At 43.6% G+C, this 72,089-nt stretch overlaps 1 protein-coding gene across 1 annotated transcript; it reads right to left on the reverse strand.

Moving 5' to 3' along the window:
- Positions 1 to 8,545: 8,545 nt before the first annotated feature.
- Positions 8,546 to 32,694, reverse strand: MYLIP (myosin regulatory light chain interacting protein). The gene is made up of 7 exons (XM_055128960.1): positions 32,435 to 32,694; positions 31,139 to 31,329; positions 15,404 to 15,589; positions 13,558 to 13,755; positions 12,698 to 12,862; positions 10,298 to 10,718; positions 8,546 to 10,127 (listed from the first exon to the last, which is right to left on the reverse strand). Exons 1-7 carry the CDS (start codon positions 32,519 to 32,521, stop codon positions 10,038 to 10,040), a joined length of 1,338 nt encoding a protein of 445 aa, XP_054984935.1. The 5' UTR covers positions 32,522 to 32,694; the 3' UTR covers positions 8,546 to 10,037.
- Between the last annotated feature and the right edge of the window lie 39,395 nt (positions 32,695 to 72,089).

Consider the following 72,089-nt stretch of genomic DNA (forward strand, 5'->3'; position numbering starts at 1 on the left):
GGGGGACCATATCGAGTGCTGGGGATGAAACCAGGGTCAGCCACATGGAAGGCAAGCACCTTAACTCCTGTGTTATCTCTCTCACCCCCAAATGAGGGTAGTCTTGCAGAGATGGGGAGCTGGGAGGGGTGCTGAGTAACAAATAGAACACTGCTTCAAGTTTACTTTTCCAGCACTTTCCAGTGTTTTCTTTTTTTTTTCCTTTGTTAAGTTTCACCCGATAGAGATTACATGATAATGCAAAAATGAGAGAAGTCTTGTGCATGCATTTACAGGAATTTGGGCATACTTGATAACCCGTGTTATTTGAAGGCACTGCCTGACTGCAGAACTGTTGACACGCTCTCTACCCCTGAACATCAGATGGTGTGTGCAGAGTGAGCCTTTGGAGAAGCTGTGAAGTGGTAGCTTGGTCTCTCTTCTCTACCCTATACCCTCTCCCACCTCACTGGCATCCTTCAACTTTGAACCCAAAGGGCCTTGATTGTCCGCAATCCGTTTATAAATCTGGTCTGCTCCCTTTATGAAGAATCAGGAAATGGGGAGTGAAGGGAAAAAGTAACTTCACTTTTCAAGCTACAAAAAAGGCCATGATTCATTTTTGGTCCTTCCATTAAGCAGCCTATCTCAGATAATTTGCAGCAAAGTTTTACCCTGGGGCAAGTTTCCTCAGTCATGTTAAATTCATGGGGAAAAAAATTCTCCTAGGACTGAGAATTGAAAGCTAGATAACTTTAATAGCGAGGGCGCTGATGTTAAGAGCAGGAAAAGGTGGCTTGTTCTAACCATTTAGGGGGAAATGGGTAAGATGTTACTAACCAGCTCTGCTATATTTCTGATCTCACGCCTTTATTCATTTGAGGAATATTGAAGATGAGCTTTGAAATCTGAATGATGATCTGCCAGCTTCCCGCTCTCGGGAAAATTCCTAGCAGTGGTTGCCTTTCATTATGGCCTTTACTAAAATTTCAGAGGACACGTACTTGCCAGAGCTGGATGAGGAAGTAAAATCTAGTGAGGGAGCACAGGGAACAGAATTGCAATCTAGGTTCCACCTACTTGAGTTTTGTTTTTTAATTTCGTGACTGTTTGGGTATTGATCTTTTTACCAACTGGGTCTGGGACCATGGCATCCTCTTAACTTCCCAGTCCAGCTCTTCTGAGGTTCTAGTCAAACCTCCCAGCTCCATCTCTGCAACATGCCCCCTCCTCAATCTATCCAGCCATATCCCAGTGATGCCAAACTGCCCACGAATCCCAAATACCCCACTTGTTGTTGCTGTTGTTTTTTGTTTCTTTTGCTTTTTGGATCATACCCGGTGATGCACAGGGGTTACTCCTGGATTTTCACTCAGGAATTACCCCTGGCGGTGCTCAGGGGACCATATGGGATGCTGGGAATCGAACCTGGGTTGGCCACGTGCAAAGCAAACACCCTACCCACTGTACTATCACTCCAGCCCCATTGTTCTTCAGGCCATACCTAGCTATGCTCAGGGCTGACTCATGCCTCTGGGCTCAGGGATTATTCCTGGTGGGGGTTGGGGGACCAAGTTCGGTAGAGGAAGTTGAAACTGGGTTGACAGTGTACAAGGCAAGTGCCTGACCTGTTGTACTATCGCTCCAGCCCCTGTCCCAGAGTTTTATTTTATTTATTTACTTTCAATTTATTGTATTTTTAATCATCAAGATACTGGAATTTACAATACTGTTAGTTATACTTTTCATGCATATATCATTCCACCACACCCATCACCCCAGAGAACCTGCTTCCCTCCTTCAGTCCCAAAGGCCCCTCCCAAACCCTCTCTCCCGTGTAAGCTCAGTTCTGTAGACGAAATCTCCAGTTCTGATGACTTTGATCATTGTTGTTCCCTTCCTGTATTTATACTATGTTCCACATATGGAAGAGATCCTTTTTAATAACTGTATTGTGGAGATGGTGACACCTATACAAATATAGATAAATGAAGCTAAACTGAAATTCCACAATATTGTAAATCAATGATAACTTGATAACATAGATTGTTTGCAAAAATTTTATATTTTTCTTTTTTTATCAGTATCACTGTCACTGTCATCCCATTGCTCATCGATTTGCTTGAGCGGGCACCAGTAATGTCTCCATTGTGAGACTTGTTGTTACTGCTTTTGGCATATCGAATATGCCACAGGGAGCTTGCCAGGCTCTGCCATGCAGGTGGGATACTCTCAGTAGCTTGCCGGGCTCTCTGAGAGGGACAGAGGAATTGAACCCGTATTGGTATGGAAATACACATCAGAATTGGTATCCAGCCCATCGGTGGTTGGAGCTGGCTCACTGGCCCAAACACCTTCCATGCCAACATCAGGCTGAGGTTAACCCCTGGCAGCTCTGCTCATACCTGCCCCTCACTGCTGTCTTCGACTCCCGGGACCACTTCGAGCCATTTCCTATGCCACCACAGTCAGATGTCTGGCCCACAATTCACGAGTGTAGAGACTGGCCAGCCCATGTGCAAGCACAGCAACTGAAAGAGGTGGACATCCATGCACACTGCTCCTTCACCACCTCGTGGGCACCACACAAATGTGTGAGAAGAAATATTCTTATAAAATATTTTATAAAATATTTTTATATTTTATCTGCATAAAATCTTTTAATTCAGATTTGCAACTTGCAAATCCTGGTCACAGCAACTACACATCAGTATATGAATTAAAAATAATATTATGAAAATATAACATTATATATCCATTAGTAATAACAAAATATTTAAATATTACGAGAATATTAATATATTATGAAATACTATCATAAAATAATATAATAATATTAAAATAATATTATGAATATCCCATGCTAATTCATTTTTAAATGTGCATGAAATAGATTTCTACAAATGTAAAATTTAGTAGGGGTGAGGAAAATGAAGAAAATTTTAAGTGGAAATTCTGAACAAGCCTGTAAAATTATGAAAGTATGTTTTGTCCTAAGAAAGGAAATATTGAACTTATGTTAGAAAATATTACTAAAGCTGGAGATAAAGTATAGCAGGCAGGGCATTTGCCTTGCATGCAGTTGACAGTTTTGATCCTCAGAACCCCATATGGTCCCCCAAACCCCCATGGAGTGAACCCTGAGAGCAGAGCCAGGTGTACTGGGTGTGTCCTAAGAAACAAACAAAAAATAAAAAAGAAAGACACCATTTACAAGTCTGCAGTAACAAGTAAAATATTTTAACAAAAAAATACGTGGACATAAAAAATCTGCTGGTTAGACATAGAATAGTCAATCTAACTGAGACATTAGTTATTGAAAATGTATAAAATCTTTTAGCAAGCTAGAGTAAATGGGCCTTTCTTAATCTCATAGAGGGCAGCCATAAGTGCCGTGAGTGGAGGCCAAAACTCTATGCCAAGTGCTGCGAAGTTTGTCTTATCTTTTAAAGAAGCTCCTATAGTACTTCTTGCAAAATTGATTTCAAAGCTATGAACTCCCTAAACCATTTTTTGTCCCTGAAGCTCTGTCTCATTCCATCAAATATGAACTATAATCTGGCTGGTTAGAGTATTCTTGGTGAGGTGTTCATTACATTGAGCTATAATCCTTCATTACATTTTAGCGCGAAGAATCTCATTTGGTAGATCTGCTGTGAATCATATGGGTTTTCCTTTGGAAGATCATTTTTTTGATCTTGCTACTTTCAATATTCTCTCTCTGTCTTTTGCTTTTGTCATTCTGAGTATGATGAGTCTTGGAATTAAAAATTTCAGTCTGTTTTTTTGCTGGGACCCTTTGGTCCTCTTGAATTTGGGTGCCTGTATTCCTCACCCTGGCAAATTCTTATCTATGCTTTCTTTAATTACTGGCTCTAAATCAGATTCGCCTTCCTAATCTTCAGGAACTCCGATGATCAAGGAGCTCCAAGATGAGATGACAGAAAACAACAGAAGATGGAAAGAAAGTTTGAAAAGAAATGAACAGAACCAGGCCTGGACCAATAGCACATCGAGTAGGACATTTGCCTTGCACGCGGCCGACCCGGGTTCGATTCCCAGCATCCCATGTGGTCCCTTGAGTTCTGCCAGGGGTAATTCCTGAGTGCATGAGCCAGGAGTAATTCCTGTGCATCTCGGGGTGTGACCCAAAAAGCAAAAAAAAAAAAAAAAAAAGAGAGAGAAATGAACAGCACCCCAGAGGACTATGGGATGAGTTCAGAGGAAAAGGGGCTGTCCAGGGCACTGTAGGATTCTTAGCATCAATCCATGGAATACTGAGACCTGCCACAGTAGATGTTTAATAAGCCAGGCTTGAATGACTCACAAGTATTTAGGTACTCACCAAACTTAAAGTTCTTGTCTCTGCAATCAAATGTCTTCGTGAATGGGCTCAACTTCCTTCTAATCTTTCCTCTCAAATTCTTTGCTCCTCACTTCTGAGGTCTTGCACAATCTCATGCTTTTCCTCCCTCCCCACCCAGCCAGATTCTATTTATTTCAAGACATAGAGTAATTTATCTATTTAAAAAAAAAACTTTCCCAAATTCACCCACAGTGAATTCACTGTGATCAATTCACTCCACAGGACTGTGATGGAAAATCAGAAGTATTACATGTCTACATATATGCATTGTATGTAGTTACATATATATTCAAATGCATTATTTGTGGCCTTCGAACTATTATCATTTTTTTTGTTTCATACTTATCTATAGACATTTTCTTTCCAACTGGAAGATAGGGTGATAGTTTAACTGATACCTTTGAATGTTTTCTTTCCTTTAGATTTAGCACAGCTTTATGAACAACAGATGTTTAGCTTTTGCTTGATGTGGATTTTTCTCTAAGCAGGTGTGTTAAATCTGTGTGGTCCTGACACAGTTGAGTTTTTCCAAAGGCAGAGGTCAACTCTATATGTCTTGCAGTTTGAAAAAAATGGATTTCAAGGAGATTCTACAAATATGAGTAAAAGTAATTTTCAGTAACTTTTTAAAAAAAAACATGAAAGTGATAAGGAAGACAAAAATAGCTGCATGCACTTTAACTTCTTAATCTCCATCTAGCTTTCTTGGCCCACTGGTTGGTGATAATATACTAAACATTTCGGTGTTCCTGATTTGCTCTGAGGTCTCAACCCCTCAGTATTCTGTGCACCCTTCCGTCCTCAGGCAAACTTGCAGTAACTCCTACCTGCACTTTGAAAATTTACCCAAACTTTCTTTTTGAGGAGGGCTCCCAAGGAGTGTTCAGAAGACCTCGAGGCCCCTTCAAGTGATTCTCTGCCAACTGGCTCTTGTTTGGGGGACAATATGTGGTGCTGAGTATAGAACCAGGGTTGGCTGCATCCAAGGCATGTGACTTAATCCTTGTTCTATCTCTTCCGCTCCCAAACTTCTGTTGTTCAGAGCATTTCCATTTTGTCTTTTTTCTTGGAAGAGCTCATGCTCTACCCAAGATATGTAATTGAGAGGTGGGGGTGAAGGCTTTGATCCTCAGTGTTCACAATGGCAGGGGAAAACTCTCTAAATTTATTGCACTGCATTTGAGCTACAAGTCAGTGACTGGACAAATATGGGTGGCATCTTGTACTGCATTTTTAGCCTTATCGCCATGTTTCTTAACACTTAATACAAGGTACAAAGATGCTTACGAGTCTGGGAAATTGTGTCCTTTGGCAGAACATTCTCTTGAGGCCACAGTCTATCCAGAGTTCCAAAGGTTCAGCCTCTCCCATTTATTTCTCTCTGCTATACCCGTGACTCATCTGCTCTGTCCTTGTTGCCTCTTTATTCCCTCCCACCAGAAGTGGCAAAGTCCACTGCTTCTTCCTGTGGAAAAGTCCATCTCACCACCAAATGTATGTCACTCCAATTTATTGCTTCCACATTCTGAGTTTACCACCATCCGGGAGCTTGGTGTATCATTTTTTTTTTTTTTTTTTTGCTTTTTGGGTCACACCTGGTGATGCTCGGTGGTTATTCCTGGCTCTGCACTCAAGAATCAGTCCTGGCAGTGCTTGGGATGAGAGGGATTGAACCTGGGTTGTCCACATTCAAGACAAATGCCCCACCTGCTGTACTGTTGCTCCGGCCCCAGCTCTGTGTATTTTTAGGTCTCAAAAGGGACATCCCCAAGCCCCCAAGTGTCCCAACATGGTCACACTTTGTGACCTTTTCTCTGCACTTCCACTTTGACATAGGTCACCTGCCTATTTCAAGTTGTCCCTGGTTTAGTTATCAGTCTCTTGGTTTTCCCATATCCCTTTGTCTGTCTTTAGACAAACGTGGCCGACCTGGGTTCGATTCCTCCATCCCTCTCGGAGAGCCCAGCAGGCTACCGAGAGTATCTTACCCGCACGACAGAGCCTGGCAAGCTACCCGTGGTGTATTCGATATGCCAAAAAACAGTAACAAGTCTCATAATGAAGATGTTACTGGTGCCCACGCAAGCAAATCAATGAACAATGGGACGACAGTGCTACAGTGCTCACAGTTGCACCACCCACTTTAGGGTAGGTCATTTCAAGGTTTCCTTTGCTACTTTTTTCTCTCTCCCCTTCAGTATTTTCCCTATTGATGACTTTTTTACATTGCCATGTCCTCAAATATCATGAAATGTTATGGCTACACATGGCTTCTTTTCCACTTTTACCATGCTCTAAAATTCCAACCCAAGTTTCTAACCTATTCCAGGTTGGCTGGTTACCAAATGTCTCAAATGCATCTTCTTCAAACACATTCAGTTGTCACTGCTAGTCTTTTCTAAGTTAGAAACAGGTGTTTTATATGACTTGTCTCAATATAGATGCCTGCTTTTAAAGTCTTTTGGTCTAATTTTTTTCATATCAGAGAATGAAAGGTATGATTAAAATGAAATTCTGTGCCTTCGTTCCTCTGTGGTAGGGGTTCTCTGCATAAAATCCAAAGCTGATTGCCACTAGCCTGTCTCAAACATTATTCCAAAAGCAGAGGAGAACCAAGTCGAAATGTAAACTCAAATTGAAGGTCCTCACCACATTTCTTCAGTGCCGTATTACTTACCACTTTATGGATAGCACTGATGGTCCCGCCCACCACACTACAACCTATCCCTGCACATGGTATACGTCACTTGACAAAGTTCAACTTACTTCACTTGACAAAGCCCAACTATAATGCAAGTTCTGGATGAAGCTCCCTTCCTTGGAGCCCTGAGCAAAATTCATCAATATTTTATGTGCCTCCAGTGTATTTTCCCTATAGTTCTATTAGACTTGGAATATAGTGGTTATTATTGATAGTCTCTGGGCTGAGGAGAGCCTAGTAGGGTGAGTATACTTTTATATCCATTTATGGAGATGTGATCTATCCATCCATCCATCCATCCATCCATCCATCCATCCATCCATCCATCCATCCACCCTCCTTCTATCATCAATCCTTTGTGTATCCTTCATCCATCAATCTTTTCTTCCTTCCATATATCTGGCTTGTCTTTTGAGAACATCATCTAAGATGTTGTGATAACATCATATAGCGATACACTGTTACGATGCAATGAATATTATTTAACTATATGGGGGGAATTAATACATATTACAAACTGTATGTAAACATGCTTATGTTTTGATCACTGGCATTGATCTTGTGCTTGGCAAAAGTCAGTAGGTGCTCACAAAAATAAAAAGACTTGAGTGAACAAATGAGTTGATACCCAGAAATTGGTGGAAGACTTATTAACTGAGGTACAGAAAGTGAAAAATAAATCCCCATCTCTCAATTAAAATGATTATTTACTTGAAATAATTGTATTGAACTAAACTTTGGTTGCAATTGAAATTACTTCCTCTGATTGCTACAGATAATTATCATTTACATATATTATGTGCAGTGTGCTTTGTATTCCAGGCTATTTCTTAACAACATGTATGAGTGCACTGGTATCTCTATGTCCTGGCACCTCCTGCATGCTTTTATTTCTGCCAGCCTCTAAACCAACCCTCACTGTATGTACTGACACACAAACACACTAGCAGTAACTTCTGGGTGTCTAAGTTAACTTTCTTTTTTGGAGGGGAGGTGTGGTTCCCAGGGAGTTCTCAGGGAGCACAGGGGTCCCTCCTGGTGATATCAAGGGGGCTATGTGGGCCTGATGGTTTAGTACTCAAGCCTGGCAGTGCGGTACTGCTAGTTCCAGGGATGCTGGGGACTGACCTCGGAGCCCCTGCAAGCCAGGCCTCTGCTCCAGCTCTGGGCCACCTTCTGGCCTTTAGATTAACGTTCAACTTCACCATTGCTTTCTGTCTCCAGTTCCATTTTGTTCCCTTTCCAGGTTTTACTTTCATCATCTGCTCGTGTGTATTTTGCATATAGTGTCTAACTCCATTTCACCAACATCTCATGAACGCAGCAAGACAACAAAGATGAATGGATAACTGGGTGAGTATCCTGTGTGTTTAGAGCCAGGGCCCTAAATCTATTCAAGAGTTTTCCACATAGGACCAAGTAAGATCCCCGCTAAGCTCTTGTCTTTTAAATGAATGAAACAGGTTTAAATGACAAGAAATGCCACAATACAGACACCGTTTGCTTTTAAGTCTTTATTATCTGGAATATAAAAGACAGATGCCCTCTAGTATATCCTTTATGTGGAAACATTTTACAAGTGAAAAAATAAATACCTCTTGAAATAAAGGCTTATATGCTAATATGTGCCATAAAAAAGTAGAGTTTTAATATTTGACAAAATGTCTGTGCAAAGAAACAAATGCATCAACACATTACTGCTACATTAAGGCAATATGAAAAGCATACTCAGAAATCTCAGTAAAGTGACAGTGTAGGTTTCTAGCTTTAACTCAGCTAGTATTGCACCCATAAGGTCATCTCGGTTTCCCAACGGCCTAGAAAACTCACAAGCTGACCAGCATCCAAAAAATGCCCAGGTGGGAGTGGAAAACACAATGAAGAAACTAGAAACAAACAAACAAACAAAAAAACCAAGCCCCTGAACACATATGGAGGGGACAATGGAAGTTATTAACATGTAAGCATTTACTAAAAAATAAAAAAAAATTTAAAAAAATTTACAATATCTACAAAACTTATGATAAGGCTGTAAAAGGCTTGATAGGCTCAAGCAAAGGAACTGCACCAGGTGAAGCTAGAGTGCTCGGGAGAACAGGAGACCAACCTGGTTTGTACCAAGGAACATCATCTCAGCAAGTAGTGCTTTTCCTCCCCAAGGAATACACGTTTCCTTTTCCGTCTTGAAATTGAAAAAAAAAAAAGAAAGAAAAAAATTCCACTAACTCAAGAGGCCTGAGGAGTGTTTGATGACTCCTTGCAAATCATGTAACCCAACTGGTAGCATCTGATAATTAAGAGGCGAGGTGGCAATGGGGTGTGGGTGGAGGGGGTGGGGGAAGAGGGGAGAAACTGAGGCAGCCCACGTTAAATTCGCTGTTCTCCACTACCTAGACTGGTTCAGACCCGACACCTTTGTTGTCAATGTTGTAAAAGTCACAGAATTGATTTTGAAATGTTTAGCCTTCCAATCATTCTTGAACAAGTTATAAAACCAGAAGTAATATTAAAACGACTATTTCTCTAAGAAAGATTTTTTTTTCCCCCTTATTAAAAAATGTTTGGCGCTCCGTGACCGTACAAAAAAAAAAAAAAGAACTGAGTAAAAGTTGAACACCTAATGCTTACAAAATTGGTCTCCGGGAGGAAACTTACCTCGGGGAAACCATTAAGGAGAATCACATCCATTTTACCCACTTCCTGGCTGTGTTGTCACTAAAGCGGCGTCCAAGATGTCACGCGTCCCTTAATTACTGGACCATATAAACCCATGGAAGTCCGAGGAAGGTGTGCGTCCCTGTCCCAGACCTCTTCCAGGTGGAAGGAGCTGACTCTGCATGGGACACGGGCGCGGTGAGGTGTGGTCGTGGTCTCTTCAAACGTGGCATGGCCAACCGGCGTTGGAGGACTTCTTCTCTGCAGTCCAGAGTCTTGACAGTTTCACCGCCTGTTCGTGGAGGGCGCCCGGCATGCCGGGTCCGCGCCCTCGGATCAGATGACAGTCAGGTTGAGAAGGCTTGTGTGTGTGGGGAGATAGACGTGCTGCACATGTTCCACCCTCGACCTGCACACCGGGCACGACTGCAAGGAGAAGCCACAGGACACCTTTGAGGGCGCAGAGTCCTGCGGGGCTCCCCTGGACTCCCTCGGGACTAAGCACTGGGCCCAATTCTCCCGGGCTAGAGATCTGGCTCGTGCGCGCCCCCTGCCCCATGTGCACCCCCACCCCCGGCCCCCGGCCCGCGCCTCACCTGGAGCTGGGCGGCGCAGCGCTCGCAGCACACGGTGTGTCCGCAGGGGCAGAAGGCCGAGTTGACCTCGCGCTCGCAGCACAGCATGCACAGCATGGCCTCGCGCAGCTTGCGCAGCTTCTCCTGCAGCGCGCGGCTCTGCTGGCAGCTCAGGCCCTCGCAGCTGCGGCAGCCGCGGCCGTGCTCGGCCGACTTGAGCGGCGAGCTGGGCGGGCTGCGGTCGCCCCGGGAGACCAGGTCCACCACGCCCGCGTTGTACAGGGCCCGCCGGGCGTGGTCGTACACCTCCTTGGCCGTCCTCTTGATGTCGAACACGTACTTCTTGCCCAGGTTGATGTTTTCGTTGAGGAACAGGGAGGCCAGGTGGCCCTTCAGGTCCCGGCTGTACTGCATCATGACGGCGCTGGTCACCGTGTCGCACCTGCGGACGGAAAGGCGGGCACCTCAGGACCGGCCGCACCCCCGAGTCAGGCCAACCCCCACTCCCAGCCACCACCGCAGGGAATGAACAATGTGCAGGTCACAAGGGAGGACTCTCGTGACCTGCACGTTGCCTGGAAACAACAGGTGCATATACACGTTTTCTCTGTGTTAAGTGTTCCAGGGTTTCTCCCTGTGCCACTCACGTGCCAACATGGACCAGCCCGGGAGGGGGCACCAATCTGGCTGGCAGCTAGAGCCCCAAGCAGCTTGGGCAAGAAAAAGAGATCCTTTAATGTCTTGGCTTTATAGTCAACGTTTCAACTGAGTTTTTATTTTGCACCACCATTCGCCTCTACTTTCATATGAAAAATGCGAAGGCTTTTTGCCAATGAAACTTTCTTAGCTTTGCCACAGAGGCAGGCTGTGGGGGTGGGGAGGAAAGAAAACAGGGCATTGGTGGTGGGAAATGTGCACTGGAGAAGGGACGGGTGCTGGAGCAGTGGATGACTGAAACTCAATCATGAACAGCGCTGTGGCTGTATATCTGATGGTGATTCAATTATAAAAATAAATGAAAAAATATTAAAAATTAGAAATATTACAAAATATTATGAAAAGAAACAGGAACTGTTGACGAAAACATGAAGAAGAGGGAACCCCCTTATACATAGACTGTTGGTGGGAATGTAAACTGAAGCAGCTCCTGTGGAAAACAGTCAGGATGTTCCTACACAAAAATTTAAAATGGAGCTATCATAGGACCCATCAATTCTGCTTTCAAGCATTTATCCAAAGATGACACAATCACTAAATCCAAAAGATTTATGTGCCTATCTTTATTGTGGCATTAAATATCCAAGGTGCAGAAAACAAGGGCTGGAGCAATAGCACAGTGGGTAGGGCATTTGTCTTGCACGCCACTGAGCTGGGTTCGATTCCTCCATCCCTCTTGGAGAGCCCGGCAAGCTACCAAGAATATCCCACCCGCACAGCGGAGCCTGACAAGCTCCCTGTGGCATACTGGATATGCCAAAAACAGTAACAACAAGTCTCACAATGGAGACATTACTGGTGTCCGCTGGAGCAAATCGATGAACAACGGGAGGACAGTGCTACAGTAAACAAAGTTTTCCTGGCTTTAGGGCTGAAGGATCCCTCAGTGAGCTGAGGTGATGCTCTGCATGCAGGAGGCCCAGGCTAGAGCCCCAGCATCTCATGGCTGAGGTGAACCCCTTGGCGGAGGGCAGGGAGTAGCTCTGGAGCTTCTGGGATGGCCCCCGAATAAAGAAACCAAAACGTTTCTTAGCTGGGATTTTCCAAACACTTGCATCAAACTGCAATTCTGACAGCAACCCCCTAAAGAGGGGGGAGTAGTATTAAAAATGGCTTACCTCGGGGGGCCAGAGAGGGTGGAAAGGACCTGCTTTGCACATGGCTGATGACCCAGGTTCAATCCCTGGCACCTCGTAGGGTTCCCAGAGCACTGCCAGAAATGACCCCTGAGCACGGAGCCAAGTCGTTCGCCCATATCAAAAAGATAAAAAATGAAAAAAAACCAACCTACAATGAAACAAACAGCCCCCCCCCCCCCACACACACACACACACACTCTGAGGCGAGGCTGCAGCTAGGAAGGAAAGTGGGTGTTTATCATCCAGGCGGGAAACGGCAGGGACATGCGCAGAGACCCGGCCACTCGGAATTGTCTGTCTGGGGGAGAGGACGGTGCTGAGAGAATACGGGACGAGATAAGCAGCGGAATGTGACTGGCTGGGCACGGACACGCACTTTGTGGGAAAGGCGGCCGCTGCAGATAAGAACGCCAGGGACGTCGCTGGTGCCACTGGCAGAACCGAAATGTTTGACAGCAGCTGATTTCCCAAAGGCTGTCCAGGATGCATGGACACAGCAATCCATCCGCAGGAGCCTGCTGTCCCCTGAAAGCCTCCACCCTGTGGGGTACAGAGCAATACGTGCCTGTAGAAAGCGTGTGTCTCCGTGATGGCCCGGTAGAGCCCGCTGGCCGCCCTGGTACTGATCATCTTAAATAAGAGCACGATGCTATTCCCAGACTCCTTGGTGACAGTCAGATACACGTTCTTTCCGGACTGGGTGGCCATCTGCACCACGGGGTAAGCTATCCTGGGGGATGGGAAGAGAAAGGTGTCAAACGCAGGAGGAGAAACCTGGCCCCAGAAGCTCTGGGAGAGGAATCACATTCAGCCTCGCATCTAAGCACTATGCCCTCGCTACAGACAGGGACATGCGGGGTGGGGAACGGGAGAGGATGAATAGGGAGTGGAGGAATAGGGAACTGGGTGTGCATCTGTGTCTGTGTGTGATTCTTCTAGCAGCAACTAATTTGAAACACTCAACTGTGCGACATCAGTACACAAATGATTATTTTACTTATTTTGGGGAGAAACACCCGCGATGCTCTGTGCTCAGGAATCACTCCTGGCGGTGCTCTGGGGACCATACAGGATACTGGGGATAGGGGGATAGAACCCAGGTCTGCAGTGTGCTACATTTATGCAACACTGCAAATGTTATGCAACATGCATGCCAATATTGTTACGCGACAACATTTGTGCAACATTATGACAAACATTCTGTAATTTTTGTTTGTTTGACATTTTTCTTTGTTTGAAAAACATTTCATAATTTATACCACTTTGGCCCCACAAAAATTTTTTTTATAAAAAAATATAGACTGTTTGTTAGGAGTGAGACAATGGTTCATTCCTAAAGAGATGACGATCTAGGACAGCTTCCGGTTCCACTTTCACGGTCAGAACTGTGACAGGCGACACGTGACAAAGCAACCCGAGGGTTACCTGTTCATTGGGCTAAAGTCATCTTTACAGATGGAGATTCCTTCTGGGCCCACCCCGATGAGCAGCTTCTGGCCCTCGCTGTCCCGGACGGAGTGCCACTCGATGCCGTAGTTCTCCATGGCCGACACGATCTGCAGAACCTGGTACTCGGCGGAGGCCGGGCTGGTTCCCTCCAGCTCCTTATGCTTCGCCACAATGCTGCAGGGCGCCCAGAGATGGAGAGGTCAGCAGGAGAGTGGACTGAGGCAGTTTCTCGAGAGAACCAGACACCCCCCCGCCCTGCTCCTGAGTGGATCATGGAGTCTTCAAGCATTTAATCGGCAAGCTGACCCATGGCATTTCATAAACCTCAACCACTCAAGTCAGGGGGCTGCTGGCCCAGGAGGAAAAAATAAAAGCAAACTCGGAAACAGACATGGGTAAGAAACTGACAGGTGGGAATTTTGCATGTATTTTTCTAGATTTACTTTGTAAGTTTCATTGTAACACATACCTATAAGGGATTGGTTAACTGATGTATCTCAACCTTTTTTTGATTTTTCATCTGACTGTGGCTCTCTTCCAACCTTATTATTATTATTTTTTAATCTGACTGTGGCTCTCTTCCAACCTTATTTCCTTTCTGTGTCCCATCTCCCCCACCGGGACCCATTGGTCCAAGAATCTCATGCGATGGTTCCTTCATTTCTATGATTTTCATTAGTGCCTTCCACCCCTTGGCATATTCTACTGGGGGGAGGGGCGAGCTAGGTGAGAAACGCTGGGTTAGACCAGCTGCAGCTGACAAACACAGGAGTTCTTTTTTAGCTATGAGGCCAAGTGCCTCTCATAGAATTCTTACAGATTTCCTCCCTCCTTCCACGCCCGCTCTAAGGCCTTTGCCCCCGAGCTACTTTAAGACCTTGCCTTCAGGGTACTGAGTCAACGGAAGAAGTGACATCACACTGGCAGCTGAGACTGAGTTCAAAGGACTTCCCACCAGGGTGTTTTCTCTTGCTCTGACTCGGACCACATGCCCTGCTTGGGTGGAGCCAGCTACCGGGTTAGGAAACGGCCCCGGACCGAGTCTCGTGGGAAGGGGTGAGGCCTGCCGACAAGCCCCACGGGTCAGTCAAGCAGTGGATTCCTCGTGCTGTGGAGCCTGGAGAAGGGACTGATCTCCCCCCCCCCCCCAACACACACACCCTGCAGCTTGGCTCTAGCCTCGGGGAAGGATGCTGAGCCACAGCACCATCAAGTGCCCAGCAGACTCCGGACCCACAGAACTGGGAGGTGCAAACCGTTTCAAATCATTTCACTCCGTTTCAGGGCACTTCCCTGAGGAAGAACAGAGAACTAAGGTGCCCAAGCGGGCCTCCTCGTTTCCTAAGCCCCGTGGGGATGAAGGAAAGATCCAGGCACGTGTTGGACTTTCTATTAGCTGATTTCCATTTTTCAAAGAGATTTTGTTTGTTTGTTTTTGGGTCACACCTGATGATGCTCAGGGGTTACTCCTGCCTTTGGACTCAGGAATTACTCCTGGCGGTGCTCGGGGGACCATATGGGATGATGGCAATCGAACCCGGGTCGGCTGCGTGCAAGGCAAACACCCTACCCGCTGTGCTCTCTCTCCAGTCCTCAAAAAGAGATTTTTCTAAAGGATCTCGTCATACAGTATTTCTTAAGACTTATCTGTATCGACTAAACGTATATTGTATGTCTACCCCTCTCAGAGAAAAGGTCAAGAATCCTTTGAAAAGAATGAGTTAGTGTGGGCAATCTCGCAAGTGATCTGTCTGTGCGCCATTGATCCCTTTCTTCTGAGAAGGGCCCTGGGTGGACGGGGGAAGATGACCAGGGCTGTCACCTGTTCAAGGCGGCGCTGGAGAGCACCTTCGCACACAGCTCCTCGTAGCTGTACTTGGCTGTATTCTGGTTGTAGTCTCCAAACTTGGTCTGGGCGAGGAGGGCGCTGAGCTCCACCGCCTGCTCCGGGAGGCACTGCAGGTGGCCGGCCAGGAGCGCCTCTTTGATGTGCAGGAAGAAGATGTGCCTGCAGAGCAAGGCGAGAATGAGGCTGGCCCGGGGACTCGAGATTTAACCATTTTCTTGTGCTCAGGGATGGCTCCCGGTGGGTTCAAGGAGCCACTGGAGATGCTGGGGATGGAATCCAGCTGGGCCGCATGCAAGACAAATGCCCTCCCTACTATATTCTCTTGCTCTGGCCCCTGGTTCAGCAGTTTTCACACTTGCTCCTAACCAGGGACAAGAGAGCAACAGAAAATGTCTCCGCAAGAAAGCTGACCAAGAAGGAAACTTTTGTATCCTTTTTTTTTTGGGGGGGGGGGGTCACACCCGGCAATGCTCAGGGATTACTCTTTGCTCTGCACTCAGGAATTACACCTGGTGGGGGACCAGATGGGATGCTGGGAATCGAACCCGGGTGGACGGCATGCAAGGCAAACGCCCTACCCGCTGGCTGTGCTATTGCTCCAGCCCCGAACCTTTTGCATCCTGAACAGCAAAACGAACAAATTCTGTTTCTCTGGAATAGAAAGTAGAACCTAAGACAAATCTAAGTCCAGTGACATTCAAGCTACGAGACATAAAATAAGTGTGCATGTTTTTTTTTGCGTTGCTATTGGTTATTTTAAGAAGAATGTCCCCTGCAGACATGTCTCCAGACTCTGCCCCGGCTGAACTTCATATCCCAGGCAGCTCGGAGGAGGGTGGACAGTGGGGCTCACCCACCCCAACAGAGCCCTGGCAGCCGAAAACCTCCAGAACTCAATCACAGGCTGATCTCCACAGGCTCAGACGAGCGTCATCTGTGAGCGAATCTGCTGAAAACTCAGGTATGGGGGACTTGTGACCGAAATCTCCAGGATTGCATGGAGTCAGGAATGGGCCCCTTCCCCCCATCTCCCTATAGCCTGGCAGTCATCCTCAGGAACTGCCTCTGGTGCCATATAAGCTCATTAATGGCCATGATCCAGAGATGCACAAATAAACCTAGGAAGAGAGCAACAAGCTGCCGGGTCCCAAAGTCTAGTTAAAAACTTAACTCCAGCTGTTATCAACCTATTTACAATTTTAGAACTTCTAGAGTGACATCTCAAAGTCTATACCACTGATATACCAGGAGTGGCATACCACATTGGACGGGGTGTCAAATAGAAAGTAACTGATCTCAATAAAAAGTACACAGGCTGGAGCAATAGTGCAGCAGGTAGGGCATTCACCTTGCACACAGCTGACCCAGGTTCAATTCCTCACCCCCCTCGGAGAGCCTGGCAAGCTACCAAGAGTATCTCGCCAGCACAGCAGAGCCTGGCAAGCTCTCTGTGGCATATCTGATATGCCAAAAACAGTAACAACGAATCTCACAATGGAGACGTTACTGGTGCCCGTTTGAGCAAATCAATGAGCAACGGGATGACAGTGACAGTGATATAGCACACAAGGCTCAACCTGTAACAGCACGTTAGTAATCTCTTATACAAGTGCTTAAAGGCTCCAGACTGAGATACAACAATCTTCCACACACTTTCTTCTAAAGGAAACTTTGATCATTTTTAACAGGTTATTCATAGCAAGTAACATGAAATAAATTATTTAGGGCCTGCTATTTGGGCAGGCTTGGGTGGTGGGGAAAATCTGAAATATTGGTGATGGTAAAGTGTAATGGTGGTGGGATTGGAAATACTGAATGTAATAAATTACTGTGAACAACTTTATAAAAATAAAATTAAAAAATACATATATCCCCTTTTTGTTTCCCTTCGGTGCTGCTGGGATGCCCTGGGCTGCACATGTGATGGAGGTGCCTGCACCCTTAGTTGTGCTTTTCCCTGCGAGTTGCCGGGGTCACAATGGCAGCACTGCTGAGACCACAGTAAACATGTGGGTGGTGCTGGGGACTCAGCCACATTCCTGCACAGCAGACGCGTGACCGCTGGCTGCCCTGGCCCTGGCCACTGTATTATAAGAAGTTCCTTGTTTGGGGTCACAGCCAGTAGTCCCCTGGGCTTAGCCCCAACCCCGTGCCCAAGGCTCGCTCCTGACAGTGCTCGGGGATCACATGTGGTGTTGGGGATCAAACCGGGGTCAGCTATGTGAAGGCAAGAACTTTGATCCTTGTGCTTTCTCTCCAGGGCCTCTTTGAAAGAATCAGAAAAAAAAAGAACAATTTTAACACTGTACTGGTCTCTTCAGGTCCTTGCTTTAATGAAAATCTGTCACCTTAGCTCCAACTTCTCAGTCGAGAAAGTCTAGTCCAACGTCCAACTGCCTAGCAATTCTCTTCACTGGGATGCTTGGTTTGTCTTCCAGTTTCTGTCTGCTCCAGACCAAGGTCTTTCTGCCCAAACCCACTTTTTCTCAAGGTCTTTCTCCCCAAATGCACCTTTTCCCCCTTGTGGACACCACTGACTCATTTATTCTTTCCCCCCAAATTGCATTTTGACTCTGGACTTTCTTCCAACTTTATCTGTCTCTGTCAACTCTTGAAAGCCAACTCCAACTTCTTTGTATTGATTTATTTATTTATTTTTACCTCCTCTGTCTTTCTTGTAGCCCTCAATTGCCAAGGAATTTACAACAGCCTCTAAGCTGAGTCTAGACTTTGTGCTCATCTCCCTTGCAAGTAGCTTGCTGCCATCAATGTCCTATTCCTTCAGAATTCTTCCAGAGCAAAGGGTAGAGCATACGCTTTGTGTGCAGGAGGCCTGGGTTGCATCCCGGGTACCACATACATGGTCCCCTGGGTACTGGGTATGGCTCCAAAACAAAAACCAGCAAAACAAATCTGCCCTCCCTCCCCTCATTGGATCCAGAGCTGTGTGTTAGCCTATACTGTACTGTATATGTAGCATATACTGTTAGCATATTCTGTTCTCCAGAATCTGGCCCTGCCCCTTTCCAACCACAAAGCCCCAGAAAAGGGGCAATTCCTCTTCCCAGGAAAACCAAGTAGATTCATGCCTGAACTTGCTGCTTCTCCTTTTGATTTTAAGGCCATATATTCAGAGACTTACCCTGTTATTGATATGGTCCTATTTCACAGTATGTGGTATACTCCCCTTAACTAGACATAAACGGACTTCTTAGGAACCATAAACATGAGGGCGCTCTGGGAATGTCAGGAAAATTACACGTTATCTGCAGTTAGTACAGAAGCCCACCCTAGTTTCATGTCCTTTGAACCTGACCTAATGGTATACAACACTATTTTCACATTGACTAAAAAATCAGCATGTGATACTTTCGTTTCTGGGATTTTTCAAATATGACCTGATGCTCTGTTTTGCCCAAAATTCTAAACCAAGTACATACACTGCCACAGGCACAATCTGTCCCTGGCAGATGTTTAGGTAAAACTTTCAGTGATATCTCTCGCACATGCTTAAATGCTACACTCTGCCCCTTTGTATTAACAAACAAGTTTTGGCTAGTGGTAAAGCTTTGAAAAATACATGAGGTCAGTTCCCCCATGAGCACCAAACATGATACTGTTTAATACCGCTCTAGGCCACGGAGACTACCGACTAGTCTTGAATTAGATGCTCCGTGTCAAAGGGAAACACAGCAAGGCCCGAAAAGACAGCAGGAGAAAGTGAGGCTGGACACAGAATGACGGATTCTACTCAGCGTCTCAACACACTGGCTTGACAAGCGCCATTAATCTTCCTTTAACAAAGAGATGTTTAAATTCAATGCTCCAAGCCAGCTATGATGATAAATATTTAAAATGACCGGGGCTGGAGTGATAGCACAGTGGGTAGGGCGTTTGCCTTGCACGCAACTGACCCGGGTTCGAATCCCAGCATCCCATAGGGTCCCCTGAGCACCGCCAGGAGTAATTCCTGAGTGCAGAGCCAGGAGTAACCCCTGTGCATCGCCGGGTGTGACCCAAACATCAAAAAAAAAAAAAAAAGACCTAACCCTGCCAAATCATACTTCTTTATTCAAAATCTCATATGAAGAAATCGGAGCAAGGAAGCCTAAGACCCTGGAAGGGAGAGATGTTATTTATTAATCCAAACATCTGCTACTCTTTAAAGTATTTCTGACATACTGATGAACTGGGAAGGGTTTCCTACTGGGGCAAGAAAAATAACCACAAAAATAACTTGTTTTAAAATAGCTATCTGAGGAGTGGGGTTTAGCATTCTCATCAAGTCTTGGCACCCCAATATTGCTGTAGGTCCCCCAGAAACATTTTTTGGTGAAATTCCTGGCAGACTTCCTGTTGGTTCGTATTCTTTCGACTCTGTATTAATCAGGCAGCGCGTCAGTAGAAAATGAAAACTTGAATATATGCTTCCACAAAGAGAGATTACGTGCTGAAATATATTACAGGTATGGAAAAAAAAAAGCATTCTCAATTTACTGTTTACATGAAAGCACTTTTAACTTATTTCCCAGGTAGAAAGTTAGCGACTAGCTTCTGTTTAACGAAAGAATTCACAGAGCGAGTGACAGAAGAGCTTCAAGATCAGCCCTCCTGCGGCTGGAGAGATAGTACAATGGGATGGGTGCTTGCTGCCGACATGGGTTCGATCCCTGGCATCCCACATGGTGCCAGGACAGGTGTGATTCCTCAGTGCAGAGCCAGGAGGAAGCCCTGAACGTGGCTGAGTGTAGCCCCCCCGCCCAAGCCAAACAAACCAATGAAACAAAACAAAAATAAAATTTTCCCATTTCTTACGCCACACTTCCCTTTGGCTAGTTCCAGGGAGGCTCACCTGCATCTCAAGACTGCTGCAAAAAAATCAAAGGCAAGGAACAGAGCAGTCCCATGAACAGGGGGACAGTCCCAGGTAACAACGTGGATCCTCTCCGGCATGTGGGTCATAAACAAGGGGGCGGGAGCATCCTGCCTTTCTCTCATGCTTCACATCATGGCTGGGCCCTGGGCATACCCCGAGAACAGAACAAGTCTCCTAGATTTCCTGTTTACTGAAACTCTCTGATTGGGCTCTTTCTTCATTTTGCAGTTTTCTGGGCTATGAAAGCAACGTTTCACTTCATGTCAACAAACATTGGTCATGCCTGGTCTCAGTGCCAAGGCCCGCCCTGGGAGTCAGAGTGAACATACCGGGCATTTTCTTTTGAGATGGCACTTACAGCCCGTTGGCACAAAGAAAGCTTTTCTATCAAAACGCCTCGGGGCACGGGCTGGCTTTGGGATGGGGTGTGGGGTGGGGTTGGGGGGCACAGCACGTTCGTGGAAGCTCTCTGATGGAGCAGGGGGGGGAGCCACAGCAGGCTGTCCCAAAGATGCTCTTTCCAAGGCAGAGGATGGCAGAGTGTGGCCACACAGCAAGGACCAAGAAGACGCCTCACCAGAGAGGATGCTTCTGTAGCAAGCTTGCTTTCTCCTAGTATTTTCCCCGGACGGTTCTGCCCTGGGACTGTCTGGTTTATGGGTCTCCCTTGCCCTTGGCAGATGCGGTCAGAGAAGCCGGGCCTGCGGTGAATTATAGTGGCTGAATCACAAAATGAAATCCTTTGAAAAGAACCAACTTTCTTCCTTTTGTTTTGTTGTGGTGCGGAGGATGAAATCCAGGGTTTCACGCATGCAAGCAAGTGCTCTGCCTCTGTGCCGCATCGCTGGCCCCACTGTCTTTGTCTTAGGGAAACGTACACTGAGGCCGGAGAGATAGTACAGTGGGTGAGGTGCCTGCCTTGCAGGGGGCCAACCCAGGTTCGATCCCCGGCGCCACATATAGTCCCCTGCACACTATCAGGGGTCATTCCTGTGTGCAGAGCCAGGAATAAGCCCTGGGTATTGCCAGGTGGGGCCTCAAAACAAAAAAACAAACATAAAAATTGGGGCTGGAGAGATAGTACAGCAGGTAAGGTGCATACCTTAGGCATATGTCTTTGAACATGTACCACAAATACATACATGTATATACGTGTGTGTGTATATATGTGTGTATATATATGTATATATATATATATATATATATATATATCACTGTCACTGTCATCCTGTTGCTCATCGATCTGTTTGAGCGGGCACCAGTAACATCTCTCATTGACTTATTGTTACTGTTTTTGGCATATTCAATATGCACAGGTAGCTTGCCAGGCTCTGCTGTGCGGGCTCCATACTCTCGGTAGCTTGCCGGGCTCTCCGAGAGGGGCAGAGGAATGGAAAACGGGTCAGCCGCGTGAAAGGCAAAAACCCAACCGCTGTGCTATTGCTCCAGCCACCATATATATATAAAACTATCACTGTCATCCCGTTGCTCATCGATTATTTGCTTGAGCTGGCACCAGTAACGTCTCTGTTGTGAGACTTGTTGTTACTGTTTTTGGCATATCGAATACACCACTGTAGCTTGCCAGACTGTGCTGTGAGGGCGGGATACTCTCAGCAGCTTGCCGGGCTCCCTGAGAGGGACGTAAGAATCAAACTTGGGTTGGCCACGTGCAAGGCAAACACCCTACCTGCTGTGCTATCACTCCAGCCTAGTACACACGCACACACACACACACACAAACATATATTAGAGTGTGTTTTCTAAGCATTCTCTTTTAGTTTCACCCTGGGTTTTGTGATTCCTCAAGTTTCAGTTTATTAAGAAAATGCTCAATTCATGGATCACCTCTGGGAGCTCCAGGAAAACATTCTGACTAACTCACGACTTCCAATCATGGGTACAAAATGACTTCATACTCACTGAGCCTCACAGAATACTGGGGGGAGGAAGGGAAGGTATGTTAATTTTTAATTAAAAGGAGTAAGATATTATTAATATATATTTAGATTCAAAGTATTTTAAACTTCCTCTATTCTTATTTGGTTTTGAGGTCACGGGCTGAAGCAATAGCACAGCGGGTAGGGTGTTTGCCTTGCACGTGGCCGACCCAGGTTTGATCCCTCTGTCCCTCTTGGAGAGCCCAGCAAGCTACCAAGAGTATCTTGCCTGCACGGCAGATCCTGGCAAGCTCCCTGTGGCATAATCAATATGCCAAAAACAGTAACAAGTCTCACAACAGAGACGTTACTGGTGCCCGCTCCAGCAAATCGATGAGCAATGGGATGACAAGTGACAAGTGACAAGTTTGAGGCCACACCAGCAGTGTTTGAGGTTACTCCTGGCTCAGTGCTTGGAGGACCATGTAGTGCTGGGGATCAGACCTGACCTTCTACCTGTGCTCCAGTTCACTGAGCCATTACTCTATCTTACAAATGAATTCCTGTCCACAGTTTTACAAATAGTTAAAAATAAAAAATAAAAAAAAAACCAACCTGTATGTAATCTGAGAGCTTTCCTCTAAACACTGACTTGTTTCCAAGAAATCTCCCAATCTGAGCAGACTTTTCACCAACCCATCTGAAGGAGAGCTCTCTGCTCTTTCCCAGAATTTCTCCCCAGTTATTGCCCTTGAGTGAACCACCTTGTTACACCCCCCTTTTTTTTTTCCTTTTTTGACTTGTTTTGTTTTTGTGTTTTGGGTGGTGCTCAGAGGGGTTACTCCTGGCTCTGCATTCAGCAAAGTGCTCACCATGCAGGTGGTGCTCAGGGACCATATGGGATACAGGGGACTGAACCCAAGTCGGCCGCCTGCAATGCTAGCGCCCTCCCCACTGTACTATCTCTCCAGCCGTGACTTGTTCCACCACTTTGAACAAGTCGTGAGACAAATGTAAAATAATTACGTTCAGAGTCATTATGAAACTCAAAATGTAAGGAACTAAGCTAAAACATCTTTAGGATGGCCAAAGAGCTGTTTTAAAAGACCCCCGTGACTGAATTGTACTCCTTCCTGAAGCAATGACAAGCGGGCGGTGATCAGTGATGGCTGGTGGGTCCTTCACCCAGTTGGGTCCCCTCAAGCCCGCACCCCACCTCCCCATGTGCTTGCTCGCCTGAGTCCAGTGAGTCACTAACCACATCAGATTATTTTAAACTAAACTGACTGCCAAGTTCTATTTAAAACTATCAAATCAAAACAGAACTGCTGCTGAGAGTGTTTCAGTTCTGTTGGGTATCTAAAATTTCAGGAAACAAAAATCAGTTCAAGACGGACCACAGGCCTAAATGTTAAAGCTACGTCACGTGACTATACAAATAAAGCACAGCAGAATCTCTTCACCGCTTGGGGGGAGTTGGGCCAGAGTGATATGACAGTAGAAGGCACTAGCCTTTCCCGTGGCCGACCTGGGTTCCACCTCTGGCATTACCTATAGTGCCCCAAGTCCACCAGAAGTGACCCCCAAGCACAGAGCAAGGATCATGCCCTGATCACCATGAGGTGTGCTTCGTTCATAAGAATAATCCCCCAGAGATTCTCCGGATGCAGAAAACCATGGGAAAGAGAAATAAAAAGTGAGTGAACAGAACTCAAGGAAACAGGCAAGGCACACGAGCAAACTTGTTTACAGAGCCTCTAATCAAGACTGGGATGACATGGTGATCCTATAAAAGAATAAAAAAATATATATAAAGAAAAAAGACTGAGATGAAGGACATATAAATCATTTGTAGGATTCAAAAATAAAGCAACAACAGAAATGAACATGCAGATATTTCACAAGATGTCTGAAAGCCACACTAACATGTGAAAAAACAGTATTTGACATTTCATCAATAGAAATATGCAAATTAAAAGGATAACAAAGCCACCAGGAGGTCAGCAGGGACTGGGAGAAACTGGTGGGGAGGGAGGTTAAACTCGCTTCGGGGGAAAAAGTCTAGCAAGTACTTCAAAAAATGGAATGCTGAGCTTCTCTACGACCCACATATTCCATTCTTACTTGTTTATGCAAGAGAAATGAAAACACATGTCTACCAAAAAAAAAAAAAAAAAGCCCAGAAGGCTGTTTATAGCGTTTTTATCCCAAATGATTGGAAAACAAGTTTTCACCAATCGCAATATAGATACATCAACAGTGCATTCACACCACGAATGTTACTCTTCACAGTGAAATTGTATTTTATTACTCTCCAGTACTAAAAGGGAACATGTCACTGATACAAAGAGCATGCTAGAGTTAAAATCATCTTTTATTCAATGGGGTCCTTGAATAGTACAGGAGGTAAGGTGCTTGAGTGCGGTGGACCCCAGTTCAGACTCTCTGACACCATGCCTCCAAGCACTGCCTGGAGTGAGCTCTGAGCACTGAGTCAGGAGTACACCCCGAGAACAGCCAGGTGAAGCTCCCCAACAAAATTTACGATGAACAAAAAATACAGATACCAGAGTATTTTTTAAAGTCTCAATGACAATCTTTCCAACAGTCTAGAAGGGGGAGGGCAAAGCTGGTGGCCCTGAAGCTCACCTCCTCGTCTGACCCTCAGTGCCTACTAAATATTCAGATTTTAGCTAAGATGACACACTCAAAATTAGCACCGTGGTTACATAAAAATCCATTTCTCAGAGTTCTTTGCGTAGCTCATACAAACATAAGTATCAGATGTTCACAAAGAGATGAAAGATGCCAGAGGGACAGTACAGTGAGCAGGGGTTTTTGCCTTGCATGAGGTCAACCCAAGTTTGATCCCCGGCACCCCATAAAGTGATATCCTGAGGAGTGATCCTTGCTCTCACAGTCACGACTAAGTTCTGAGCACCAGCAATGTGGCCACAAAACAAAAAAACCTAACAACAACAAAGCCCCAAAAGACTGAAGGTGGCCTGATAGAATAGTCACTAAAGCACTTGTAGCACTGTTGTCCCGTCGATTTGCTCGAGTGGGCACCAGTAACGTCTCCATTGTGAGACTTGTTGTTACTGTTTTTGGCATGCTGAATACGCCACGGGGAGCTTGCCAGGCTCTGCTGTGCAGGCAGGATACTTTAGGTAGCTTGCCGAGCTCTCCGAGAGGGACAGAGGAATCAGTAGGCCGCATGCAAGGCAAATGCCCTACCTGCTGTGCTAACGCTTCAGTCACTAAAATCCACATGAAAAGAAACAACCTTTGTGATTCAAGAGCCCAAGCCTTGCATGTTCCTGGCCCTACATTCCATTGCTGTCACCTCTCAAACTAACGCTAAGTAGGCACCATGCAACTTAAGACTCCAACCCTCTATTCCCTGTAAGAGAAGAACGAAACTCAATCACAGATCAGAAATTTAGTAATTTATTTGAAAATACAACACAGATAGGTCTCAACATTTTAAAAACTTTCTTTGGGCCTATTTTGTCTTTGGACATGCAAAAGAAATGTATGGTTCCCTTCTTGTTTGATACAGAGAACATGAATGATGCCTTGCTGATAGGAAAATATGTTACTCCAGCGTCTATCAGAATGTGCCCACGCTCTGGATCACACATAAAGGTGGCTGACGTGTGCCACCTTTGCCGGTGTGGGGAGCATTTTCAAAGACTTTGAACGTGACTCCTGACATTGGCCACAGACAAGGTGATTCAACAGTGAATTGGTTTGCGATAATCATATCATCTCTGCCTACATAGTCTTCAAGTGTCATTAGGGCTTTGAGTATCGGTGATGTCGCCTCTAGACTTTCATGGGACTAAGTGATTTTGTTATAGGGCACAGGGAACAACTATGTTTAATAGTTTAAAAGTAGTCAGGGCCTACAAATTAGTTGAAATTAGATAAAGACTATAGTTGTAAACCATAAGAACTTCTGGGGCCGGAGCGATAGTCTAGTGGGTAGTACGCTTGCCTTGCACACTGCTGACCTGAGTTCTAAGCCATCCCTAAAGTCCTTCAGGAGTAAACCCTGAGCACTTTCAGGAGTAGCCCAAAACACATGCGTTGCCCACCTCTTTCCTCTCCACCCCCCCATGACCCCCCCGACAGCATCAGGTGGCATAATTACCGTCTCTTAAGATCAGAACTTAAAAAAAGTCTTAGGCACGTGGTGGTCCTTCATTTTGGTCAGAGATAAAAGCATTAAGGACTGGAGAGAGAGCACCAGTGCAGCCACAATAAAAAAAGTGGCCTGGGGTGAGGTGGGAGGGGTGAAGGAAAAGAAGCAAAAGAATGTTAAATACCGTGCGCAAATTCTTAACAGAATAATTATTGCTGTATTTTTTAAATGGTGGGATTTCCTGTATAGTCTCACTTTCCGAGGTATGAAAGCAAGCCAGAAACCATTCTGTTACCTATAAGAAAACCATTATCAGCATCATTTAAATTGATTAAATTTATTCCTCAGTCTTAATGCGTTGCATCAACATATATTTATCTACCAGGCACTTGCTAGACTCTGGGGATACGGTGCTGATAAGCTCCCTACTTACCAGACTTTATGAGAGTAACTGACTGTAAATCGTTGCCTAAGTAAATGCACAGCATCATGTGCTCATTAAATGGTAGGAGGAAAAGTCACACAACGTCTTAGAAGAGTTTACTCTCCCTGGGAGGCCTCGGAAGAGCTATCTCTGAGGAGCAATGACTGAGCCAGGATCTGAAGGATTGTGAGACTCAACTGGGGATCAATCAAACTCAGTGCTTCGCCACCTGAACTTATTGGTGAGACTCAGCTTCCCAGATGTCAGCATTTCTACAAACTTTTAATTCAAGACTTGCGGAGCCCTCCTATATGGGTAGTTTTCTGGGAAAGAGAATTCAATTTCAGTGAGTCTTAACTAAGCACGTTCCTCCCTAGCGAAGTCCATGGAAATCTGCTAAAATGTGACAAAGTCAGGAGGAAAAAAGAAAAGATTTTTATTGGCAGTGCATGGTGTAATTACCATTTCTAAAGATGAAGCATATAATTCTCTAATCTTTGGTTTTGAAAATGTTGACAAAATCTGGCCTGAATTGCTATGAAAAAAAAAAATAGTGCCTTTGGAAGACAAGAATTCATTTTTATTTCAGAGTTACTTCCAGCATACGCCAGTTTCAATTTTGGTTTTAATCCTTAGCATGGCAAAACATCTGCTGAAAATACCTGCTGTCTCCGTCTCTGAAAGGTGCCAGCTGAATCCAAACAACGCTCTCTAGTTCCTGTTCAGACTCCCAGTCAAGCGCAAACACGATAAGCTGGGTAAAGAACCAAATCCACAACTAGGCCCAATCAGAGCTAGGATTAACAATCTACCGAGTCTAATGGGCCTTTGACAGTTTCTTTTCCTGTTCTTCAGAGAAATGTATTTAGGAAAATATCATGGAAATGATATATAGAGAGAACAGAAACCAAGGGGGAAAGTTATGATTATTATTACTGTTGTTGTTTGTTTAGGGGCCCACCTGGTAGTGCTCAGGAATTACTCCTGGCAGTGCTCAGGGCACCCTATGGGATGACAGGAATTGAACCTGGGTTGGCCACGTGCACTGCTCTAGCTCCAGGTAATTATATTTAATTTTTTTTCTGATTTTGTTTTGTTTTGATCCACACCTGGTGATACTCAGAGCCCGCTCCTGGTTCTGCACTCAGGAATCACTCCTGGAGGGCTGGAGGACCACATGGGGGGGGCGGGGGAGGGCACAAGGAGCCAACCTTTGTAGGTCATATACTACCCACTGTACTTTCTGGGCCCAGGAAAGTTTTGTTGTCGTTGTTGTTTTTGGGTCACACCTGGCGATGCACAGGGGTTACTCCTAGCTCATGCACTCAGGAATTACTCCTGGCGATGCTCAGGGGACCATATGGGATGCTGGGAATCAAACCCAGGTTGGCCGAGTGCAAGGCAAGCGCCTTCCCTGCTGTGCTATTGCTCCAGCCCCGAAAGTTATTTTTTATAGAAGAGAGATTTGAGTGTATGTACCATGGTAGCTGGTGGCAAACACAGACCTAGGGTGCAAGGTCAATGTCCTAGCATGCCAGGTTTACCCACCCTAGCATGGGTGGTCTAACCCATATGGAGGGTCTCCCCCCTGGAACGCAGGGTCCATTCATCCTAGAATGCCAGGTCTATCCACCTTAGCATGCAGGGTCTCTCGCCCTATTAGGAACACATTTTACTCCTTGTCCCTCATTCTCATGCTGGACTTGCTAATGTGATATGAATAAATACACTCACTGCCCCCTCCTGTTAGACCAGCTCTCCTCTGAGCAAGCTGCTTTAATTGTCCACAGAGGACAACTTGGCCAAGACATTTTAGCCCCATTTAATAACCTGCCTGGCAATTTCAGTATGGTAAATGTTCCCTCACGACTTGACTTAAGACAATAAAAAGATCACCCCCCTCGTAACTGGACTGGCAGAGTTAAGTTTATTTACAACACAAACAGCTCTACTTTTATTTGCATGACATTTTATTACAAGTTGTTCATACAGAAAGCAGCAAAAATATGTCCACCAGCTTCATCGTGGTAACAACATTAGGGAAAATAAGCATTTTTGTTCTGTGGTATCATGCTCATAAAAACAATGCTAATTGTAAGTAAGTGAGACCCATCACAATTCACATTCCAATTAAAGGCACAAATGCTAATTACAAACCACTTTCATTAGCTATTTAAATGCCATGCTCTATGAACTTTCGGTGGTATCTTCTGAAAAATCTGTATTTCAGACAATTCCACAGAAACAAGTAGAATTCATCATTTTAAAAGCAAGTCAAAATTCAAATCACACTAATTTTTCAATAAGATTTCTAAGAGGTATTAAAATTCCCTACTTTAAGTAGACCCGTGCAGTCTCTGGGAGGTATTAACTGTGAATCTCAAGAGTCAGTCAATTGAGTCTATGAAGCAGGGAATATGACTCCAGCTCTAATTCATAAAATGTCTCTATTTCTTGCATGAAAAAAAAATGGGCTCGATAATAGCTATTAACTCCATTACGGGAAAAGACAAGTTAAAGAACATATAGAATAACACTTAAAAACTATAGGCATTCCATAAAATAAATGTATTACGATCATAGCTATTATTTAAGTGAGCTATTGTTTAAATGAGGTATTCAATCCTCCAAGCTTTGGCAGCTCAAATGATGAATTTGTGAGGGGCTGGAGAGATAGTTCAGGGGTTAAGGTGTTGACTTTTCACACAGCCATCCCCGGTTCAACTCCCAGCACCACGTAAGGTACCTGGAATCACACCAGAAGGGACCCCACAGCACAGCGAGGAGTAAGACCTGAGCACTGTTAGGTATGGTCCCCAAACGAAGCAAAACATAACAACAGGACCTGGAGTGATAATACAGTGTGCAGGGCACTTGCCTTGCATGCAGCCAACTTGGAATAAATTCCCAGCACCCCATATGGTCCCCCGAGCCCAGTGAGACTGATTCCTGAAAGCAGAACCTGGATTAATTCGTAAACACGATGGGGGTGCCTCCCCTCAAGAAGAGACCAAACAACAACAAAAAAAATCAAATTACTGCAAGACATTTTCTGGAGCACTAAGAACTCAACGTACGAACTTCCTTCATGAACCAAACTGAACATTTCTCTCATCATTTAAAGTTCCATAAAAAGATAAAGCAGGGATTTCAAATTTAAATAAACAGCATTTCAAGATGTTCTATCAGTCTTCTGGTAAACAAAAGAATGACAAATTAAAATCTCTCACAAGGTACTGTTTACTCAGTATGACAGTTTTCACACTCACATTTCTGTGTGTGTGTGTGTGGCAAATTTCCAAGTTAATGGTTGTGGAAAACATTAGTATTTTGACTCAAAATATACTATTTAAATATTTGTGCTTCCCACCATGTGATTTAGAACTCTTGAATCTCAACAAGAACCACTAAATCCTAGTTTTCTAGTTTGGTTTATCCTTGAGAAAAACATTAAGTGCAGGCCAGAAAACATACTGTCCGTTTAAAAGAGAAAAACACATTCCAGTTGTCTGCCACATCTTGTGGTTTTCCTAGAAGAGATAAGTTTCATAATCTAAACGCAACAGCCATCTACAATGTATCTGTGGGGGTGGAGATCAGTTATATGGGCCTTAAAAATGCTCTCTTAGCATGTTTTCTGGACACTTAAAAACTTAAAATTCTGCATTCAGTCAGAGTTCTTTGCTACACACTGTAATCTGACACTAGGCTGAAGATGTTGACCAAATTTAGGTAACTCAAGAGGAACGTTGGTTTCCTGCTTTCTGTTGAAACAGTCTACAGTGACCTATAGTAACATAGCTGAGGCAGAGGTTACTATCGGGCATTAGATGCAGCTCTCAGGAAGTTGGGGGCTCACTCCCACCCCCCTATTTCTTATTTTTCCATGTGCCATTAATTTTAAGAGTTTTTAAGAACTCAGTCCTGCTCTTGCATTTTGTATAAAGACAAGGAAACACACACACACACACACACTGGAAAATGAACCACAGGCCAATTATATCTCTCATCTCAGCAACAAAAATCAGCGATTTCCTGCAAATCTTCTATGTTTTAATGCAACTCCCACCATATCACAATGCATTAGCTTGTGAACACCTTTGGGAAGATACAGGATCTTGGACTTCTGTATGTAAGTGGGGCCAGAGAGCTAGTATAGTTGGGGAAGGCATTTGTCTTGCATATGGCTAACCCTGGTTCCATCCCCAGCACCAAGCCGAGTATTGCTGGGTGTGGCCCCACACCTCCCCCCCCAAAAAAATAAGTGAGAGAGAAAATTTTAAAAGTATATATGTATATATGTGCATAAATACATATATATATATATATATATATATATCAAAGGTCCATTGGGCATGGATTTATTCCTGTGCCACTTTACCTGGTTTGCTCCTGTAAGATGAGGTGAGGCTCCACGAAGAACTTGACTCGGAGTTTAAGCCGGTATGGGGCCAACCCATCCATTTGCTGGGAGATGCGGTTTCTCAGATTTAGCCATAAGCTTTCCCCTTTGCTACCCGTAAACTGCAATCCAAAATAATCAACTTCTATAATTCCCAGCCGTCTGCACACCTAAAACAAAAAAACGAATGAGGCAAGGATGAACAAACAGCCCATGCAACCCCAGGAGATCCCAGATCTCCCGCTGAGGGGGTGCATCCCTGCCACCTTTTCACAAAGTTCAACCCAGAGTGTTAAAACGCCTGTTGTCGACAGGATGAACAGAACGGAGTGCTTGGGCAGGCTGGGGGTGCAGAGCTCGCCCTTCCTTTAATACCTGGGCCATGACCCTGGTAGGAGAGAAGAGGGGAGTCCTCCTGAGTAGCTTTCCAGAAAGAAAGGCCTGGAAGGTGGGGGTGGGGGGTTCCACGCCTCTTTTCCTTGGGATTCCAGTCTCCGGAATTCCCTGCACGCGCACAGCCTTGCACAGCTGATCTGGCAGCTTAATAGCTGGACGATCTTAACCATCTGGATCCCCCAACAACAAACACACCGAGCAAACATGCCACAAGTGTCAGCGAAGCTTCGGCAGGGGTTTATTTCCCAAACCCGGCAGGTCCGGGGGTGGCCGCGGCGTTTCCCTCGAGATCCCTCCCTCCCAGCCTGACACCCGAGGCACCGCTTGCAAAGACCAGCCCGGGAGGAAGGAGGCTGTCACCCCCTCACCCGCCACCCCACCGTCCACCCGGAGAGGCAGGTGTAGGGTCCACGGGAGAAGCGGCCAGACACCAAGGCAGGCTTGCTCCTGCAAGGAACCCGAGGGACTCCCGGATCCCCCTCCAGCCACCCCATCCCGGACGCGGGTGGCACTCCCAGGCCCTGCGGGGGTATCCTGCAGATGCAGAGAGAAAGAAAAAAACAACAACCAAAAAACAAAAAACACCTGCGGCAGGTGTGCGGCGTCTCCTTCTTCCGGGAAAGTGCGGGGGCTGCGGGGCAGGCCCCCGCCGCTCGCGCGTCCCCCGCCGTCCCCCCGCAGCGTGGACCCGGCGAGCCAGAGAGGGGACCGCGCGCCCCACGCCCGCGGTGCGGGGTGGCGGGGAGGAGGGGGCGCGGGCAGGACGCCTGGGGCGCGATCCCCGCCGCCGCCGCCGCCGCAGCAGCAGCCGGGAGCCTCCTCCCGCCACCCGGGGGGACAGCGGCGGGTCCCCTCCGCCGCCCGGCCGCTCGCCCTCACCTGATTGAGGCAGTCCTCGCCGTTGGCTTTCGCCTCCACCTCCACTTCCATCAGCACCGCGTCCGGCCGCGTCACATAGCACAGCATGGCTGGGGCCGCGGCTGCCGCTGCCGCCGCCGCCGCTCCGCAGCCGCCTCCTCTTTGGTGCGTGCGAGCGCGGGGCTGCAGCCTCGCCGGCGCTCGGCCCTGCCAGCCCCTCGGCCTGCGCCCCCCGCGGCCGCCGCGCGCTGCCCGCCGCCCGCCGGCTGCCCGAGCGTCCGCGGCGGCGCCGCACTCCAGCCGCCCGACTGCCCGTGCAGCGACGCCGACTCCTCTCTTATAGCGGCTCCGCCCCCTTTGGCCGGGGCCCCGGCCAATCACGGCGCCCTCGCCGCTCCTCCGCTGCCGCGCCGGCCAATAGCAGCGCCCACACGCTCGCGGCCCCGCCTCCTCGCGCCGGCTGAGTTCCCTCGGGCCGCCGGGGGTGGTGGCAGCTTGAGGGTGCCGGGTGCTGCGAGGAGGAGGAGGAGGAGGAGGAGGAGGAGGTGGAAAAGGAGGAGAAGGGGGGGGGGGGCGCCTCGGGGAAGCACCCGCTGCTTCTGCCCGCTGGGCGACGCTGCTTGGAGCTAGCAAGCGCCTGGGGCTCCGAGACGCGGGGGGACGCCTTTCTGTCTGAGCCCTGAATTTGCAATGATCAAAAGCTTGCAAGCTGTTCCTCCAGAAGCCTGCCTTGGGTCGCTGCGACTCCACGCATTTCGGGACGTGCGAGCAGAAAGGAAAGGGAAGCAGCCCGAAGAAAACTATTCGCCGCTGGGGTCTGCAAGGCGTGCTCGTTTTCGACCGAGTCATTGGGAAAATAAAATCGGAGTGTAAAAGTTTTCTGCCCTTGAATAAGCCAGGCAGCTGAATCTAGCCTGCTTCTCTCGGAAACCTCTCCTGGTGCAAAATCAAAATCCCGTTTAAGGTCCTCAGGTTGCCCATCCTATCGCGCGTTCATTGAACATTGAGAAGCAGCTGCGCCGCGGGTCGGTTCTCCCGGGCCACCAGATGTTATCCCACCTTAAAGGTAAAGTTCTTAATCTTCGAAAGGAAGACGAAGTGTAACCTCAATAGCAGCGATTAATAATTAAAGGTTACAACTCTTCGCCCACTTACTGTAGTTCACTTTGCCAATTCATTACTCAGCTCTTTGATTTCTTTACAGGATTGCGAAGATGGGGTTTCAGCCTGCGGCCCTAGGAAAACTGACCTCATTTCTTTGAAGCTCCCAGTTCTTAACAGTACGCTGAGCTCCGCCACGGTTCTGCGGTTCCCAGGCTGGCGTGAGGAACAGTTGAGAACATAATCAGGAAATGATTTTCATGTCCATCGATAATGGCAGCTCTCACACCGCCTCCAGTGACTTCTCCTGCCCCCATCTCCCCCCCATCCCCCCCCCCCCCCGTCCCCCTCCACCACCTGCCCCAGAGTCTCCGGGACCTCTGCCCTAGAAGCCTTTAACTTCGAAGATGCAGTATTACTGTGGAAGTGGATGGAATGGGGGCACCAGGTAAAATAGGAAGGACAATTGATCATTTAAAATTCACCTGCAGCCAGTGAGATAATGGAGATGGCAAAGGGGCAGAGATAGTAACCCCTAGGAGGGGTGCACAGGTCAGCTAACTTCCTCTTTTGTCCCTACTTCTGGGCGCATGGCAGTACCAGGGCGAACAGGAAAAGCAGAGGTTCTCACTCAAGTCCACACATGGTCGGAGAATCCCAGGAAAGAAGGGACAAAAAGCAAGAAGCTCCACCAAGGAGAGGTGGATTATAAAACACCCGAAACAAATCACCAAGCTGTAGAGAGGACACCCTCAAGGAGGCAACCAGAGACCAACCTGGACCAAGGACAGTGTCCACCGAAAACCCAGTTGAGACCTGGATTCAGGACACCTGGGAACCCAAAACAAGTTTCTTTCTTTCTTTCTTTCTTTTTTTTTTTTTTTTGGCTTTTTGGGTCACACCCTGTGATGCTCAGTGCTGACTCCTGGCTTTGCACTCAGGAATCACTCCTGGCAGTGCTTGGGGGACCATATGGGATGCCGGGAATCGAACCTGGGTCGGCCGCGTGCAAGGCAAATGCCTTACCTGTCATACTATCGCTCCAGCCCCCCAAAACAAGTTTCTTAAAGCTGGCCGACAAATAATGATCATTTTCTAACTATCTGGTGTTTTGTGTGCTTATTTGACATGTACTGATCAAGGGCTAGGTACGGAGAGATATCAAGATGGCAGCTGCGGGGATCCTCCACTGTCTTGTACCAAAGCCATTAGGGCATCAAACAGTCGCCAGTCTACAGGAGCGGAAGATGCACTCTTACATCTTTCTTTGTTGTATCCATGTAGATGTAGATACCACAATTGTGCTGCGGAGATACTTCCAGCTTGGACCAAGGTCTATTCCTCATCTAAGTACTTCCAGCTTACTGATCTGGGGAATTTCTCTAGGAGATAATATTGGGATCATTGTTATCTAAGTTATGCTTAATCAGTAGGAATTTTTAAGCTGGGGGAAGAGATGAGGAACTACACAGACATCAGGTGTATGGGTTAACATTTTCCTGAGCAACTAAGGTGCCTTAGTCAAAGCTGGCTCTTAACTCAGAGGCGCCTAATTGACACGAAGAGAATTTACTGTACAAATTTGAGGAGCTCTGAAAATCAGTGGTTTCTGGGCATAGAAATGAATAGACAGGGAGAAATATGCCTATATCAAAAATGAAAAAACAAAAGTGAAGCAAACAGAAGCCAAAATGGAACATTCATTTTGTAGAGATAGTATTTCAAAAATAACTGATATTTTTGGTTTGGGCCGAGTTATTTCTTTTCTTTCTCATTTTTGAGCCATACCCAGCAGTGCTCAAGACTTACTCCTGGTTGTGTGCTCAGGGATCACTCTTGGTGGTACTGGAGGGACCATATGTAGTGCTGGGGATCAAACCCTGTAAGGCAAGGCAAGCACCCAACTCACTGTATTATAATTTTAGCATCAGAATTACTTCTAATCCAAATACAAGCCATGATCTTGGATGGCTCCAGTTGTGTTAGAAATGAAGAATCAGAGATTAAACAGATTCACAATCAGAGTGAAAGTGTAGCGGGTAAGGCACATGCCTTGCACACGGCCAACTCAGGTTCAATCCCAGCTCCACAGATGTGCCCGAGCCCGCAAGAAGTGATCCCTGAGCACAGAGCCAGAAGTAAGCTCTTAACACTACCGGGGATGGCCCCAAAACCAAAGCACAAAACAAGATGAAATTAAGAATGGCCCCATAGGGGCTGGAGAGAGCTCCATGGACTGGAGCACAAGCTTTGTATGCAAGAGCACCAGGTTAGATCCCTGATCTCACATGGCCTTCCACATAATCCTCAGAGTACCTCAAGGAGGGATCTCTGACCACCCCGAGGTATAATTTAAAAGGAGAGAAAAACAAAACAATCAGCTGATAAAAGCAGAAGATTCATAGGCTTGCTAAAAAAGCTTAAAAAGAGAGAAACTATATGAAAGTGGGGGGAACAGAAATTTCTGGTGTGTGTGTGTATGTGTGTGTGTGTGTGTGTGTATGTATGTATGTATGTGTGTGTGTATTCCCTGCATAGAGATAAGGAGAGAGTGGTTAGTTACCGAATGAGGAGATGAGGTATGCCATTAACCGGATGAAAAAACATTATGCTCAGAGACTTGGTTAGGAAAGTGAAAACTTGTAGCAAAATTGCTTCCTAGAGGATCCCACCATCTGGTAAAGCTACAAAACGTCTGGAGCCAGTTTCAAACCGCAGCTGGGTCTAGCTCCGAAATAAGAGACTCGAAACCCCCCACTTTGGGGGTGACTGTATTGACTTGAGCTGCATCTGGGGAGTTCCATGTAGTATTTGATCTCTGTCTGCTTTCTTGGACCCTCCCTTAGCTATTACCTTTTCAAGATGTCAATAGCATCAAAATTAACCAGTGAAGTGAAGGGATCAGATGGAAGGTTTTGTTTGTTTGTTTTACTTCTAAAACATAACTAAGTGGTAAAGTGAGTCAGCCAGTGGAACCCTGGGAGATCAAGTATACAGTGGTTCTTTCCTGTCTCTCATGCACTAGGTTCAAAACAGAGCCATCAGATAATATTTGCAGGATGTGATGCAATAGTTGTCCGGATGCACAACTTTTCTTCTGGTTGAGCAGTGAGGACCGATCACTGGCTGGCTTGCCTGTCCTTGCTCTTTCATCTTCCTTCCCAGCATGCATGGCTGCAGAAACCAGGGTTTGGGGTAGATGAAAGGCCCTTAGGGAGGAAAGCGTGTGCTTACCTGCCCACCACACCTTTTGTCTTCCCACTGACATCCATTCCTAGAGCATGGAAGAAAAAGCAATGTGTGAGTGCTAAGAAACTGTCTCTTGGCTTTCATATGTTATTCAAGCTATTTTTTCACATAAGCAAGGCTTTATTAAACATGGGAGTGTTAGGATGTATTGATTGAACTGAAATTTCTCATTTGAAATATTAGACTTATGACATTCGGGGGTAGTTTCATTTGATCCTATAGCCCACCAGCAAGTCAGAACTGTCATTTCCAAAACTGGTTGTTCAAAGAGAAGAAAAGAAATGGAGGAAGACTTGGCAATGCCAGTATCACAAACTGGAGAGTAGCTAATGGCATCATCCTAAGGATGAGGTGGTTTAATTTTCCCCCTCTAGACATGAGAATAGTTCATGCTTGTGGTTAGAAAATAAAAAATATGAGGAAATATGAAATTTTGTCAGACCCTTGCAGTGAATGTTATTTATTCTTTTGTTTATGACCAAGGAACTCTAAATTTGAATTGTGGTTGGATGAGTACTGAACAAGAAAATTTTGGAGAAAGGTCAAGAGTGAAAGAGATACTTGGAGAACTTCCAATCTTAATCTCATGTTACATATGTTCGAAAGTACTGAACAGAAAGAACTATCCCCATGAAACTGTCCAACCAGATTTGGTTCTGTCTTTACCTCCTCTGAAATAGATCCCTTTTCTCAGTTTACCTTTTCACTGCTAGGATGCTGTGGATAGGTCACATTTGAGGGGCAAGGGGTGTCACAGCTGGTGGTGGTAGTCAGGGCTTACTTCTGGTTTTGCTCTCAGGCATCATTCCTGGCAGGTCCAGGGAACCATGTGGGGTGCTGAGGATTGAATCTGGGTCGGCCATGTGCAAAGCAAGAGCCTTACCCACTATAGCTCTGGGCCCTGGAAAAGTCATAATTTGTGATATGCTTGTATCTTTGGCCTGGATCTTTGACTTAAGAGATGCTCAGAATCTGGAAAGTGTCCTCTTTGACACATTTATTTAAGCGACAAAAATATTTTGCTAAACTTCTTGACATCTATCACTGGCTTAGGGAGATAATCAGTCATAATACGTATTTTTATAGTGTTTTCTCTAATTAGGAAACAGGCATGTAATCAATTATCCACAACAGGCTCAGTTAACGTCCTGTATAAACTTGGATGGGTGAAAAATAACAGGTCCAATCTTCCAAAGGCTCAAAGACAGAAACCTCATCTGTATCTGTTTTGGTCAGGTGATCTGGGGTGTTGGCCTTTTCCCTTGTTTCATTTTGAGTCTGGATAAGTCATTTTGTAAAGAAAAGACAAGGCTACCAAAATGTCCTGTGGGAGTGGGAATGACACAGAATTGGTGGCTAAGCCATTCCCCAAATCAAGCATATTAGGGAGTAAGAACTTTTCATACAAAATGTGACAACTGTTGGAAAGCTACAGACATACTGAAAGTAGATGACATCAGTTACATATGTTGGAATACTCACAATTTTGTAACAAAATGGAAAACAAGATAATGAAATCTATGAGTCCTTGGGAATGAGGCAAATTCTCACTAAACCTTAATTATACCATCCTGCTCAGATCACTTATCATTGCTGACATTTGCATCGTTTATACCGCTAGAAGCAAATCTTTTGCTCTTCAGTTATTCAGCATTTTGTTCTGGTTGCATTGTCTGAGTTTGTGATTGTTGAGATATAAATGTGGTGATAAATCACTGTCACTGTCACTGTCATCCCGTTGTTCATCAATTTGCTTGAGCGGGCACCAGTAATGTCTCCATTGTGAGACTTGTTGTTACTGTTTTTGGCATATCGAATACACCACGGATTGCTTGCCTGGCTCTCAGTACTTTGCCGGGCTCTCCGATAGGGGCGGAGGAATCGAACCCGGGTTGGCTACGTATAAGGCGAACACCCTACTGCTGTGCTATTGCTCCAGCCCAAATCACATGATTACTTGGTTTTCCCAGTGCATATGTAGTTATTTCTATCTATTGTAGTGTTAAGTCTCAAAGAACAACGTGTCCACCTTATTTAAAAATACTTAATTGCTGGGTTGGGATATAGCTCTGTGGTAGAGAATATGTCTTGCATGTATGAGACCCTGGGTTTAATCTCCAACATTGCTGAATATAATTGCCAGTACCAGGACAAGAACCACGACAAATATTTAATTGATAATAGTGGTTAACTATCATCTGAGCTTTCAGTGTTTCGGTGAGTTATACCCATTTTTTTTTGCTAGTGAGACATCTTGATTCAATGTTCATGGCAGCTAACTGAACAAGACAGTGGTCATCAAAGGTTGGGATGACACTTTCTTAAAATAAGACCAAACTGAAGTTTGCCACTTTGATAGACTCTTCCTTTCATAAAATAAATTTCTGTAGTGAGTGATGCAGCTGGATAGTTCTATTTTCCAGAATAGAACTTCTTTTAAGTATGGAGTCAATCATCTCAAATTTTGTCATTTTTTTAAAATCACAATTCATATAGTATGCTAAATCCTTTGTTTTCATTTCAACAGCATTTATTGTAGCAGACTCCATCTTAAGAAACCACTTTCTCTGTTATACCTTAGAAAGAATCTTTATTCCTTCAAATTTTAACCTGGAGGTTGTAGCAATTAATTCACACCTCCAGGGTCCTCTTCTAATTCTCTTGCTACATCTACCACATATATAGTTTCTTTCTCTATTAAAGTTATGATGCCTAAAAACCATCCAGAAGGGTTAGAGTCAAATTATTTCAAAGTCTGGTTAATGTTGCTCTTTTGACCTTCTGCTTAGAATGGTGACTGATATCCAGAAAGGTTTTGACCAATTTTGTTTGGATCCACCAGAAGAATTACTGCTCATGGTGGCAATAGTCTATGACTTGTCTTTCTTAAGTAACAAGACTAAAGATGTAATGGCTGTAATGTATGTAATATAAAGGCCACAAAGGTGAATGTTATTTTAGCTGGCATTAAAACAGCATTTATCTCTTTGTTCATCTCCATTAGGGTTCTTGTGTAACCTCATCAATGAACAGCAATACTATGAATGGAACTTTTTTTCTTTGAATGGAACTTTTTCATTTCTGAACAGTGGGTCTCAAGAGTGGGCTTAAAACACTCAGAAAACCATTGTGTGAGGAGATATGGGATGGTCTAGGCTTTGTTATTCCACTTACAAAGCACAGACAGAATCGATTAAACACAATTCTGCAGAGTTTTCAGAATGGAAAATGAATATTAGGTTCCACCTTAAGTCACCAGCAATCTTAGCCCTTATCAAGACAATGAGACTTGGAAGCTTCAAAATCAGTCATTGGCTTATCTCTCATCATGGAAGTCCTGCATGGCTTCTTCTCCCACTGGAGGGGAGTTTCATCCACATTAAAAAGCAGTTGTCTAGGGCAGCCTCCTTTGTCTGTGATCTTTGCCAGATTTTCCAATCACTTGATGCTGCCTCTGCATCATTACTTGCTTTCTCGCTGGCACTTTGATATTCAAGAGACAACTTTTTTTTAATCTTTATTAAACCTTAGGAGCCAACCTTTGGTAAGTTCCAACTTTACTTCTCTACTTCATTGTCTCTTAGTCATCACAGCACTGACATGACTTAGGGTCTTCCTTTAGATGAGTCTTTGGCTCTTGGGAATGTGGCATTGATATGATCTTCTTTCCTGATCTCTGAGGCTTTCTCCCTTTTAATTCCCAGCTCCTTCTCTTGTCATTCATGTGCTCTCTGGACTAACACTGAATTTCCTTCAAGAACTTTCCCTTTGAATTTGCAACTTGACTACTGCCAAAGGTCTTGCTTTTAGCCTATCATCTCTTTCAATAGGTCTTCCGTGTGAAGCTTAATCACATCAGGCTTTTGATTAAAAGTGAAACAAAAGGAAATAAAGAGAGTGGTTACTGCACTTACCTTGCCAATATGGACCACAAGTTCAATCCCTGTTGCCACGTCACCTGCTGAGCATGTCCTAGCAGCACTGCTACCTGGTACTCCTGGGGCTGTGAGCAAGTTTGTGGACATACCACAGTTAGGTGTAATTGGCATGCTTCATGGCACCCTAAAACAATGATAAGAACAATGGTAAAAACTGCTTATCATGGGGCCAGTGCGACTGTGCAGAGGTTAAAGTACTTTGCCTTGCACGCAGTTGACCCCAGTAGGATTGATTCCCAGGTCCACATCTGACCTGACAACTATGCTCAGTCCTTGAGCACAGAACAGGAGTAAGCTCTGAGCTCTGCCTGATGTGACCCCCTCCCACACAAAACAAAAGCCCAAACCTGCTCATCATAGATGACCGTAACGGATATAATAATAATGAAAAACTATGCGATTATCAGTGAAGGAAGATAAACTGGAGGGCAATAAAATGATGCAGACCTTTTATTTTTTATTTTCTGTATTTTTAAGAAGCTTTATTAGATCACTGTGAGATAGTTATAAACTTGCATGATTACGATTCAGTCACACAATGCTTGAGCACCCATCCCTGCACCAGTGCACATTTCCCACCACCATTGCTCCCAGTGTCCCACAGGCCACCCCCACCCCACCCCACTCCCTGCCTCTGTGGCAGGTACAATCTTTCTTACTCCCTCTCTGATTCTGGGAGTTATGATTTGCAATACAGATATTAAGAGGTCATCGTGTTTGGTCCTTGGTCTACTTTCAGCACACATCTTCCATCCTGGGCGATTTCTTCAATGACCATTTACTTGGTGGTTCCTTCTCCGTCCCAAATGCTTTTCCCCGCAGCATGTGAGGCTGGCTTCCAAGCTGTGGAGTGATCCTCCTGGCCCTAATCTCTTTTATCCTTGGGTGTTAGTCTCCCGTTCTGTTACTTTATATTCCACAAACGAGTGCAGTCTTTTTATGGAGGCAGACCTTTTATTGTTAAGGGTCAAAGGATTAGCTCAATAGATGGAAGGACATGCTTTGCATTTAGGAGGCCTGGGGTCAATTTCTGGCACTCTGCAGTGCTCTAAGCACCACCAGAACTGACCACTGAGCACGGAATTGGGAGGAGGCCCTGACTACTGCCACATGTGTCCCCCCCAACCAAAATAAGTACATACATTAAATTAAATTAAAATTATATCAAAAAATTAAAATTATATCTTTGGGGAAAAAAGTACTACTGTTGTTAAAAATTACAATTTATTTCCCTCATTTTAAAAGATAAAGCCCAATAGACTTGAGCATGCAAATAATTCGTACGTGTTCTCTATTGTCAACCCTTCCATGAGCATCTACCTTCCCTGTAAAATAGCAAAAGCTAAACTTCATTGTTACTTTTTGTATGTTAACCTAAAAGTTTTTTTTGAAATATCTTTTTTTCACTTTCTGGACATCACAAGAGATGTGAAGAAGACAACATTTTATATATATATATGTATATATATATGTGTGTGTGTGTGTGTGTGTGTGTGTGTGTGTGTGTGTGTGTGTGTGTATTATATGTGAGGCTCTGCCCAAGCGTGTGGAAAATGGCCTGGAGTGTGGCGGTGGTTGGGTAGTTGAGGTCGGCTGCCAGGGCTGGGTCCCTTGGGGTGGGGAGGGCTCTCAACCACCCCACTCTGGGGTGCCCTGAGTGAAAACAGTATGGCGTGGAGTCTGGTGGCATGGTATGGGACCTCATTTTTTGTAAGACACTCCCTACCCATTTTTCATAATTACCACACCATATTTGATGGGGTTCAGACAGTAGGCAAGAAATAATAGAGGGAAATATATATATATATATATATATATATATATATATATATGTCTGTTGGAGACCCCGCAAGCTACCAAGAGTATTCCGTCTGCACAGCAGAAACTGGCAAGCTATCCGTGGCATATCCGATATGCCAAAAAACAGTTACAATAACGGGTCTCATTCCCCTGACCGTAAAAGAGCTTTCAATACGGCAGTGTTGGGAAAGATGAGTAAGGAGAGGCTGCTAAAACCTCAGGGCTGGGACGAATGAAGACATTACTGGGGACTACTTGAGTAAATTGATGAACGGGATTACAGTGATATAGTGATGTATCTATTATGTACATATATATATCTGTTAGTTAAACATATATGTACATGTATACATATATCTGTATATATGTTTATGAGGTTTAACTGCTAATATATATGCTGATATCTACTAAAGTATCTGCTAATACTTAGCAGATGAATATACATATATATTTTATGGGGAGCACATCTGTCAATGCAGGGGTGTGAGTGTGACTTTTAGCCATTCCCAGAAATGTTGGGGGTCCACCAGGCTATGCTTTATTGGTGCTGGGGGGCAGGACATGAGGTGCTGGGATTAAACTCAGTGACCTGCTCAGATAGGCAAGTACTCTCTTGCTTGAATATTATCCCTGGCCCCTATCAAATCTCTTTGTATCTTGAGGCATAATTCAAGTTTTGTAATTTAAGACTTGTAATGAAAGTTATAATTAGCTTCATTGTAATAGATGAGGGCAAACACATAGTCATGATAACACAGTTTCACGTGGGTTGATATCACTCTTCTTGTCATGAATAAAAGATATATTGAGTTATTGCAGGCAGATTGCCATAGGCAGGTTAATTTTTTTAGGATGCTGAGGAGTGTGAAAAAGCAACTCTTACGCTTCTATTGCTTGAAGAATAATACGATTCTCTTCCATTTTCCAGCTCTACTTTAGTCAGTTAAGAGGCTATTCTCAATTGTTTTTAACCAGATTTGAATATGGTGAAGGTGTCTACTTGAAAAAATTGCACACCTGTAAGAATACAAAAAAGTCCTCATTTCACATGGTCAGTAATTTCTTGAGAGGTGGAAAAAATGAAATGTATATCCGAAACCAGTTTTGAAATAAGGGCGTTAAATTCAAAATCAGTTGGGATTCTTATTCTTTATTTAATTTTATCTATTTCTTTAGTGGTGCCAGGGATTCAACTCAGGTCTCACTCATTTGCATATACTTTACCACTGAACCATATCCCTATCCTGGGTATCGCCTCTCTACCCTCTTCCCCTCCATAAACATTATACAGAAATATCTTTGAATAAAATTATGTCTTTGTCCCTTTTTAATAGGGGCCACACATGGCAGTGCTCATCTTGTGGTACTTTGGGGGCTACTGGACCTTATACCCAACAGTGTAGGGATTGAACTCAGGGCCTCACACATGGGAGGCTGGTACTCTCCTACTTGAGCTATCTCTCTGATTTGAATGCAGCAGTGTTATTCAAGGGGATGTCATGCATAAATGCAAGCTATAAAGGATCGGAGTGATGGAAGGTAGTACGTTAGGTCACATGTCAGTTGGAGAATGACAAACTCCGTATCACAGGTTGTTGATTTGGGGAACAAATGGCTGTTTAGCAGAGGGAAATAGGGCTGGGTTAAATGGGGTAGGGAGGATCAATGATATGGTGATGAATAGAAAGTAGACTTTTGATGATGATAATAATATGCATTTACAGATCTGGAAGAATAGTGCTAAACAGTGAAGCTCGCATGACTGTCAATATGGTTACAACTTACATTGACTATAAATCATTGTTACTTCAATTTTTAAAAAAAAATATGCAATGGACAATGATATCATTCCTCTACCTGATTTCCCTTTCTTTCCTTCTCTGTGTTTTTGTGGTGAACTGACATGGTAACACTTTGTTGATAGGATTGGACTATTCACACTAAATTTGATGTGCCTGGGATCACCTTTGGCATATAAGGGTGGTGCCAAGGATGAAATTTGTGACCTCACACATGAAAGGCCAGTGCTGTACCATTGAACTCTGTGAACCCATGATATTTCTTTAAACTGCCTTTGTCACCCACTTGATGTTCTTTGAATAAATCATGATTCTGAGGGGGTGGGGGCAGGGACGATTCTTACTGATGAATGACTGAAGACATTTGCTGTCCCAGGCCTAGTTTATGTAGCACAATCAGGTAGTAGTCGCTGATTAAAAAGTAAATTTGGGGGCTGGAGTGATAGCACAGAGGGTAGAGCATTTGCCTTGCATGCGGCCAACCTGGATTCGAATCCCAGCATCCCACATGGTCCCCTGAGCACAGCCAGGAGTGATTCCTGAGTGCAGAGCCAGGAGTAACTGCTGTGCATTGCCGGGTGTGACCCAAAAAGCGAAAAAAAAAAAAAGTAAATTTGGATTTGTGGGGCCTGGAGCAGAAGGGCATTTGATTTCATGGCTGACCTGGGGCTCCAAATGGTCCCCCAACCCCTTCTAGGAGTGATTACTGAGTACAGAGCTAGGAGTAAACCTTGAACTTTTCTTGGTGTGATCCCCCCTCAAAAAAAATACTCCAAATAAACAGAAACAAAACAAAACCTCCAAATTGTTATTTGTAAAAAATAGTGCAATGTATGTTATGAAAGATAAGCAAAGTATATCATTAATCATTTAAATTATCCCTAATGTATATCCTAGAGGTGTCTTGTAATAGTGCCATGTAAATAAGACCATCTTAACCACTTCTAATGTATCAAAAAATTTAAGTCTATTTTTTAAATTTAAATTTTGGACATAATTTTAGACTTTCAGAATAGTGCAATTCACAACAATCCTCAAACATTAATATCCAATCACATTAGTTTTACCAATCCTTCTCTTTCTGTAGATATCTTTTCCTGAACTGTTTGAGAATAAATTGCAGGTATGTTTAACTCTAAATACTTGGAGTAAATATTAACTTTTTTTGGGGGGGGCACACCCACAATGCTCAGGGGTTACTCCTGGCTCTGTATGCAGGAATGACTCCTGGTGGGATTTAGGGGTAGAGGGTGCTTCGCTCCCTCTCAGCTCTCTGGCTCCTGCTCTGACTTCCGGCTCTTCTCCTCTCCCCTGTATGGTGTTGGAAAATGGTGTCACATCAATCTAAGTCGCAGGAGGAGGAGTGGCAAGTGTCAGCCATATCTTGTATCCGTGCTTTCAGTACCCAGCAAGTCCCCACTCAGGGAGACACCCAGCTTCTGTCGCCATCATTTCCCCCCAGAGGAAGCGTCTTCATGGCTGGAGTTGCTGCTGATGTCCACAGAACCTTTTGGATCACCCAGCTCCTCCCCCACCTCCTGACTTTCCTGCCCATTTGCTCTCGAACTAGTCAAGTAATATTCCTAGAATGTGAAATACATACAAAATCTCTGTCTGCAAAGGAGCTGGAAGGAAATGCCAGAAAATGTGGAGTGTGTTGATTTTTATAGGCAGGAATTTTTGCAAAGAGGCCGGAGACAGTACAGGGGGTATTGTACATCCATGGTCAATCTGGTTCCATCCTTGGCACCATATGGTCTCCAGGTCCCTAGAGCATTGCTGGGTACAGCCCAGGGAACTCCTTCCCTCCCCACCCCAGAGCCAGGGTATAACCCCGGAGCACTGCCTAGGGGGCTCAGATAATCCTCAGCATTACCAGGCCTGAGCAGCACCGCACCTTTGGGCACTTGGATTTGCAGTAGGCTGGATGATTGCCACTCCGTGAAAGAGGCCCTGGGATCTCCTGAGCATTGCTTGGCCCTTCCTCGTCCTCAAGAAAGGTCCAATGTTCGGAGCCTTGAACCTTGAGTTCAGAGGCATGTTGAGGGCGGGGAAGTTCCCTGTCCTCCACACAGAGATGTGATAATGGATCATCCTGCTGCCACTGTTACATCCAGAAGAAGCCAAACCGGAAAGGCAGTGTGGCTGGGATTCCTGGTTGATCTGAGCAGGCCGTGCAGACGCAGGCCCTGAAAGTCCTCCAAAAAAGGCTTCCGGTTGGGCCAGAGTGATAGCACAGCATGTAGAAGGTTTGCTTTGCAAGTGGCTGACTTGGGTGTGATCCCCAGCATCCCATAAAGTCCCCCAAGCACCACCATGAATGATTCTGAGGGTAGAGCCAGGAGTAACCCCTAAGTCCCTGAGTATGGCAGGGTGTGACCCAAAAGGTCAAAATGAAAAAAAAAAAAACTTCACAGTTTTTTTCTGTTTTTTTCCAGCAACTTCACAGTCATCTGCATTCAAAAGTCCGTTGTTGTGCAAATCTCAACCTAGGAACTGCTATGGAGTTGCTTTCCTTCAGGTCTCTGTGGAAATGAGAACAACAGTCAAGGACCCAAGGTGTCCTCTGAGGGGCAGACTCGTCCAGGGTCCAGGGTCAGTGCCCAGCAGCCACTCAGTACCTGGCTGCATATCGCAGTCCCTGAACCCCGAGAGCGGCCTCTTGATTACAGCCTCACCTCCTTTTTCATGAGCTCTGTGTGAAAGTGAGTCCCCACACTAGGCCCTGCCTGGAGAATTGCTTCCTCTGTTAATGTAACACGCATTCTCAAGTCGGGTCTTCTTGCTCATGACCCATCTGTCTGTTTTGTCAGGGGAGCCCCAGAACAGAACAGCTGTGTCTCTTAGGGGGATCCCCAAGTGGATCTTGGGAGACCCATTCCTTTACCCGCTCCCTGGATCACCAACTATTCAGGGACCCAAGCATTGGGAGATGCAGGAGTCAGTATAACAGCCCGAAATGCTTCTTCTAGTACTTTCGCCAGCTGTTTGCAAGATGCAGCAGCTCCCAGATGTTAACCACATGTTCATAACCCTGTGGACCACGGCTCTGTTGCAGGCGTCGTTCTGTGTGAGGTGTGATGACCACAGAACAGCTCGCTGGGCTTGAGAAATCTTCTGAAGGGGTTTTGGAGCTCTTGAAGTACCTTGGTGACCTCTTCGCTCATGCACAGTTAAGTGAGTTTCCACACTCGGTTACTGGCAACCACTTCACAGGTTTAAAAACTGTCCGGTCAGTGTCAAGTATGGATGACACATGGACCAGGTGAGCCACCTGCTGGGCCAGCACCTTCTCCCCACACACACCCCCATGCCCTGGCACCCAGTACTTTATTTCGAGGGACAGTCAGGGCTTGAACCCAGAGCCTGGCACATGCAAGGCAAGCGCTGTAGACTTGAGCCATATCAGGGTCTTCTTGGGCACCTGGACTTAGAGTCATGGCCGGCCTTCATTTGTCACTCTTCAGCCACTGAAGAGTGGGTGTCAGCCACGCAGTGGCTTAAGGCTTGCAAGGATCACCCTGTCTGCATTCCATGCCCCATGGGCTCAAGGGGGCGAGCCAGGCAGCTCCCAGGAGGCCGCGTCAAACACACAGCTCCACACCGTACTGGCCACCTCTCTTGGCTTTGATTCTGCTATTTCTCTCCAGAGAGAACTTCCTTGGAGTCCTCACAGAGTGAGAGGTCTCCCTCACATTCAACAACTTCCGTACAAGGCCTTGCTACGTGTAGGGGCCTCACTACAGCCAGGTTATCTGGTCCTCCAAGACTTTGCCCCCTTCTTATCTTAGTGGACTCTAAAGCAAAAGTTCCCAACGGTGTCAGCTTTGATGGTTTTGAACTGTGAACCTCAGCTGGGGACAGCCCTAGAGAAGGACTTTGGGTGCCCTGGTAAGGGGCTGCTTTTATTGCTGCAGTACGACTGCTGCTGAACAGTGCTCTTGTCCCTGTCCTGTGTGAAGGCCCAGCACGAAGCCCACTTAATTTTTATTTTGCATTTTCTTGCTATGAAGATGAAATCATTCCATCTTCTTCCCCATTCTGTCACTTCTGGGCATTATGGTACACAGGTAAATCTTGTTTCCTCCTCAGAATTGTGTGACCCTTATCCACTTAGCCCCAAAACAGTGCTATCCTCTGGAGGAAAACAAAAAACCAACTTGCTTTTTTTATGTAAGTAAAAATAAAGTCAAGTGCTGTAATCCTTTCAAATTATCATATTAGTGAGGCATTTAAAACGAACCAAAGAAATCAGTTCCTTCACTGTGAATAGACTAAAGCTTCATTAGTTGCACTTCAAAGAATAAATATTAATGTTATTCAATGGTGAATCCAAGGAAGTAATGAAATATTTAGGTCATTTTCCCAAATAATATTTAGCAAGTTATTTTACTTGGAAAAGTAGGTTATTGGAAAAATAAACAAAGAGTTTAAATTTGATTCAATCCATATGTCATTTATTTGGGGGAACCACCCCTAGCAACATTTGGCCCCGGTGTAGTTTGGTGTACCCAGGGCTCTAGCGTGTGGTTCTAGGCAGGGTATAATGAGCTGAGATCTCATCCAGGTCCAAAACACGTGCCGTGTCACTTGAGTCATAACCCCGACGTACTTTTCACTGTTCATTCTAATTACATGAAAATCCAGTGAATCTTATTAATTATAATAACACTATCTTGTTGCCCTGGGACAAATATTCAGGCAGAACTATTTCAGGATTCTTCTTGTAGCATCAACATGCAGGTTTAGCTGCTACATTTGACTTGGAACACATTTAACTTGAGGGACGAGATGTATCATGCCAAAAAGATGTTCATACAGAAGGATGTGTCTTTATATATACACAAACCAAGTCTATATTTCAACAAGACAATGTCTGAGATATTTCTAGATGGAAAGAAAAGGATGCTTTCTCTAAAAGCTGAAGAGCTAAATTAAGCAGTAGTTTATTTGTTGTCAGCTTCTAATATGTCCCATCCCTCAACTGGACCATCTTACTGCTCTTAGTTCCTATTCATCCTTTGTTCAATATTCACACTGGCAAAAATGGAAATGTGCTTTGTACAGATTGCCAGCCCTCTGCTGAACAGGCTAGACAAGCGCACTCATGTGCATTTCAATGCTGACCTTGCAAGTCCTACCAGAGTCTCAACCTGCTTATGGCTCCTGAGAACCTGTTCAAGTGTGTGTGTTGGGGGAGGGCCAATAGCCAAACCCTGCTTGGGTAGATATCTGGAAGTTCAGTTCAATTCAGCTGACAGTCTACCTAGGAAGGATCAGTTCCTACAGATTCTGGGCTCCATCTCCTAGGTCTCTGGCTAACTTGTGTGAAATTCTGGTGCAAGCCAGATGTGCAGGTTGCAATGAATTCGCTAGAGTAGCTCAGAGAACTCAGAAAACCAGTTTGTTCAGTTGATTACTGATTTATTACAAAGGCTACATAAAAAAATCCAGCAAGATGGGAAAGACACATAGGGTAACGTCTGGGGAAAGACCTTGGAGTTATATATGTCTGTATTTACAATATCACCATCCATGTGTGTTGTGTGGAATGGGTTATTTTTTTTTTCCCACCTCTGTGAATGACTACAGCAAAAAGATTAAGGACCTTAGAAGATACCTCTGCCATTTATCTTGCTGGTTTTCCTAAGGGAAAAATTAAACCTCCCTTTCAGAGGGAATAATTACATAACATTGTATAAGGCATGAATATTATCTGGCTTATGTAGAAAGAAATTACCATAATAAAATACAGAAAAATCTTTATGGTAAATACAAATACACCCTTTTTCCTTTTTTGTGTTCTCATTTTTTGTTTATTTGTGGGTCACACCCAGCAATACTCAGGGCTTACTCCTGGCTCTGCACTCAGGGATTACTCCTGGTGGGACTCAGGAGACCATATGGGTGGCAGGAATGGAACCCCAGATGGCTGTATGCACAACAAGCATCTTACCCGCTGTACTATCTCTCTGGCCCTATCATGTTCTGATTTTTTTGAGTTTGTAATATCATATAAAATATTTTGCATTTATGCCCAAGCTGGGTATTTGCTTTCTTTTTATGGTCTGTTGCTTTCTTTTCTTATAATGTCTTTATCTGGTTTGGGGATCAAGTAATGCTGGCTTCATAATATACAAAGTAAGAAAATAAGCCTTGTTCAATGAAAACAAATCTGGACTCAAGACAACAGAACTGAGATTTCCTAAGGCAAGGGGAGAAAAAGGGAAGGGATTGGCACTAAGAATTCTGGTGAAGGGGTATTCACCCTTTAATATAGGGTATCACTGTCACTGTCACTGTCATTCCGTTGCTCACCAATTTGCTTGAGCGGGCACCAGTAACGTCTCCATTGTGAGACTTGTTGTTACTGTATTTGGCATATTGAATACGCCACGGGGAGCTTGCCAGGCTCTGCCGTGCGGGCGAGATACTCTCGGTACTTGCCAGGCTCTCTGAGAGGGGCGGCGGAATTGAACCCAGGTTGGCTTCGTGCAAGGCAAACGCCCTACCCGTTGTGCTATGACTCCAGCCAGAGGGCATGGCATGTTAACATTGTACCAGAAAGACTCATAAATTTCATGTTCTTGAAAACTAATTTTAGCTCAATAAAATAATAATTAATAATAATAATAATAAAAATAAAAAGAAACAAATGTTATATGTCAAACTTAAAAATGTTTAAATGAAATATTAATTTATTATTGAAAATTATATAACCTCATAACAAGCTAAGAGTGAAGAGACCGTTCTTAATCTAGTAGGGCACAATCATAATGCCTGAGTAAATGTCATACTCAATGGCAAAGTGGTGCTTGTCTTATGTTATACAGAAACCCCTTTAATGCTACTTGCAAATCTGGTTTTAAGGCTATGAATTCCCTAAGCTGTTGTCTTTATTGATACAAAGTTGATAAAGTTTTGTATTGTTCCTTTGAAGCTGTAGGATAATATCTAGCTCAGATAGAAAATTCTTAGTGAGGTATTTATTTCATTGAGTTGTTTTTTTAAAACTATACCCCACTATTCTCTTCTGGTTCAGAGCCTCATTTGATAGATGATCTACCATAACTCTTTTTTAAAAAATTTTTGTTTTCTTGGGTCCCACCTGGAGATGCACAGGGATTACTCCTGGCTCATGCACTCAGGAATTACTCCTGGCGGTGCTCGGAGGACCATATGGGATGCTGGGATTAGAACCCGGGTCGGCCGAGTGCAAGGCAAACGCCCTACCTGCTGTGCTATTGCTCCAGCCCGATCTACCATAACTCTTATGGGACTTCCTTAGTATCTAAATTTCTGCTTTGTCTATGGTTTTTCTTATTCTGATTACACTATGTTTTGGAGATTTTTTTATTTGAATCAATTTTCCTTTTTTTTTTTTTTTTTTGAGAGGCAGAGCTAGCAAGGCTCAGGGGTTACTCCTAGCTTTGTACACAGGAATCACTCCTGGAAGTGCTCAGGGGACCATATGGAATGCTGAGGATCAAACCCTGGTTAGCCACATGCAAAGCAAGTGCTTGCCTATTATACTACCTCTTGGGTCCAGTATTTGAGTCTATTTTCACTGGGATCTTTCAGGTCTGTTGGATCTTGGTGCCTGTACTTCTCAACTCTGGGGAATTTTTATGTGATTTCTTTTCTTTTTTTTTTTTAAAATAGATTTGTTTCTTGAATCACCGTGAAAGCTGTTACAAAACTTTCAGATTTAAGTCTCGGTCATACAATGATGAAACACCTATCCCTTCTCCAGTGCACATTTTCCACCACCAAAACCCCCAGTGTACCCCCTATCTCACACCCTCCCCCTACCTGTGTGGCAGATGATTTCCACATTACTCTTTCTCTACTTTGATTACATTCAATATTCCGACACCAGACCCACCATTATTATTTGGGATTTTACCCCAACACTCAGATCTGCTGAAAAGGCAAAATTAGACAAGTTGTTTTCTGTTGCTGATCCCGGCCAATTCCTCCACCCCTCTCAGAGAGCCCGGCAAGCTACCGAGAGTATCTCGCCCACACGGCAGAGCCTGGCATGCTCCCTGTAGCGTATTCGATATGCCGAAAAACAGTAACAACAAGTCTCACAATGGAGACGTTACTGGTGCCCGCTCAAGGTAATCGATGATGAACAATGGGACGACAGTGCTACAGTGCTTTTAATTGTCACCATCCTCATTATGACGTAAATTGTACATTATACAAATTTTCTACCCGCTGTGCTATCCAGAGAGCATAGTACAGAGGGTAAGGTGTTTGCCTTGCACTCAGCCAACCCAGGTTTGATTCCTCCATCCCTCTGGGAGAGCCCTGCAAGCTACCGAGAGTATCCGGCCCACACGGCAGAGCCTGACAAGCTCCCTGTGATGTATTCGATATGGCAAAAACAGTAACAACAAATCTCACAATGGAGATGTTACTGGTGCCTGCTGGAGCAAATCAATGATGAATAACTGGACGATAGCGCTACAGTGCAGTGCAGTGCTACACATTTTCTGGAGGGTTGTCTGATACACAACTTAAAGTTACAGAAACGTAAGAAAGTAAAGCATTATGTCTTCGTGATCTTTATCTGTAGTTTTAAAACCCTACTTTCATTTCTTTATTTTATAAAAAATATTCTACTAGCATGGGACTTTCCCCTCCAATCAGATATTATTTTACAGGTCATCAATTCAACCTATTAGTGCTAGTTAATATTATTCAAAATGTGATTTGAATATAATCACCACTGATTGTTACTTTATATCTGTACTTTTATTATCTGGCTTCTTTCAGTTCCAACTAAAGCTTGCAAAAAATTTTCTCCTATGGTCTGGAAAATAGAGAATGGAATGTTATCTGGGCTAATACAATCTGAGTTTTCATTGTTTAATAATGTATTCAGCAGGCTGAATTAGTCTTTTCCGAACTATTTGACAAACAGTAGAGTACATTACTGCTTCTTGAGCTAAGAATGTTTAAAGCAAGTTAAATTTTAGTCATCCTATGAATAGACTTATGTTAATGGAATGGTTTTAAAAATAAACTTTTTATTTGAGAATAATTTACATAGAGAACATAGAGTAATTTTTTTATATCCTTAACCCAATTTTCCCCCAAAGTTAAGATCTTGTATTGGGACATTTGTCAAAACTAAGACACTGACATTTGTCCATTACTACTAATAAAACTCTAGACATTTTTAGATTTCACACATTTTCCCACTTTTTTTTCTTTTTCCTTTTTTTTTGTTCTTTTTTCTTTTCCAACATCCCATCCAGGATAGGTTCACAATATCTTCAGTTATTATCTTTCCTTATTCTCCCCTGTTCTGTTACTATTTCTCAAATTCTTCCTAGTCGTTAGACTTTTTCAAGTTTTGAGAGTGCCGATGGGATCTTTTGTAGAGTTTACTTTAATCTAAGTCTGTCTAATGAACAGATAAACCACTCTCAGGGTATTATGTCAGCAGATGCATCAGCAAGATTTATCCCTAATTATTAAAGCAATGTATACCACAATACCATAATTATTTATGAACTGAAAAGTAAAATCATGGGCATCACCTGTATATGTAGGCACATTAGACACCTGTCAATGTGAATTTGATACTTACATAGAATGCATGGGAATATATAATAAGGTTATTTCTGAATTTCCTTTTCCATATTAATTAAAGTAAAAAGTTCTAAAAATACATACATATAGAATTATTAAATAATATTTACAAAATGTTGCACATTCAACATAACAATCTCAGAATTATTTAAATTAATTACAGCTTTAATAATTTGGATACTTTTTTACTTTCCCCTAACTCAATATTTTATTTTATTTTATCATTATTATTTTTAACGAATCACCGTGAGGTACAGTTACGGACTTGCAAACTTTCGTGCTTATGTTTCAATCATGCAATGGTCGAGTACCCATCCCTCCACCAGTAGCCATTCTCCACCACCAATGTTTCCAGTATCCCTTCCCCCCATTTCCACACCCCCTTTGCCTCTCTGGCAGGCACATTTCCTTTTACTCTCTCTCTCTCCTTTTGGGTGTTGTGGTTTGCAATACAGGTATTAAATGGCCATTATGTTCAGTCTATAGTCTACTTTCAGAACACATCTCCTATTCCGAGAGGGCCCTCCACGCATCCTTTACTTGGTGGTCCCTTCTCTAATCTGAGTTGCCTTTCCCCCCAGCATGTGTAACTCAATATTTTCAAGTTTATTTGATGTTGCAAAAACCAAATTTGCTTTGTTTTTTATATTTTCTCTTTATATTTTTGTACCTAGCCTACATGGCAAATAATCTGAAATGGGTTGTATGTAACTCTGTAGGCTACTGCTAATTTAATGCAACATGCTAAAACTAAATTCCTGATTTTGTTTTAAATTTTAATCTAACTATATACTTCCATGCATTCACTAAGCCCTATTCACATAACCTCAGTGAGTATGCAATGAGTATATTCAGATTTAAAAATATTTTGTCCTAAGTATTTCCTTTTCTCCAATAGTCAATATCCTTAGCTTTGAAGGTAATCAAGATATTCAAAGCTTGCCCTCATAAGTTAAATTGTTTTTATCTTTAGTTTTAAGTGCATAGCATAATACAAAATGTACATAAGCAAGAATTAGTCTATAAGTCTTTCATCAAATTCCCCAATTGCTAACATTTTACAATGCTTGATTCATTACTTTGTTTTTTTTCTTTGCTTTTTGGGTCACACCTGGTGATGCAGAGGGGTTACTCCTGGCTCATGCACTCAAAAATTACCCCTGGTGGTGCTCGGTCGACCATATGGGATGTTGGGGACTGAACCCGGGTAGGCCACGTGCAAGGCAAACACCCTACCTGCTAAGCTATTGCTCCAGCCCCTTATTACTCTTAATGCGTGTGATACTTTACTATATTATTTGAAAGTCGACTGTAGACAGAATTTCTACCTTATACCTAAATACTTCAGTGAGAACAACTAAGAATTAAGGACATTTTCTGATTTTGATTTATCTTATTTTATATTATTTTAATTTGGGGAGTACACCCAGCAGTGTCCAAGGGATCACTCTCAGCATTCTTTAGGGAATAATATACAGTGTGGGAGATTTAACTGGGACCAGTCATGTACCAAACAAGCATCTAAATCCCTATTCTATCTCGAAGGCCCTGAGAACGGGGACTTTTGAAAATAAAATAGGTACAGTATAAGTTTTTAAAACCAGGAAATGATTTCTGGCATATATCATTAACTGACACATACTTTATCCACACTTTACTAACTGCCCCAATAATGTTCTTGATCACAAAAATAAGATCTAAGGGGGGGAAAGAAAGAATCAGTCTGGGGTCCATTCTAGAAGTTACACATTGCCAAATCTGCTTAAACTTGGAATCGTTCCTCAATCTGTCTTTGGTTTTCATGACTGCACTATGTTTGACAAGCACAGGCTAGTTGGAATGTCTCTCAATTGGGGTGCCTGATGTTTTTTATATTAAATCAAGACCAAGCATTTTTGGCAGAAACACAATTCAAATAATATGACCTCACTCCTTTACAACAGGAGGCAGCGTGTTAATATGCTCCAATGTGAGTGATCTTAACATTTATCACTAGCTAAGGGGATGTGTACCTGGTTTCCTCTGCTATTTCTTATTTTTCCTAAGGCCGTGATTTCCCTCTATTTAAGTACTCTGTGGGAAGACATAGGTTTGTTTTTAGCTATCCTATTTCTCCCCAGACTCTTAATCAGTTTTTAGCATTCATTGATATTTCTTGCCTTAATCAACCATTACTATGTTCTTCAAATGATAATATTTTTTTCCATCCAGTTATTTCTTCTAGAACAACAGCTGACCTTCTACTCTCATGAACTTTCCCTTCCCAAGTCCTTCCTCTATTCATTGATTATAACTGTGAGGACTAGCAAATTCTTATTAGACTCAGTGGTTCATAAAATGTTCTTATTGTTATATAGTCTGATGTTAAAATTGTATTATATTTGAATTGGAGGAGCCCTTCACACATTCTTTTTTTTTTTTTTTGCTTTTTTTGGGTCACACCCAGCAATGCACAGGGGTTACTCCTGGCTCGTGCACTCAGGAATTACGACTGGCGGTGCTCGGGGGACCACATGGGATGCTGGGAACGTGTTGGCCGCGTGCAAGGCAAACGCCCTACCCGCTGTGCTATCACTCCAGCCCCAGGAGGGGCCCTTCAAACTGTTTCCATGTTCTGTTTTGTTTTTTTGCTTCCTAGTCAGTGCTCAAGGAAGCATGCGCCAGTGATTCTCTTCCAACCTGCGACGCTAATTCAATGCAAGGGCCGGAGGCATCGACACTGGGTCCCGAGTTGACAGGGAGACCTGGGCCACGTGAGCCACCCCATGGTGCTGGGGGCCTCCAGCACTGCTCCTCACAACGCTCCGGGGAGCGTATGGAGCTGGGAAGGGACCCAGGCTAGGCGCATGCCAGGCATCTACCCGAACCACTGTGTCTTGGCCCTTTCCTGCTCTTTTGGACCATGCTCCATCTTCTTTGAGCAAGCACTTCCTTCTGGTGTAGAACGAACACTTCTTTCTGATCACGTGGCTGATACATCCCAGTTCTACCCCGATGTTTGGTGACTTGATAAGGAGACTCACAGAAGTTGGCATAAGGTGGTACCCACAGCTAAAACGGAGTAAAGAGGACGGAGCAGTCAGCAGAGCAACAAGGCACAGGAAGTGAATGGCAGGAAGCCAGGCACACACTTACAGAGACTAGGCTTGGTGATCTGGGCAGGGTGACTTAGTCCCCCCTACAGGGAGTTGTCACAGTATCTGTGCTATATCGTCTGCAGGGACCAATTTCTTACAGTCTTTTTATTTTTTAACATTTTTAAATTTATTTGCTTTTGGGGTCACGCCCAGCGATGCTCAGGGGTTACTCCTGGCTCTGCACTCAGGAATTATTCCTGGTGGTGCTTTGGGGACCATATGGGATGCGGAGGATCAAACCCAGGTTGTCTGCATCCAAGGCAAATGACCTACACACTGTACTATCGCTCCGGCCCCTCTTAGCGTCTCATTGCCAAGGCTTGACCACACTGGTACCATCTGCCAGGAAGAGACCAACATTTTAGACTTATAGAAGGAAAGCAGCCATTTCTGCATATATCTTATTGTTTGCAGGAATGCTTAAGCAGACACTGTTACCAGTTTGGGCAATGATAGGGATCCTTCTGAAATCCAAATTTTTTTTGTGGGGGTATATATCTGGTGGTGCCCAAGACTTGCTTCTGACTGCACTCGAGTCATACTCCTGGTGGGTTCAGGGGACTTTATGTGCCAGGATTAAGCCCAGCCTTGTGTAAGGTGAATATACTACCTGATGAATTGTCTCCAGCCTCCATAATTCACATTTTAAGACATCAGCAAAGGGATAACCTTGTAAACAGACCTTTCTAAAGATAGTGGACCAATTATGATAATCACTCGCACACAGTTTTAGAAGAATTTGTCACCTTTTCACTGACAAAAACAAAGTACTTAAAATTTGAAGAGCAAGGGAACGTCAGTTTAAAAAATGAAGCTTATTTTCTGGCAGAGTGGAGTTATGCTGTATAAAATTTGACCTTATTTACACACTTAAACACAGTTTGTGTCTTGTTAAAGTTGGTTGGCAGGGAAGGGAAATGTGGTTAGAACCTCACATACTGATTGCTTGGATCCTACACATTTTAAGATGTGTTTCTGAAAGAAATGTGAAAAAGCAAAATCAAGATAAAATGAGAGTCTTTAAGAGAGCACTAGTAACAACCTTTACCACAATATCTTTATTATGATTATTATTTTTGCTTTTCAAGTACTCAGTGCTGAACAAAGTAACTGGTATATACAAAAAATCTACTTAAAATTTTGCACAGTGCATACATACCAGCATGGACAGTGTTAAAATCCTTGTACTTTATAAGCATATGAGTAGAATTTAACCATATTAAAACTAAATATGACTTGTGGCAGATGCTGAATGTAATTTGACAATTGACATTATAATTTCTGTGATAAAACAGGTTAAAATATTTTTATTGAATCTATTTAGGTATGTTGGAATTGTAAATAAATAGTTGGCATCTACTGCTTTTGTTTGCCTAAGCCAAAAAGAGAGGGGGAATTCGCACACATACCTAAAACAGTCTGGAGTTGGATGGGGTTGGGGGAGATGAATCTTGGCTTCTGGAATCTACACTTGTTCCAGCAGCCCTCTGAATTGTGAAATTTCCATAGTGATATTGAGCCCAGGGGAGACTTCTCTGAGCAGAATCTCCAAGGAAACTTCAGTGAAGTCATTTTCCAAATTTCCTGAGTTGTAAGAGCAGGGCAAGTAAGTTTGAATTTCTGGTATCTGACATGAGACAAGTCAAGATTTCAAACAAGTAGACTCAAGTGAGTGTGTAAGCCTTAAGATTTAGATAGGATAGAGTACTTTTGGCCACCAAAATGTCTTTGTTGTAAATATGATATGTGTATATGTGGGAGTGGGGGTGGTGGTGGAGATATAGTACAGCAGGTAAGTGCTTGCTTTACAAGTGGGCTGACCTGGGTTTCATCCCTGGCACTGCTTATGGTCCCCTGAGTACCACAAGGAATGACCTCTGAGCAGAGAGCCAGGAATAACTTCACTGCCAGGTGTGTTCCAAAAAGTTACTAAATAAGATGTTTTGACTAACAAAATTCTAGAGTATTATTTAAATGGGGAATGGCAATTTGATTTTTAACTTCTGATGAACTTTAAGACTTCCATATGTACTAATACACATATGCATGCATATACTTGCCTACTTGTGCATCCATGCACCCGTATGTGTGTGTAAACACTTTCATGTAAATGTCTTAACCTCCCACAATCAGCTAAAAATGCTTATTTACTACCTCCTTCAGCATCCAAAATTGATGACTGGAGAGAGTAAACAGTGTATAGAGAGGTAAGATCCATCCTTGCATCCTTTCTCCTGGACAAAATCAAACCTGGTTCATGGTGAAGCCTCCTATTGTAGTCGACGCTATAATTAATAATTCCCAGTGTTCAGGAATCAAAAAAGAAGCAATAGCTAGTCCTCAATGTGAGAACACAAGGAATTCGGGGGAAGGGCTGCATTATTTTTTTTTTAGAAATTTTATTTTATTTATTTATTTTTTGGCTTTTTGTTGCTCAGGGGTTACTCCTGGCTCTGCACTCAGGAATTACTCTTGGTAGTACTCAGCAGCCCATATGGTATGTTGAGGATCGAATCTGGATCAGCTGCATGCAAGGCAAATGCCCTACCCACTGTACTATCACTCCAGCCCCAGCTGCATTGCTTTTTTTTTAATTCAACTTTGTGGGACTGAAGCAATACTATTGCTAGTAGGGCATTTACCTTGCATATGGTTGACCTGAGTTCTATCTCTGGCATCTCTGAATACCTCCAGGAGTAATTCCTGAATGGAAAGCCAGGAGTAACCCTGGAACATTGCTGGGCGTGGCCCAATATCCCTCCTCAAAAAAAAAAAAAATAAGCGGGTAGGGCGTTTGCCTTGCATGCAGCCGACCCAGGTTCGATTCCTTCATCCCTCTTGGAGAGCCTGGAAAGTTACCGAGTATCCCACCCACACGGCAGAGCCTGGCAAGCTACCCGTGGCATATTCGATATGCCAAAAACAGTAACACAGTGGAGGTGTTACTGGTGCTTGCTCGAGAAAATCAATGAATAATGGGATGACAGTGACAGTGACAGTGAAATTCACTTTGCAGCAAACTGTTTTTTTTTTCTGAACAAGAAACTATCTCCAGTTACTTGAAACATATACGGCTAGTCTGCAAAGTATGAATTAGGGCAGCAGCTTGAAAATAGTTGACAGGCTACACTAAAATCTAAGTGTTTTTAGTGTGCAATTATACACTAGAAGAATACAAAAAAGCAGTGAACCCATACATTGCTGGTGCTTGGATTTTTTTTCCCACTTCAAATTTTATTCTACATTTTAAAGTTGTTCATAACAATTCATTACATTTAATATCCAAACATCAATACCACCACCATTGCACCTTTCTACCACCATATTTTGAATCTTTCCACTCCAAATCACAAATTGTGTCCCCCAAAGCTCGGTACATCAGTGGTGTAGAGTATGAGAGGTCACGTGGCTGCGAATGTGGCTATGAGCTTCAGTAATTTTAAAATTTAGAATACAATTATACTGCAGATTCATTCACGGGTGAGGCTTACGTTACTCTGCCGTGTGGGTGGGATACTCTCAGTAGCTCTCCAAGAGGGACGGAGGATCCCGGGTCAGCTGCATGCAAGGCAAATGTCCTAGTGCTGTGCTATCGCTCCAGACCAATTTTCACAATACAATTATTAATTAGCCTGATATTTATCTGGAAGCTGCCAGAGGCAGAAACAAGCCTGGAGAATTTTTCTTCTTTAGGAGAGTCAAACCTGATGGTCTTTCAGTTGCCCACAAGAGTGTATTCTGTTTGGATTTTCTCAGTGGGCACTATGTACTGTACAAACTTCTTTCTCCTGATCCTTCATTCTTTCCGGGTCATTTCCAAAACAGAAGGGAGCATTTATCAATGCTGGAGTTTGGAGAAGACTTCTCTGAGCTAATGCTGCATCTATCTATCATGGCTTCAGTTTGCCAGTCATCAGACTCAGTGCTTACTGGAGACATCTGTGACATATCCACTCTTCAGGGGAGTTCACAAAACCTCTAGCCAGATGCTCTCCACACCACCTGGTTATCACTTATCACTTACAATAGGATAAGATCTTCAGTCCATGATATTCTAAATATATTCTAAAATAAAACTCAGGGTGCCCCAGAGAGGAGGGCGGGTGAGAACCTTTCCCACCCCAAGGGACCCAGCACCAGCAGCCGACCTCCACAACCCAACCACCGCCATGCTCCAGGCTGCTCTCCACATGCTCGGGCTGAGCTTCATGTATGAGTGAACATATTCCTAAACCACGTGCCTGCTTTTCCGCACGACACAACACAAGACACTCCCTACTCATTTTCCATAATTACCAAACCATATTTGATTGTAGGCAAGATGGCGCCGATGCCGCCCAAACCCCTTGCGCTGTCCCGAACCCAGCTCACCATCTCGCCTTAGACAACACTGACTCAGCACACCAGGCATGGAACCTTATGCGTGATCCCTGCTGGAACTCTACACGTGATTCCTGACGGACTGCCAGCTGTTTTGCAAGATTCGGACAGAATGGCATTGACAGGGCTCGGAGAAACTGCGGCGATGGCTACAGTATTGTCACCTGCCCCAGCCGGGTCGAGTCGCAGTGCTGTTGGACATAGAGCCGTGACAGCAGTGTGTGTAGTTGCTCATCCACTGTGGGGTGCTGTCAGCCGACCACCAGGTGACCCGGGACTTGGCGCAGGTGTTCAACCTGGCACAGACCCTCCTCGATAGGGTCCTGCTCTGCCAGCTGCTCAACAACCTCTGGGCACACTCCCTCAACCTCAAGGAGATAAACCTGAGGCAGCAGATGTCCCAGGTGCTGCCCAGAGACGCAGGCAGGTGCGTGTTTGTCAGTGTGCAGATCGTTACAACATGCCAGCCGACCAAAAACTTACATTCAGTAGACTGGGAACACCTGTAAAGGCAATTAGAGGCCGCGCCCAAAGCTTCTGTCCCTCTCAGAGAGCCTGGCAAGTTTCCAAGAGTATCCCACCCGCACGGCAGAGCCTGGGAAGCTACCTGTAGCATACCTGATATGCCCAAAACAATAACAATGATGGTCCTCATTCCTCTGATCCTGAAAGAGCCCGCAACACACCATCGGGCTACACTAGCACACGACAGGGACAAATGGAGACGTTATTGGTGCCCACTCGAGCAAATTGCTGAACAACGGGATGACAGTGAGACATTGATACAGTGATTCTGAACTATTCTAAATATTTAAAATATTCTAAAAATATTTTTTGTATGGGTCCGGCCTGTGAAATAGCAGTACAACAAGTAAGGTGCTTGTCTTGACCTGGATTCCATCCTGTAGCACCTCATATAGTCTCCTGAGCTCTATCAGGAGTGATTCTTGAGGGCAGAGCCAGGAGGAAGCCCTGAGAACAGCTGTGTGTGGCCTATGTCCCAAGTGATTTATTATTATTACTACTGTTGTGGTTGTTTTGATTTTAGCTGCCATATATATTGAAGCGCTCAGCAGTTACTCCTGGTTCTGTGTTCAGGCATGAGCTCTGGCAATGCTTAGGGCACCATAGAGGGTGCCGGGGATTTGAATCCAGATTATGGTTATTGCATGCAAGGCCTTACCTCCTGTCTTATCTCTCCAGTCCCCATGAAACAATTTCAGAAAGAGTCTAGCTTTAAACGACAGATGTACCAGTGCTTTTCCTCATGGCTGCCAGAGCACTTGTGGAGGTGGAGGCTGCAGAGATGACCATCCCGTATGTTGTTTACCCTCAACAACACAAAAAATGAAAATAGAAATGACCAGACAGTGTGTTTTTATGACCTAGGTACAGACACAAGTTTCCAACTTGGCATCTTATGCTAGTCAAAGTTCTTTTAGCCCTCCCCGCTGAATAAAACATTCCCCGTGATGAGGAAAACAGAAGGAAACATGGGTTCTTACAGATTGCATGTTAGCTTTAAGTCACTCATTTAGGTGACTAAATTAGCATTGGAGCTCGCATTGGGGCTCTCTGTCCCGGGCACTCTTCTGAGCTGCCATGGAACTGTTCCAAAAGTACTAATTTCCTAATTTCAGAAACATCTTCCTTGCAGTGCTCACTGGGGTGTACACTTTGTCTGAGGTGCTCACACATACCTGGCTGCAGTGTACCAGAGATTAAAGACTCTGTTGTAATGCTGGAGGGTCCCCCATCCTGAGATCCCTGGATCACTCAAGGCACGTTGACTTCACCATCACCCCATATAGTCTTCTGAGCTCCATCAGGAGCTAAACCCAGCTCAGTGCTTTGTGGAAAAGCCAGTGACTTCTCTTGTATCTTTTTTGTCCACAATCCAATTAAGTTGTGAGATAGGTTGAAGTTCAAGATTTAGGGGAAGCCTTGAGCACCTTGAAGAAATAATTTTGCTTAATCACGGTCCCAAACTGAACAATTGCATGGAATAAATCAAATGTTCTGTTAACTGTCATTCTGTGGTCATTTGTTCCTGCCAAATAGACTTCCTTTTCTTCCTGAGACAATTAGGTAACATTTCCTCAGTCTCTCTTGCAAGTAGAATGAGCCTATGTGATAGAGTTTTTGCCTACAGGGGGAAGGTGGAAGTGATAGTTATCATTCTGGGTAGTTTTTTAATGGGGTTTCTATTTTCATGTTATTTCCCTTTTTTATCAGATGGTTCTAGTTCAAGAAGAGGCCCAGGAGAAGGTAGAGCAAATATAGAAGAAACTGACATCATGAGTGGCCAGGCAGAGGAAAGATTCCCACCAACTACTGAAGTGGATGGTGATAAACTTTGTAATGTGCTAAGATACAGAGATGAGGGGACTATTTAAAATTTTAGCCATAACCTAACTACTCAAAATGCAGACAGGCACTGGTGCTGATTAATGAACAGTTTATTACTAGACGATGAGAAAAGTGTAGCAATTTGCCAGTAAGCATGAAGAAGCTTTGTAACAATTTGACACCGCTGTGGCATCTAAGTGTGTGATGAACGGATTTATCTTACCGAGCAGAGCATCCAGTTTGAGAACTGATGAAATCGCATGGGGAGTGCATATGGCACCAGTGACATATTAGTCACATGTGGTGAATGGGATCACACGTTGCTTGTCACATAGTGGGAAGGAGAAAGAAAATTTGTTCTTCCCTACCAGTGTGTGAGAAGCACGAATTTAGCATATAGTAATGAAATAATGCTACCGGCTGAAACACTGGACTACTCCGATTTTCTGTGTTCTTAGCTGCGCTATCCCTCTTGTTGCCAATCTTCTTCCAGTGATTTTGAGTCTACATCTTCCCCATAGCCACTGCCCCAGACTCCCTCAGACTCCAACTTTCTCCATTGTCTCTCTGCTTCTTCCTCTCCCAATCTGGTCCCAGATTGGCCCCTGTGTGTGAAAATCCCTCCAAAGCATGTCCTACCTGAAAATCATCCCCAGGTTCTAGAATAGTTTTGATGTAAGATCAGATATTTACTAAAATTTTACCCCTATTACCCAGAGTTGCTCTCTCCTTGGCAAACTCAGCTCTAGAGGCGGCTAAAATTTGTGCATGCATGAAGCTGGCTCATAGTTATGTGCATTTGTGTGTGGGTTTATCCTTACCTGGAATATCTCCCTTTTTTCTGTCTAAAACCCAATAAAAAGCATTCTCATTCTCTAAAACTAGTGAAGCACTAAGAGTAATTTCTCCTAAGTAAAGCTAAGAATACTTTCTTTTACTCTTATATCTGGTACCACTTTCCATTACTCTTATATCTGCTACTCTTACATCCATGATTTCTCTTGTTTTATGATATTTATTGTAATTATTCCTTTTGTCATCCAGCCAAGCTTTGTAACTGTGGTTTTGGGCATGAAGTTTGGCCCACAGAAGATGATTTGTAACTGTCAAGTGAATGAGTGAATGCATAAATGAGTGAATTAATGCTATTATAAATAATGACTCTTTAAGGTACTTTTTCCTTTGCCCTAACTATTGCTACTTAAAAACTCTTTTGTACTGTCTAACTTTCTTTCAATTTGTAATGTGAGTACAGTATACAGGGGTACTAGTTATGTAAGCCATAGAAAGAGAATAGTAGAAAGAACGAGTTCTCCAAACCATGTTGGTTACTCTATCTTGCTTTGAACTTATGAACTTGTTTCATTAGAACATATTAGGATATTAACATATAATAAAAAGTGTTCACAAGCAGTCCTACCATTAGTAAATTTTAAAAATTGTGGCCTTTGTCCTCCCTATCTAATAAATCTGCAAATAGGAAGAAATGAAAGGGCATCTAGCATTCAGGAGTCAAATCACCATCTGAATTGTTAATACGTTGATTTTTGTTTGGTTGTTCTGCTTTTTTTAAAAAAAAACTTAAGAAGCTTTAATAATATTTTAAAATTAAACATTTTTTAACTTTTAGATTTGGGTGAAGACTTTTTACTTTGGTTTGGGAGCCACATTAGGTGGTGCTCCTGGCTCTGTACCTAGGAACCATTCTTGGGATGCTTGGGATAGAATCTGAGTTGGCTGCATGCAAGGCAAGTGCCTTACCCACTGTACTATATCTCCAGTCCAAGAATTTTATTTTATTGAATCACTGTTAAATGCAGTTACAAAGCTTTCATGTTTGAGTTTCAGTCATACAATGATTGAGCACCCATCCCTCCACCAATGTATGTTTTCCACCATCAATGTCCCCAGTATCCCTCCTGCCCCCTACTCCCCCGCCGCCCCCACCCCGCTTCTATGGCAGAGAATTTTCTTCTTACAGCTATAGCACCCTGAATGCACCTAATCTTATCTGGATTTTCTGCTTTGAGTGTAAGGTCAGACCCCCTCACCACCGTTTGAAAATTGTTCTGAAAACCACAAGAGAAAGAGACTGCTATACTAACAATTTAACAAACAAAATAAAAGCCCTAGCACATATTTTGAAACCAGAGTCAAGCCTATGTTTGAAATCAAGAATACTAATGTGAGGTGTATGAACAGAAAATTTCAGGTATCCATTTTTTTTTAAAGAGTCATGGTATTTTATGAAAAGACAAAGGGAGTGACTTTAAAGGAATGAAATACCATAAATACCATAAATACTTTTGTTAGTTGTCTTTTAAATGTTTAGAGTTTGTGTTCTATGTTTTCCAGTCTTTTTTTATTTGTTTGTTTGTTTGATTTGGGGCCACACTTGGAAGTGCTAGGGGTTTCTCTTGGTTCTGAGCTCAAGGATCACTCCTGGTGGGTTCAGGAGACCATTTCAGATGCCAGGGATTAAACCTGGGTTGGTTGTGTGCAAGGCAAGAGCCCTACCAGATGTACTATTTCTCTGGTCCCAGTAATTTTGATTTTATTTATTTTTAATTTTTTTCCTTTATAAAATTTTATTTTCATAAAGTTGTTCAAAATAATAGATTGCATTCATTATTTCAACACCAATCCCACCACCATTACATCTTTCCACCACAATTATTTAGAATTTTCCCACCACCACTCAAGCCTGCCCAATAGGCAGATGCTAGATAATTTATTTTGTATTGCTTGTTATGAAGAGCATGAGATGTTGCACTCCTGGAATTCTAAAATTTTTAATAATTAGGGTCCACAGGCATTTCTGCAGCAAGCTGCTTGATTCTGAGATTCATTTGTTAGTCTCTGGATCATGGCCATTAATGTGCTTAAATGGCACCCGGCGGCAGTTCGTGGCCATGACAGCCAGGACCCTGAAGGGGCAGGTCATTTTTATATTAGATGGAGTATTCTCCCTCAGTAACCTCAGTGTGTAAGTTCTCATACTTACATAAGTATAGCTGCACAGTGTTATATAGTCATCATCAGACTTTACCAGGGATTTTAATTACTCACCCTCACTCCATGATGTGCTTAAGGAAATGCTCAAGGTGGAAAGTAAAGTGAACTATACCCTACAATTGATAGAAGTCGGGTGATTTTTCAGTCCATGCCTATAGCCCCAGTTGTGCATTCTGTCTCCCCAAATGGTTCCTTGACAAGTGTGGATTTGGTTTCGTCACAAGGTTGTGGAAACTATGGTCCTCTCAAGATTTTAGCGAAATTTTAGAGTTGTTTCAAAAATTTGCATCAGTTACTTTAGTTACATCATCTTATTAAAGAAAGACACAATGAAAAAAAACTTTAATGAAGTTATTTTTCATCTATTTCAAGGCCAATATCCAAAGTGTAGAACTTCGAATGTCAAATTGATAATGACCTCACAGATTACTGAAAAACAATCTAAGTGCATAGTACATTTTTAGTACACTTTGTCAACTTCTTAATGGTGGTATGTATGCCAAATTTTCTGCCCAACTTCGAAATAATAAGTCTATTTATACCCAAGGCCAGATTGTTTGATTCAGGGGAATATTCTGGAATATTATCCTCATTTCATTTTGATGGCAGTTTGGATGTGATCATTGTTTGCTATCTAAAGGAGAAGTGTAGCTTGTATCTGGAAGAAGTATAGGTATGACTTACAATGAAACAGATTTGTCTCTGAGATGGTCAAGAGAATTTCATAGAGTACAGTCTATAATGGGTGGAGGTGGTCATTTCCAAGAATGTGTATAGTTCCAGCCTCCTGACTACTGTAACTACATTGAGTATCTAGTGTTGATCTGTTGTTTTTTTGAGAAGTGATTTGGAATAGAAGTGATCCTGGTGATTAACAGAGAGTGTTTTCTGGATGTTGGAATAAGACAACAGAAGAAAATAGAGATTTCCTGGGCTCTTCTTTAGTGTCCTTAAAAATATGTCCCTATGCATACTATCAATTAATTTCTGACACAGGAGTCAAGAAAATATAACAGAGAAAAGACATTGTCATCAATAAAGAGTAATACTATTGATTGACTACTACATAATGAAATAATATGCAATGTATGTTAAGAATATTGTTTTGCCACTCGTAGAGACATTTTTGTCAATGACAATACATAAGGGATACCAAAAGGCTATACAAAATGGAATATGTGTAGTAAGTATTCCACCTTGATTTGTATATGTATATTCATGATATTTGCACAATAGAAATGACCTAATATTGAATTTCTCAGAATATATCATAGTCATTAAGGCAGATATAATTGTATACCATATAGTCATCATACATTCATTTATCTTTGAACACTTGGGGCATTTCTATATCTTAGGTATTTCAATTAATGTTTCAGTGAGTACGGGGGTATATCTATTTGTTCAGATACTTGTTTTTATTTACTTGGGTAAACACCCAGAAGTAAAGTTAATAGGTCATATGATAATTCTTTTGAGAAATCTCCATGGTGCTTTTAATAGTGATTTACTAACTTACATTCTTATCAATATGCCCATGGGTTCCATTCCCTCCACATCCTTTTAAATATTTGTTGCTCTTCTTTTTTGGATCATGATAAGGGCCTTTGTGAGAAGAATGAGGTGGTATCTCATTAGGGTTTTGATTTGCATTTCTTTGGTGATTAGTGGTGCTCAGCCTCTTTTTATGTATATGCTGGTCATCTGCATCCTCCTTTGGAGATTTGTTTTATCAGTATCTTTAACCATCATAGTAAAAAGAATGTACTACATTGTATGAAGTTTTGTTATGTATATATTATTGAATCACCGTGAGAACAGTCACAAAGCTATCAGGTTTAAGTCTCAGTCATACAATGATCAAACACCCATCCCTTCACCAGTGCACTTGTTCCACCACCAAGAACCCCAGTATACCCCCCACCCTGCTTGTGTGGCAGATGATTTTCAATTTACTCTCTCTAAATACATTCAATTTTTTGGCAGAAGATCCACTATTATTATTTAGAATTTCCCCCCAACAATCAGACCTGCAGGAAAGGCATCATTAGATAATTTGTTTTCTATTGCTGATAATAAGGAGCATATGATTTCACGTGGCTGCTCGGTTTTGGATTTTTGGTATTTTAGTAATTAAATCCAGAGTCATTTCTGCTAGAAGTCACTGGGTTCTGAGATTGGTTTGTGTGCCTCTGGGCCGTTCAGGACCGGAGGAGCCGTTCGTGGGTGGCCGCTTGGGGGTCTCATCTGGGTGGGGAGCAGGGCCGGTTCTGCCCCCCCATCTTGAGATTTTCTGCACACCCTGTCACTGCAAGCTCATACCTCTGTCCAATAGGCTCTGAAAGATGGCGGTTACCATGCAGCTGCTGAGGGGAGAAGGTGGAAGGGACAATGCCCTTCCCCCCTACCCCCTCGGGGAGGCACGGGGCCATAGCTTAATTCACGAATAGGATCATTTCTGCCAAAATCTGCTGCATTCCAAGATTTGTTTGTTTGCCTCTGGGATCACGGTTGTTCAGGAACAGAGGAGCCGTTCGTGGGTGGCCACTTGGAGGTCTCCGAATTTTTGTTATATTTTTTATATTAACCCTTTGTCAGGCATATGATTTACAATTATATTCTCCCATTTGGTAGACTGCTTTTTGATTTGTTGATTTGTTGACGTATAGAGGCTTCTTAGTTTGATGCAGATCCATTTGCTTACTTTTGCTTTTGTTGTCTTGACCCTTGGGTAAAAAAAAAATATTCCAAAAAAGTATCACTAATATCAATGTTAAGAAATATAACATTCATGTTTTCGTCTATGAATTTTATGTTCTTAAGTTATATACCACGGTCTTTAATACATTTTGTCTTAGATAGTTTCATTCTTCTATATGTTAGTGTTCAGTTTCTCCAGTACTGTTTATTGAAGAGAACATCTTTTCTCTGTTATATTTTCTTTTGTATCCTGTGTCAGAAATTAGGGTTTGGATGCTATTCTATTTTTCTGTTTCAATTACTACAGATATATGTCTGTTTTTCCCCCCTAAGTTAGGAAAGTCTTCCATCACTATTCTTTTTAAGATTTAATTTTATTTTTATTAAGTTGTTCATAATACTGTATTTTATTTAATACTCCAACACCAATCCCACCGTCATTACACCTTCCAACCACCATATGTTGAATGTTTCCACCCCAACCCCCCAATTCTTCCCCCAAAGCAGGACCTAAATAATTTATTTTTGTATTCCTTGTTATGAGCAATCTGCTAAAAATGATCCAAAAAAGTTTTCTTAAAGTATGTGAAAATTGTTGTATTTCACCCTGGAGCCATTAAGCCCTCATCTAAGAGATTACTAATATGTTGTTAAAGGTTGAGCCTTGTGTGCTTCTATATATATGTACATATATATAATTTTTCTTTTCTTCTCCCCAAGATTGGTTGCCTTCTACTTTAAACCCCATCAAATGTGGTGTGCTACTCCTTGGTACTCAGTGGTGTCGAGTATGAGATGTTGTGCAGTGACGAATGTGTGCTCCAGGAATTCTAAAATTTTAAATATGGTTACAAAGCTGATGTCAATTAAATTTTTTTTAACTGGATGGTGACTTTGGGGTCCTTAGGCATTTTTATAGCATGTTGCTCTTGTGTTGCTCTCTTCTGAGAGATTTATTTGTGAGTCTCTGGATGGATCATGGCCATTAATGAGCCTATACAGCACCAGAGGCAGTTCGTGGGCATGACTGCCAGGCTACTGGAAGAACAGGGAGATAGTTGGTGGGGGACGGGGGTCGGGGAGGTTGCCCATCCCTGACTCTGCAAGCCTGGAGAGTTTGGTCACAAGTCCCACACACCTGGGCTTTTTAGTAGATGATCTTACGGATGAGGCTTGTCCAAGCCTGTGGAGATTGGCCTCAAGCATGGCAGCGATTGAGTTCTGGAGCTTTTCAACTGCCGGGGCTCTGTTGGGGTGGAGAGGGGAACTAACCAGCTCCCCTACGGGTGGCCCTGAATTCCATCACTATTCGTTTTTTATTTTTAAAATTTTTTAATTGAATATCCATGAAATAAAACATTACAAAAATGTTCATAATTGGGATTCAGTCATACAATGATCTAGCACCCATCCCTCCACCAGTGGACATTTCCTACTATCAGTGTCCCCCGCTTCCCCACCACCATCTCCCAATCCCCCACCCTCACCCCCAGCCTCCCTCTGTGGGAGATACTTCCCTTCTTACTCTCTCCTTTTCCTTTTTGTCCATCATTATTCTTTTTTAAAAATTTTTAAAAATTCTTTTATTGAATCACCATGTGGAAAGTTACAAAGCTTTCAGGTTTAAGTCTCAGTTATACAATGCTCAAACACCCATCCCTTCACCAGTGCACATATTCCACCACCAAGAATCACGGTATACCTCCCCCCTTCCCCCCACCCCATAATTATTCTTAAAATAACTCTATACCTCCTTCTCTTTTTTCCTCCTGGAACCTCCAAATTATGAATGTTATTATGCTTGGTGTTGTCCCTTAAACTGTGATCCTTAAGCTATTTTCAATTTAATTTCTCCCACCTCTTTCTGCAACACTGTTTTGGGTGAGAACCTTAGTTCTTTCATTAAACTCACAGATTCTTCATGGGTGCAAGATATCTTTGTGGTGTTGATTGGAAATCTCCTAATTATTAAGTGATTTTTCCAAGTACATGTTGAGCATTAGAATGTCTTCTTTAGAGAAACGTCTGTTTGTCTTCTGCCATTTTGGGAGTTAGGTTATTTTTGTTGACTAGTATAAATTCTTAATAGATCTTAAATGTTAGCTGATGGCATGTGGATGATGAAAAAAACACTTTCTTTCATTTTAAAGATGTCTTTTTATTTTAATGATAGTATATTTGATACACAAAAGCTATTTTTAGTTTGGTGTGGTTCCATATATTTTTGCTTTTGTTTCTCTTGCTATTGGAGTGGAGTTTGAAGGCCATTTGTAAGACCAAAGTCATAAGGTGTTTTTTGTTTTGTTTTGGGGTCACATGTCACTGTGTTCAGGGTTTCCTCGTGGTTCTGCTCTCAGGGGTCACTTCTGGTGCTCTTCAGGGGACCGTATGTGGTGCCAGCAATAGAACCAGTGTCAATTGTATGCAAAGCAAACATCTTAATGCCTGTGCCATCTCTCTGGCCCGTGTCATGGAATGCATTACCTGTGCTTTCTCTCCTATGTAGTTTATGCTTCTAGGCCTTACATTTACATCTTTAATCCATTTTGAACTAATTTCTGGATATGGTGTTAGATAATGAGACACTTTTCTTCTTTTGCAT

This window comes from Sorex araneus, chromosome 2 (assembly GCF_027595985.1).
Source record: "Sorex araneus isolate mSorAra2 chromosome 2, mSorAra2.pri, whole genome shotgun sequence".
NCBI classification, from domain to species: domain Eukaryota; kingdom Metazoa; phylum Chordata; class Mammalia; order Eulipotyphla; family Soricidae; genus Sorex; species Sorex araneus.

Excerpts from the sequence above, each read along its gene's own strand:
- MYLIP (XM_055128960.1), bottom strand. The coding sequence starts at position 32,521 with ATGCTGTGCTATGTGACGCGGCCGGACGCGGTGCTGATGGAAGTGGAG. Across the intron at positions 15,590-31,138 it reads ATCTTACAGGAGCAAACCAG|GCACATCTTCTTCCTGCACA; the intron begins GTAAAGTGGCAC and ends CTTGCTCTGCAG. Across the intron at positions 12,863-13,557 it reads GACTTTAGCCCAATGAACAG|GATAGCTTACCCCGTGGTGC; the intron begins GTAACCCTCGGG and ends CCCATCCCCCAG.